Source organism: Bufo gargarizans, chromosome 1, assembly GCF_014858855.1.
Source record: "Bufo gargarizans isolate SCDJY-AF-19 chromosome 1, ASM1485885v1, whole genome shotgun sequence".
Taxonomy (NCBI): Eukaryota; Metazoa; Chordata; class Amphibia; order Anura; family Bufonidae; genus Bufo; species Bufo gargarizans.
The window spans coordinates 317,184,211-317,256,299 of NC_058080.1; the positions used below are offsets into that span (position 1 = coordinate 317,184,211).

The window sequence follows — 72,089 nt, forward strand, 5'->3', positions numbered from 1 at the left end:
ATTCCAGTGGCAACCTGTGACACTCTAGTGCACTCCATGCCCAAGAGAGTTAAGGCTAGAGTTAGGCTACTTTCACATTTGTGTTCAGGGCTCCACTTGTGAGTTCCGTTTAAAGGCTCTCTTCCGTAAGCGGCCCCGAGCGCGTTTGGCCTCCGCTCAGCAGGCGGACACCTGAACGCAGCTTGCAGCGTTCGGGTGTCCATCTGGCTGTGCGGAGGCAAACTGATCCGTCCAGACTTACAATGGAAGTGGATCCGTTTGAATTTGACACAATATGGTTCAATTTTCAAACGGATCCGTCCCCCATTTTCTTTCAACGTAAAGTCTGGACGGATCCGTCTGCAGCTACTTTCACACAGAATTGTTTTTACAATATAATGCAGACGGATCCGTTCTGAACGGATCCATCATTCTGCATTATATGAGCAGATCCGTCTCAGACGGATCCGCTCTGAACGCAAATGTGAAAGTAGCCTTAAATGAGTTTTGCCATCACATACAATGGGGGCATATTGCTAGGATAAGAAGCTGCCATCCTGGGGCAACTGCCACCAATGATTTAATCGTGTGAAGGAAGGGGGGGGGGGCCGCAATTAATATAAATAAGAGGGGGAGTAGAAGGGTGGGGCTGTGGCAACTGTGCCACCAATGAATATAGTTAATATGCCTGGCCTCTATTACTGCGCGCCGCGATCCGCCGCAATTAACCCCTCAGAACCTGGTCCCTAAGGATCAGGGCGCGCAGTAAAGGTATGGGATATGGCCGGCACATGCAGGCTACGTTTGTATTCAGGCATAGTAACTATATTCATTAGCGCAGTGGCCACTGTCCCTCCCCTCCTCCGTTCTCATTGGTGATCAGCGGCAGCCGCACAGAGTGGGGAGGGACTCCCTCCTTCTCCACTGTGCCGACTCAGTAGAACATGGTGCGTGCCATGTTCTACCGCGATATAAACTAAATATCTATAGTTGGCCAAATTTATATAGTTTATATTGCATATCGCCTATATCGCCCACCCCTAACTGAATTTATCCTGACACAATCCGTAATATTGTTTGTCTGAAAGAGGCCTTAGAAGTAGGGTTAGAGCGTACTTATGTTTTCAAGTTCTGTGTACAAGGTTTGGGTTCCGTTATGGAGCCATCATAACTTATGGTCCTTGGTAGTGAAATCCATAACAGAATTCTTAGATAAGGACTCATGCACACGAACGTATTTTCTTTCTGTGTCCATTCTGTTTGTTTTGCGGACCGTATGCGGAACCATTTACTTCAATGGCTCCGCAAAAACGGAAATGACTAAGTTTGCATTCCGTTTCCGTATGTCCACGTGGCTGTTTCTGCAAAAAAATAGGGTATTTCCTATTATTGTCTGCAAATCACGGTCCGTGGCTCCATTGAAGTCAATAGGTCCGCAAAAAATATGGAATGCATACGGAACGCATCCGTATTTTGCGGATCCATGCCCACTTTGCCCATGTGTTTACTGTTTGCAAACATTACAGTAATGATAACCTGTTTCCGTTTGCGATCCACAAAAAAACGGATTGCATACGGAAACTATACGGATATGTTTTGTGCCATAACGGAACATATGCGGCCACAAAACAGGAAAACCTCAGATACCGAACGGATCCGTTAAAAACGGACCGCAAAACTACAACGGTCGTGTGCATGAGCCCTAACCCAAACCTTGTACACCGAACATGAATCACAAGTTTGCTCATCCCTACTGGAGAGCACTGCAGTCCACATGAATTCTGTGCCTAATACAGTGCACTGTGTAAGAGGCAGAAGTACCCACTGCCATCTAATGGCGAAGGCACCCAGCACTGCAGGAAGACTGCACACAGACCATCCCCCAGAGGTTTCAGCACCGCACACGCGAGGAGGGGAGACAGCGATTATTAGAAACCGTAAAAACGGAATAAACTCAGAATAATAATTCCTCCTATCACTCGCGTACCCTTAGTAAAGATGGTCGGAGCAAGTGACTTCCGGTGCGTTGACGTTCACTTCCGGGCTGCTGACTGGCCGGGGGTCACGTGTTTAGCACGAACATAGAGCTGCAGTGTAGAGCGACGTCTCGCCGCGTCCTTCTCGCAGCAGGTAAGCTAAGCTGTCTGTGCGATCTCTACTGCCCCTGTACCGGAAGCTGAGGTGCGGAGCTGATCTCTCCCGGTCCTGACTGATTCGCGGGGCTTGTGTCAGGAGGTTCTGGTTTTATATAAGGCTGAGTCGCCCTATAAGTGAAACTCTGGGACCTTCTAGCAGTTAGGCTGGGGCTACACATGCTGGGTGACACAAACCATGTGTGACTTGTCTGCAGTTGGCTGGCCTTTATCTTACTGCTGTGAAGACATAACCAAGTCGCAGGTAACTTACACAATTAGAATATTGGGCAAAAGTTAATTTATTTCAGTAATGCAACTTAAAATTGGAGTTTTGTGAACAGGTTAAATAGTCTAGGCTCAAAGTGTCACACTCTAGTCGGCTAATTACTCCATACCCCCTGAGCAAAGGGGACCTGAGATCGAGACTTTGGGGTTTCATAAACTATAAGCCAAAATCATCCAAATTATAACAAATAAAGGCTTGAAATATCTCGCTTTTCATGTAACGAGTCTATCTTATATGTTAGTTTCACCTTTTTAACCCTTTAAGGACCTTACCATTTTTCACCTTAAGGACCAGACAGATTTTTGCAAATCTGACCAGTGTCACTTTATGTGGTGATAACTTTAAAACGCTTTGACTTATGCAGGCCTTTCTGAGACTGTTTTCTCGTCACATATTGTACTTCATGACACTGGTAAATTTGAGTCAAAATATTTCATTTTTATTTATAAAAAAAATACCAAATTTGGAAAAATTCACAACTTTACAAATTTCTATTACTTTGCTTTTAAAACAGATAGTGATACCTCCTAAAATTATTACTTTAAATCTCTCACATGTCTACTTCATGTTTGGATCATTTTGGAAATGGCATTTTATTTTTTGGGAACGTTAGGCTTACAAATTTAGAAGGAAATCTTGAAATTTTCCGAAAATTTCTAAAACGCACTTTTTCAGGACAAGTTCAGGTGTGAAGTCACTTTGTGAGGCTTGCATAATAGAAACCACCCAAAAAGGACCCCATTTTAGAAACTACACCCCTTACAGTATTCAAAACCGATTTTACAAACTTTGTTAACCCTTTAGGTGTTCCACAAGAATTTATGGGAAATGGAGATGAAATTTCAGAATTTCACTTTTTTGGCAGATTTTCCATTTTAATTTTTTTTTTCCCCCACAAACAAAGCAAGGGTTAACAGCCAAACAAAACTGAATATTTATGGCACTGATTCTGTAGTTTACCGAAACACCCCATATGCGGTCAAAAACTGCTGTACGGGCACACGGCAGGGCGCAGAAGGAATGGAACGCCATATGGTTTTTAGAAGGCAGATTTTGATGGACAGTTTTTTTGACACCTGATGCACCCTATTTTAGAAACTACACCCCTCAAGGTATTCAAAACTGATTTTACAAACTTTCTTAACCCTTTGTGTTCCACAAGAATTAATTGAAAATAATGATGAAATTCCAGAATTTAACTTTTCTGGGCAGATTTTACATTTTAATAATTTTTCCACTAACAAAGAAAGGATTAACAGCCAAACTAAACTCAATATTTATTGCCCTGATTCTATAGTTTACAAAAACGCCCCATATATGGTAAAAAACTGCTGTATGGCCACAAGGCAGGGCGCAGAATGAAAGGAACGCCATGCGGTTTTTGGAGGGCAGATTTCACTATGATTTCAACTTGCCATGTCACATTTGAAGACCCCCTGATGCACCCCTAGAGCAGAAACTCCCCAAGAAGTGACCCCATTTTGGAAACTACGGAATAAGGTGGCAGTTTTGTTGGTACTATTTTAGGGTACAGATGATTTTTGGTTGCTCTATATTACACTTTGTGAGGCAAGGTAAAAAAAAAATGGCTGTTTTGCCACAGTTTTTATTTTTTGTTATTTACAACGTTCATCTGACAGGTTAGAGCATGAGCTATTTTTATAGAGCAGGTTGTTACGGAATTGACAATACTAAATATGACTAATTTTAGTTTGACATAATAAAGCATTTTTGAAAAAAATGATTTTTTTAGTGTCTTCATATTCTGAAATCCAATTTTTTTTCTATTTTTTGGCGATTCTCTTAGGGTATAATTTTTGCAGGATGAGATGACTATTTGGTACGATTCTGGGGTGAATATGCCTTTTTGATCGTTTGCTAATACTTTTTGTGATGTAAGGTGATAAAATGGCTTTTTTTACACTATTTTTATTTTTTTTTTACAGTGTTCACCTGAGGGTTTAAATCATGTGATATTTTTATAGAGAAGGTTGACACAGCCTGAGGCTGGATCTCCTCGGCATCCGTAGAAGGCAGGTCCCGATGCCGTGCAGGGCATTGGGCAGCCTCTGCATGGCATCTGGCTGCCTTGTCACGCATCGGGTCCCCGCCACAGCAGCGCGGGGACTCGATGCGCTGCTTCACCTGGCGCAAACCACTTCTATGTCGCGGACCGCGGCATAGAAGAGGTTAATCCGCCATCGCTGTAAACAGCGATGCCGGCGAATACAGCAGGGGCCTGGCTACCAGGGACTGCCGGACCCCTGCAGTGATCGGGCTTGCACCGATCATCCCGCCATGCATTCTGGCAATGCATCCCCCGCCGTACATGTATGGCGTTTTGCGTTAAAGGGATTCTGTCACCTGGATTTTAATAACAGAGCTTTTGACATCACCACATCAGTCTCCTCGATTTGTTTTAAAATATACCAGTATTACTGCCATCTGTCTTGTCATTTTGTTAAAAAATTGCTTTTATTAATATGCTAATTGCCTCAGTAATGTGCCCGTGGGGCTGTCCCTCTGTCTGTTGGTGCCCAGCCGTGCCCATTCTCTAGAAGCCCAGCACCACCCCACTGCTAATTATTCACTCCTCTAATCGCCGTAATCTCACGCATGCGCCCTAGATCCACTGGCATGTGTGCTTCGTTCGCTGAGGCTGCAGCTAGCACCATCGGCGATGAGTGAATAATCAGCAGTGGGATGATGCTGGGCTCCTAGAGAATGGGCGCGGCTGGGCACCAACGGCCAGAGGGACTGCCCCGTGGACACATTACTGGGATAATTAGCATATTAAAGGGACACTGACAGGCCCAAAAAGCATATTTAGGGGTATATATGACAGTATAGGTCTTATAAAGGGTATTAGAATCATCTAAGTATCCCCCCTGTCCGCCTCATAAATACAGTAATCTGAAGTTTTAAAACCTGCTTTCCTGGTGTTCAATCTGCCCAAGGGGCGGTGCTTCATATCAACTTGCGCCCAGCCAGCCTCGCCACAACTGCCGTTTGAAGCACCGCCCAGCTCATCAATATTCACTGAGCTGGGCTGCTACTCTGAAGCGCTGTACTAGTGTCCCCGGCCCAGTTGTGGCGAGGCTGGCTGGGCGCAAGTTGGTATGAAGCACCGCCCCTTGGGCAGATTGAACACCAGGAAAGCAGGTTATAAAACTCCTTTTTACTGTATTTATGAGGCGGACAGGGGGGATACTTAGATGATTCTAATACCCTTTATAAGACCTATACTGTCATATATACCCCTAAATATGCTTTTTGGGCCTGTCAGTGTCCCTTTAAGAAAACTTTTTTTTCTCCCAAAATGACACGACAGATGGCAGTAAGGCCCCTTTCACACGGGCGAGTATTCCGCGCGGATGCGATGCGTGAGTTGAGCGCATTGCACCCGCACTGAATCCTGACCCATTAATTTCTATGGGGCTGTTCACATGAGCGGTGATTTTTCACGCATCACTTGTGCGTTGCCTGAAAATCGGAGCATGCTCTTTTTTGTGCGTTTTTCACGTAACGCAGGCCCCATAGAAATGAATGGGGTTGCATGAAAATCGCAAGCAAGTGCGGATGCGGTGCGATTTTCACACAGGGTTGCTAGGAGACGATCGGAATGGAGACCCGATCATTATTATTTTCCCTTATAACATGGTTATAAGGGAAAATAATAGCATTCTGAATACAGAATGCATAGTACAATAGCGCTGGAGGGGTTAAACAAAAAAAAAAATTATTTAACTCGCCTTATCCACTTGTTCGCGCAGCCGGCATCTCTTCTGTCTTTATCTGTGAGCAATAGGACCTTTGATGACGTCACTACGCTCATCAAATGATCCATCACCATGGTGATGGCTCATGTAATGACCGGAGTGACGTCACCACAGGTCCTGTTCCTGCATAAAGCAAAGACAGAAGAGATGCCGGCTGCGCAATCAAGTGGATTAAGGCAAGTTAAAGGGAAGCTGTCACCGGGATTTTGTGTATAGAGCTGAGGACATAGGTTGCTAGATGGCCGCTAGCACATCCGCAATACCCAGTCCCCATAGCTCTGTGTGCTTCTATTGCTTTAAAAAACCGATTTGATACATATGCAAATTAACCTGAGATGAGTCCTGTACGTGAGATTAGTCAGGGACAGGACTCATCTCAGGTTAATTTGCATATGTATCAAATAGTTTTTTTTCCCACAATAAAAGCACACAGAGCTATGGGGACTGGATATTGCGGATGTGCTAGCGGCCATCTAGCAACCCATGTCCTCAGCTCTATACACAAAATCCTGGTGACAGGTTCCCTTTAAATTATTATTTTTTTTTAACCCCTCCAGCGCTACTGTCCTATGCATTCTGTATTCAGAATGCTGCTATTTTCCTTTTTATAACCATGTTATAAGGGAAAATAATACAATCTACAGAACACCGATCCCAAGCCCGAACTTCTGTGAAGAAGTTAGGGTTTGGGTACCAAACATGCCGATTTTTCTCACGCGAGTCCAAAACGCATTACAATGTTTTGCACTCGCGTGGAAAAATTGCGCATGTTCCCGCAACGTCCGTGTGAAAGAGGCCTAATACTGGTATATTTTAAAACAAATCGAGGAGACTGATGTGGTGACGTCAAAAGCTCTTACTAAAATACAGCTGACGATATTCAGTTTCACCTGTATATTGAAGTGACTGTCCTTTGTGGCTTGTGAAACAAAAATCAATGTCTGTTTTTGGTGACTGTCACATTGGAGTCACACTATCATATGACACAATAGACATACATTACATAGATTATCGCCTTAGGCCTGGTTCACACTTGAGCGTATTTGATACGCGAGTTTTTGTTGTACGCGCGTTCTTATGATTGACCACAGAGGCGTCCAATGAAGTCTATGGGCGTGAACTCGCGACAATACGCCCCGAAGAAGCTCCTATACTTCTTTGGGCGTAGGGCGTTTTACAGCGCGTTCGTACGCCCTGTAAAAACGTGCAGGTGAGAACCAGGCCTTACAGTGTGTTGTCAGCCCTCCTGCTCACCGCCTTGTGTAATACACATGAGAATAGGACGTGTTCTGTAATTTGCAGCCACATGGATCTACACGTGTGCATGGCCCCATAGCAATGACTTGCTATCCGCAAAAATGCAGAAAAATTATGGCTGTGTGTGTGTGATGCCTGAGTCGTCTTTATCAAGGTCTGTTTGCTGTCAGTGAATAGAGTTGGGCTGCAATACCAAATAAAGCCACTATGCAATGTCAGGCGCTGTGCCTGGTACATTATGAAGAGGACACAACTCTCCTCTGAACAGCTGATCAGTGGGGTGTTGGGAGTCAGGCCCCCGCAATCGGGTATTGAGGACAAAGCATAGAGACCCTGGAAAGGACCTAAAGGACATAAAGCTGGTTGCCTCCTTTTAAAGGGGTTCTCCGTGCTTTCCTATATTGATGACCTATCCTTAGGATAGGTCATCAATATCAGATTGGCAGGGGTCTGACACCCCCGAGATCAGCGCAGTGTGCACGTGCCGTCTCCTGTCTGCCATAGACATGGCAGCAGCAGAACAGTAAGAGACATGGGAGATGGCGCATTCACACTGTGTGCACTGTCTACTCATTCAGCTTATCGGTGGAGGTGCTGGGTGTCAGACCCCGTCGATCTGATACTGATGACCTATTCAGAGGTTTGTGGTGTTTCAGTCTGGCGAGTTTGCTGGCTAATCAAGCACAGTGGTTATTTAAACAGGTAGTGGCACCTGCCCACGCTGTCAGAAGGTACCAAGTCCTGCTGGAAAATGAAATTGGCATTTCTATAATGTTTGTCAGCAGAGGGAAGCATGAAGTGGTCCCAATCTTCTGGTAGATAACTACTGACTTTGGACTTGATATAACAGTGGACCAACACCAGCAGATGGCATGGCTCCCCAAACCATCACTAACTGGAAACTTCACGGTAGGACTCAAGCAAACTCAAGGATTGTGTGTCTCTCCACTCTCCCTCCAGACTCTGGGACAGGCATCCTCAAACTGCGTCCCTCCAGCTATTGCAAAACTACAACTCCCAGCATGCCTGAACAGCCTACAGGTATCTGGCTACAGCAGGGCATTGTGGGAGTTGTAGTTTTACAACAGCCGAGGGGCCGCAGTTTGAGAATGCATTTAATTTGGAAGTCAAGGTCCCAGAGCAGGCATTCTCAAACTGCGGCCCTCCAGCTGTTGTAAAACTACAACTCCCACAACAGCTGATATCTGTAGGCTGTTCGGGCATGCTGGGAGTTGCAGTTTTGCAACAACTGGAGGGCCGCAGTTTTAGAATGCCTGCTCTGGGACCTTTATTTCCAAATGAAATGCAATATTTATTTTCATCTGAAAACAGGACTTTGGACCTCTGAGCAACAGTCCAGCCCTTTTTTCCCTTAGTTTAAGGGACTTGTGACCTTGATTCTGGATCATGAGTGGCTTGACAGAAGGAACACCACAGTTGAAGCCCATGTCTTGGATATATCTGTGTGCGGTGGCTGTTGAAGCACTGACTCCAGCCATAGTCCACTCCTTGTGAATCTCTCCCAACCTTTTTTTTTTTTTTTTTTTTTTTTTTTCTTCCAATGACCTTTTGTGGCTTATGATTGCTAACTTGACAGTTGTCCAGAAGACAGTCTTCTCCATGTTTGTGCAGCCTACTGAACCAGGCGGAGGGACCATTTAAAGGGTTTCTACCACTTCGGTTTCACATATTTAGCTGTCAGACACTAGCGATCCGCTAGTGTCTGCTCTGCCCAACCATCCTAATATAATTGCTTTTGGGGCAGCCGTTTTGCTAAAAAAAGAACTTTTATTAATATGCTAATGAGCCTCTAGGTGCTATGGGGGCGTCATTAGCACCTAGAGGCTCCGTCTACCTTCAGAAACTGCCGCCGCCCAGCGCGTCCCTCCAGCCCGCCCATCTCCTCCTGAATGCGATCCTCCTTGTGAGCGCCTGTATTCGGCGCATGCGCAGTGAATGTCTGACAGCTTCCCTGCTCAGACATCTCCACTGCGCCTGTTCCTCGGAGCACTATGGTGTCATCGCGCAGGCGCAGTGGAGATGTCTGAGCAAGGAAGCGGTCAGACATTCACTGCGCATGCGCAGAATACATACGCTCACAAGGAGGATCGCATTCAGGAGGAGATGGGCGGGCTGGAGGGACGCGCTGGGCGGCGGCAGTTTCTGAAGGTAGACGGAGCCTCTAGGTGCTAATGACGCCCCCATAGCACCTAGAGGCTCATTAGCATATTAATAAAAGTTCTTTTTTTTAGCAAAACGGCTGCCCCAAAAGCAATTATATTAGGATGGTTGGGCAGAGCAGACACTAGCGGATCGCTAGTGTCTGACAGCTAAATATGTGCAACGAAGTGATAGAAACCCTTTAAAGTCTTAGGAAACCTGTGTAGGTGTTTTATGTTGATTAGCTGATTAGAGTATGACACCATGAGTCTACAATATTGAACTTTAAAATTTTCTGAGATTCTGACTTTTTGCTTTTCATTAGCTATACATCATAATAATTTCAAGAAATAAACACTTGAAATAGATCACTCTGTGTAATGAATCAATAGGTTATGAGTTTCACTTTTTGAAATGAATGACTGAAATTAACTTTTCCATGATATTCTAATTTATTGAGATGCACTAATATGTGTATGTATGTGTGTGTGTGTATGTATATATATATATATATATATATATATATGTATATATGTGTGTGTGTGTGTGTATATATATATATATATATATATATATATATATATATATATATATATATATATATATATATATATATATATTCGTATTTTTTGCTTTATAAGACGCACCCCAGATTTTAGAGGAGGAAAATCTGAAAATATATTTTTCATCAGACCCCCATAAATATCAGGACATCGTATCAGACCCCAATCATACCTCAGATCAGCCCTTTATTTCTGACCCCCATCAGACCTCAAATTAGCCCTTTTATTTTTAACCCCCATCAGAATAAAATAAACTCCTCTTACCTCTCCTGCTCCGCGGCTCCTCTTCATCTCCAGCAGAAGTCGCGCTCCCCTGTCTTCCCAGCCCACGCTGCACTGTGACTTGACAGCGTGCAGTATCAAGTCATGGTGCACGCACTACGTCCTGACGCTGTACGGGGTCAGGACAGTGCAGCGCTGGCCCCATCATAAAAGACCATGGGGTGTGAGTACCGGAAGCACTTGCAGCGCTTCTTCTCTGCTCCCGGCACCTAATGCATACTAGTGAGCGCTTCCATAATGGAAGCGCTCACTAGTATTTGCTTTATAAGACGCACAGCCATCCTTCTTTTACTTCCTAGTAAAGGGAACTGGGGACCAGTTGTCAGGGAGCCGGACATGGTTTAAAAGTTAATGTGTAACTGTCATTTATTTACTTTTTCTTAAATGTGTAGGGCAAGTGATTCTGATTATTTCTGTAATATACACAATTTTGCGTTTCATGATAAAACTGCTTCTGAAGTTGTCTTTTCGCAGTAAATTTTGAACGGTAAAGATGCTCCTTGCCCACAGCTGCTGACCTCACTGCCTTAGGGTTTACTATGTAATGAAAATTTACTAAATCAACAAATAAAAGTATATTGTAAAAAAATAACCGGAATCACATGCCCCACACATTAAAGAGGACCTTTCATCGGTCCAAACATTGTAAACTAAGTGTCATGATCTGTACAGCGGCGCTAAGGGATCTCACTGCACTTACTATTATCCCTGGGCACCGCTCCGTTCTCCTGCTATGCTCTCCGGTATGTTCGGTCACTTGGTTATAGTAGGCGGACACTTACGATTGGCCAGCGCTACAGCCTGGGAGAAGGAGACGCCCAGGAGAACAAGGGCAGTCTCCTCCTACTATAACCAAGTGACCGAACATACCGGAGGGCATAGCAGGAGAACGGAGCGGCACCCTGGGATAATAGTAAGTGCAGTGAGATCCCTGGGTGCCACTGTACAGATCATGACACTTAGTTCACAATGTTTGGACCGATGAAAGGCCCTCTTTAAAGAAAGAACATGACTCGCCTATTTAGAGGGTTTCGGGTTCAACCCCGAGCTCTGGTCTCTGCTGGACCAGAAGTATGACATACCCTCTATATGGCCAATCGGTGATCTCAACTTGACCTGTCTAGGAATGGCAATTTGGCCAGAAGCGGCAGAGATGGGAGCTTGACACTTGACCCAGAGCACTTTGAACAAATTAATCAGTTTTGTTTTAACTCCCACAATGCTTGCCCCAGGTACCATTGGTTCTCAGTCTCTGAGAAGTCCTTTAAATGATAATACTGGACATGCACACTGTGAGGAATATGGATTATTATTTACTGGCAGCCCTGATTGTCAGTTGATTCACCTTTTGGCTTGTACACAGTCAGTCAGTGTACATGCAAAATATGTTCCCACCCCCCCCAGCCATCTGATTGTCAGCTAGCAAGGGAGAAAGCTCCAGGGGTCCAGGCTTCAAGGAGGCCCCAGGTGGATAATGTCACACCTTAACCAGACAGTTTAGAGGCAACTAAATCTGCAGGAAACCCCCCAGCAGGGGGTCTCAGCTAGGGTTGGGTGATATACCGGTGTTCACGATATACAGTATAACGTCTCCTGCTGGCTGCCCCCATACAGTATAACGTCTCGTTGTTTTTTTTTTTTCTTCCTTTAAACGTGTATTTATCGCGATACATTTTTTAAATATAGTTATCGTCTGAATATTTTTTTGATATCGTCCAACCCTAGTCTCAGCTCTTGCCCATGATCAATGATACCTCTCGGGCATGTTGGCACCTACATTTCATAAGAAATTATGAATCGCCCGGCCATCACAGGCATAAACCGGATACATATTTGTGTCCTGTTGGCCACGAGGAACGTGCCCATGTTCTTGGTTTGATAGTGGGATGCCAGGGAAGGGATTAATACTTACCTACCCACAGAAACCAACTAACGGTACCATGTTTAGACTCTAGTTGTAGCCGGAACCCAGGCGGATCCGTTGGTCCCAGAACCATCTCCCTGTGACCTTCTGGTCTGGAGCTATGAACCCTAAAGTGTTTTTTGTGGGTAATTTGCAGCCAGTCCAGCAGGGGGGGAGTGGACCCCTCCCAAAGGCCGGGAGGGGAGGGGCCGGCTACAGGTTAAAAGGCTTATGCCAGCAAGTGGGCGTGTCTTTCTCTGAAGAAGGGTCACATCGTGTAATGTGTTTAGGGGGACCCAGGACTAGCTGAGATCACTGCCCTTCATGTGACTACAGCAAAGAACACCTCGCAACCCAAAGGAACTTTCATCTTACCCGGTAACTGACTTTTACTCTGCTTAACCCAGTTGTACCCATATAACCTGTATCTGTAACCTCAGACCACTGTATATATTCTCTGTGTATATTGTTAGATCTAGTGTGCTCGTACGGCGATTAAATATATAATTTAATCTTGTATCTCGATCATGAATTCCCACGTCCGTGTTTTCGCCTAGTTATAAGCTACCGCGGGTTGGTTTCTCACCCTATATAATCCTGTTAGCAGACCAGGCTTATACCAAACGAGAAGCTGGTGGCAGATACCCGGGCTGAGACAGCGCTGTTCTTGCTGCGGCAGTGAAAAGGCTCTCTCAGCTTGTTGCCACCTCCCACGTGGACAGGAGGTGTGTGTGTAAACTGTACCAAGCTGACCTTACCGGCTCCGCTGGAGGGCGTAACGTCACGCTTTGGTAACCCGTGAACATACCGCATTGCGTGAGCTGTGACGTCAAGCGGGCACGAGGTGTGGTATTCGTCACACACACTGTACTGTAACCTAAGCAGAACAAGGTGCGTGTCTGCTGTGGAGGTAACTGTCTGTCATTCTTAAGGGTAATGTCATTATAAATGATGATACTAATTAATATTGGTTTTATGTTCCTTACAGGAGATCCTCAGTCAAAACTGTCCTAGGTCCATGTGGGATTGTGTCCAGCAGTGGGTAAAATTAGGACAGGATGCTTCCCCAGGGTAGAATTCTGCTTGCTCGAGTTTCAGGCTATTGGAAGCCTCTTTTTAGAGGACGATTTCTGTTAGTCACTAACACGGTTAGCTGTGGAGCATTGCTGGCCGTTGGTGATACTATCCAGCAGACTCGAGAGCTGAGAAGAAAGCCGGAGAAACAGCGAGACTGGATGCGGACAGGTAAATTTTCTGTCTTAATAATGAAGACAAATCGGATACATTTACTCTTCCTAAAGAACATAGTAAGGTGTTTAACTCCTGCATTGTTGTATTCGCTATGTAGGTGCTGACTTCTCAGGTAGGTTACCAGCAGTATAAGGTTGACATACTACTGTAAAGTATGGAAGACTGAGAGAATGTGGGGAAAAGCCCTGGGGTTTCCACTGTATGCTATATCGCACATTATCACACAGGTCCCTAATAAGCTGATCGTGAGGGCGTAAGCAGTGACAACCCCGGAATGAGCATACAGTATATGTCAGTCACTGATAGTTGTACATGGAGGAGGTTTTATCAGTGGTTGATATTCTCTGTGTAAGTGTGTATACATAGATAGCTGTCAGTCATTGATAGTTGTACACAGGGAGGTGTTAACAGTGATAGCGTTCTCTGTGTAAGTGTGTATACAGAGATAGCTGTCACTGATAGTTGTACACAGGGAGGTGTCATCAGTGATTGGTATTATTCTATATGTAAGAATGTATACACAGAACTGGTCTTATGTCTAGAAAGAGCAGAGTTTTAAATGAATAAATTATAAGTTTTACTGAATCTTTTACCACAAAACTATATGCCCATCTTCTCAGTTCCTCCTGCTCTATAACATGCTGCTTGCAGACTGCACTGCAAATTGTGATGACAGGTCCTCTAAGTCACTGTCATATTTAATTCAAACACAAATTTGATATATATTTTATTTATTTTTTGCAGGTCATATGTTTGCTATAGGTTGCTCAATGGGCCCTATGATGCATTTCTGGTATTCATGGCTGGATAGGGCTTTTCCAGGCCGAGCTATCAAAATGGTTTTGCGAAAGGTTCTAATTGACCAACTGGTGGCCTCCCCCTGTTTTGGATTGTGGTACTTTTTGGGTAAGAGCTATTACATAGAAAATGTCATAGACAAATTCTGTTGTTACAGGGTCCTTCAACATTCACAACACCCTGCAGTACTACATATCTGGCACTCATAGGTATTCTCAAATACGTTGTTGTTGCATCTCGATAAATTACAATATCATCGAAAAGTTAATTTATTTCAGTAATTCAGTTTAAAAACTGAAACTCATATAATCCATAGATTCATTACACACAGAGTGATATATTTCAAGAGTTTATTTTTCTAATGTTGATGATTATGGCTTACATCTAATGAAAACCCAAAGGTCAGTATTTCAGAAAAATGTGAATATTGTATAAGACCAATACCTTTTTTTTTTTTTTTTATATATAATACAGAAATGTTGGCCTACTGAAAAGTATGTCCAGTATATGCACCACAGCAATACTTGGTCGGGGCTCCTTTTGCATGAATTACTGCATCAATGCAGCGAGGCATGGAGGCGATCAGCCTGTGGCACTGCTGAGGTGTTATGGAAGCCCAGGTTGCTTTAATAATGACCTTCAGCTTGTCTGCATTGTTGGGTCTAGTATATCTCATCTTCCTCTTGACATTACCCCATAGATTCTTTGTGGGGTTTCGGTCTGGCGAGTTTTCTGGCCAATCAAGCACAATGATACCATGGTTATTTAAACAGGTGTTGGAACTTTTGCCAGTGTGGGCAGGTGCCAAGTCCTGCTGGAAAGTGAAATCAGCATCTCCATTAAGTTTGTCAGCAGAGGGAAACATGAAGTGGTCCAAAATCTTCTGGTAGATGGCTGTGCTGACTTTGAACTTGATATAACACAGTGGACCAACACCAGCAGAAGACACAGCTCACCAAACAATCACTGACTGTGGAAACTTCCCATTGGACCTCAAGCTATTTGGATTGTGTGTCCCTCCACTTTTCCTCCAGATTCTGGGACCTTGATTTCCAAATGAAAGGAGAATTTACTTTCATCTGAAAAACAGGACCACAGAGCAACATTTCAGTCCTTTTTCACCTTAGCCCAGGTGACACGCTTGTGACTTCTCTGGGTAATGAGTGGTTTGACACAATTGTGACAGTTGTAGCCCATGTCCTGGAAATGTCTGGGTGTGGCTGCTCTTGAAGCACTGACTCCAGCCACAGTCCCCTGCTTGTGAATCTCCCCCAAATTCTTGAAGGGCCTTTTTCTTGACCATCCTTTCAAGGCTGCGGTTATCCCTGTTGCTTGTGCCGCTTTCTCTACCACAGTTTTTACTATCACTCAACTATCCATTAATATGCTTAGATACTGCACTTTAACTGCCAGCTTCTTTAGCAATGACCTTTTGTGGCTTACCCTCCCTGTGGAGGATGTCAATGACTGTCTTCTGGACAACTATCAAGACACCAGTCTTCCCCATGATTGTGTAGCCTACTGAATCAGAATAAGGGACCATTTAAAGGCTTAGGCTAGAACTACACCAGCAGGTGAGGCAAACGCCTGCTTGTCAGTGGAAGAGACAGCTGCTATTATTTGCAGCGATCGCCTCCACTGTATGGGGAGAAGAGGTCACTAATGCCATCACTTGGCCTTTATAAAAAAAAAAAACATAATTTGCTGGCAACAGACCATGATTAGATGGCACGATCTGCCACCGGCAAACAATTTTTTTACCTGCTTAAAAATTGTGATCGCTCGTTCATTGGGTAATTGTCGGCACTATTACACAGGTAGATCATCGCTAATGGGCTTTCTTACTACGAATGCTTGTTAGGCTTCGTTCACATCACCATTCAGCCTTTCCATTCTCCTGCTCCGTTTAGGAGCAGGAGAACGGAAAGGACGGAGAAGGCACATAACTGAGCCAAACGGAGCCCATTTTTTATTTTATTTTTTTAAATAAATTGCCAAAACGGACCCATTAACAAATGTTGAGACACTTTAACCGTGATTATTTACAAATTAAATTATTTACAAAAGGAGGACCACTAATTGTCTCTTAGCCACATGTGTTACTAACTTGTCATCCTAAAACATAACGTTTATTTCCCATCATAAAATCATTCCTCTAATTTTCATGTGATATTTTTATTCTATTTTTTTATTTTAAACGATCAGCTGTGCCACCCTAGAGACTGCTATTTGCCCTATGGAATAGACTAGCGCTATTTGTTAGCCTATAATGGGGTTCGTTATGTTTCCGCTCAGAAGATGATTTTGAAGCAGACAAAAGTCCTTCTTCTGAGCAGAAACATAACTTACACCATTAGTCTATTGGGTCCTTAGGCTCCAATTGGCTCAGTTATGTGCCTTCTACTAAACTGAGAGAGAATGAAAGGCTGAACGGTGATGTGAACGAAGCCTTAGTGATGATGTGCCCGACTCTCGATAGCAGGGCTGCCATCAGAAATTTTGGGGCCCCTTATACATTTCAAGGCCCCCCCACCCCCCCCTCCATGGCCCGATCCTACTCAATCGCTTTAGAATCCATCCTGACTCTGCCTCCCAGCCCCCCTCCACCCTCAAGGACCCAACCCCAATTTCATTATCACTTTTTACTGTCTTTGTAGTTGTAAAAAAAAATAATAATCAGTGATTTCAGTAAGGTGACGAGTGACGTCATAGCGCAGCAGATGTACCTCCTGGTGGCCACTGCTATTTTAAAGTGGCAGTTGCCTCCGGATCCAGAGGTATGATATCAGTGTGTGTGAGTTTGACTGATCGACTGACTGCACTGAGTACAGTCAGTCAGTCAGGTCAGTAGTCAGTGACTGACTCTAGGAACAATATATAGGGGGGCACATAAGATACCACGGTCAAAAATGGGGAGGGCACTAATAATTTTCACCACTTAATCGTACTACTGAAAAAAACGCAATAGGTATATATAAAATAACAAAATACGAGAGTATGCAAGGATGCCAAATTATAGCACCACTACATTTACATTTATTATCAGAAAGCATCATACATAACTAAAAAAACAAACATTTTTTACTGTCCCTTTTAAGAAAAGCCAAAATATAATAAAAGACAAAAACAGACATTAAACTGCATTTATAATAAAGCAATTTACTTACTGTACAAAAGAAGCTATTATGTTGTCTGCTGTGCCGTCCTCTGCTTGCCTTTGCAGATTCTTTCCCCTCCTTTCTCTCTTCCTCAGTGTGCAGGTGCTGTTATGGGGGATCTGTGGATGACGCACACGGTTATGGGGGATCTGTGGATGACGCACACGGTTATGGGGGATCTGTGGATGACGCACACTGTTATGGGGTATCTTTAAACGACGCCATGTACAATTACAGTCTGCAATATGGCCGTAGTCCACACGCAAATCCCACAGCCAGTCCGCCCTGTACAGACACTGTATATCTCCCACCCCTTGGTGATATTCATTATGTCCCTCTAGAAACCCTATTTTAGTGATTTGTAGTAGGATAGGAATGGCACCAACTATGGACCAACAAAAACAGTACAGCATAATATGGTTCTGTATTAGGGCACAAGGCAAAGTCTTCTCATTCTTCTATTTGCCTTACTCCTGGAATATATCAGAAAGGCTGTCAATTTATATTATTTCTAGAAACTAGAAAGCACTACTCTTCATCCATTTTTGGTTATGTGCTTGCACTTCACTAACCCTGACAGAACCCGGAAAATTTCACTGGTGCTTGTTTAAGGCCTCTTTCACACTTGAGTTGTCCGGATCCGGCGTGTACTCCACTTGCCGGAATTGCACGCCGGACCCGGAAAAACGCAAGTGAACTGAAAGCATTTGAAGACGGATCCGTCTTCAAAATGCTTTCAGTGTTACTATGGCAGCCAGGACGCTATTAAAGTCCTGGTTGCCATAGTAGTAGTGGGGAGCGTGGGAGCGGTATACTTACAGTCCGCGCGGCTCCCGGGGTGCTCCAGAATGACGTTGGGGCGCCCTGACGTCACTCTGGAGCGCCCCGGGAGCCGCACGGACGGTAAGTATGCTGCTCCCCACTACACTTTACCATGGCTGCCAGGACTTTAGCGTCCCGGGCGCCATGGTAACCATTGAGAAAAAGCTAAACGTCGGATCCAGCAATGCGCCGAAACGACGTTTAGCTTAAGGCCAGATCCGGATCAATGCCTTTCAATGGGCACTAATTCCGGATCCGGCCTTGCGGCAAGTCTTCAGGATTTTTGGCAGGAGCAAAAAGCGCAGCATGCTGTGGTATTTTCTCCGGCCAAAAAAACGTTCCGACGACTGAACTCTATGCCGGAAGAAAAGAACGCAGGTGTGAAAGATCCCTAAGCTTGTCCTTTTCCCTCCCAACTTTTATTTATTTTTTTCTGCCTCAATGGTATCCATCATTTTACTGATATTATCAGTACTGTAGAATGATGGATACCATTAAGGCAGTAAAAAACAGTAAAAAAAAAAAAGTTGGGAGGGGAAAAATGCTTAGACCAGCACGTGTGGAATTTTCCTCTGTCAGGGTTGGTGATAAAATGGCATGCTGAGATATGTCAAAGGCTCCAAATAATTCCTTTAGCATATTGATTGGAAACCTAATGGACCTTAATGTAATTAGGGGGGGGCCGTCAGTGGCCGCTGTGCCTGTTGTCCAAGTCCAACATGTGATAGAGGCTCCGGCTCAAGGCTGGAGCATGAAGCCGGCACTGACTCCTGGGCTGGCTAAGGGCAGGCTTCCTTCCAGTTCCCGCCGCCGCGCCTGCAAACCAGAATTGACTGGCAGGCGGCGGTGCACGAATCTGAAGGCGGCATGCAGCAGCGTTTGATGTCGCGTGCGCAGCAAGAGTTCAGACTCAGTCACTGATTCGGATTGGCGCGGCAGCTCAGAGTCAGAGCCTTACGTTTTGGTTTTAAAGGGAAAGGCAGCGCCGGCGGACCCAGCGGTACGGGAATCAGCGGGGGGGGGGGGGGGGGGTTGTCAAGGATTAAGGAATAACCAAGGGGCGGGCAGGACTGGTGCAAGGATTTTTGCCACCCTAGGCAAAAGCTAATTTTGCCGGCCCCCCTTGACTCTGCCTATTGACCACGCCCTTTGGCCCGCCCCTTTTGTTGGCCACCTATTTATACAGACTGTACCCTTCATTGTGGTAAGGCCATGTTTTCTCCCTCCTGCTACATACCATGTCATCCACCACAGATTTCCCCCCTTCCCCCCATAAGTGTCATCCATTTCTGGTTCTGATCAATGGTCAGGTAGGTTGATACACTGCTCCAAATTAGATAGATATGTGCATGCACGGCGAGAGAAATAACAACACTGACACTAGATAAGGTTAAAGCATAACTCTAATTTATTAGGTGGGGGCTTCACATTATATACCCTCCATATTAGTGGGAGGAGTGGGTTCACATGATTGGTCTTTTGGCAAGAAGGATTGTAAACGGGAAAGAAGTTTAAGGCATATGTATGATTAGTGTCAGAGGAATTCCTGACTGTTTCAAGTCTTTGCTGCAAATAGTTTCAATCATAGAATGCATACTGGGGGTTGTCTCTCAGACAGACACCATTTTGTAAGTGACAAGCAAGTGTCCATTCTATTCCATAACAGTCCCTCCTTGGATTCTTGATTGTAGAACTTTCCCTGCCTAGTGAACACCTGGGAATATCATTCGCAATCCTCTTCACCCACAGTAGCGACAACCTACCCCTTTTGGGTAGACTCCCGGTTAATCGGACTTATGATGGTACCCTTGGATTAATCTTTCCCTATCTCTGTACGACATCGTAATCGGTGGGGGGACTTGTGTTGAATTCTTTGGTTTCCATTTCTTCTTCACCTTATAGCAGCAGGATGGGCTGTTCAGTAGTTGAGTTGACAATTTTTTCCCATATTTTTCGAACACAGGGTACAATGCAACATAACGCTACTGACAGTCTTGATGCTGGTATTAATATCACCATACCTATCTGGGTGAGGAAGGGTTTCCAATTTTTGAACCATCCAGAGTACTCCTCCCATGGGTCTGTTATTCCTCTGAGAGGTTAGTAAGCTTGTTTATTGCTTCAGTTACCTTCCCTTTGGGGCCAATGTTATCTGGGATGTAGGTGCAGCAAGTTTCCCCAATCATTTTACAAACTCCCCCAGTCTCAGCTTGGATCATATCTAGGGCCAGTTCTGAAAGGCCACAACAGATGTAGCCGCTAACTTTTCTGCAATTGCTTTTAGGGCATCACGGGTGTAGTTTACAAATCTTTGCTGACTATAATATATGTAGTTTATCCAGTTGACGTTCTTGTTGATTGTCCCTATTGGGAGTAGGGCTTCAAATCCAGCTGCCGCCTGATTGCTGGCCTTAAACTCATTGGGGACCCCTATTGCATCTATATACACATGTGGGTCAAAGCTCCCCTGTGGGGAGGCCTCCCTTTTTTGACCTCCCTAAAACGAGATTTTTGTGAACTCACCTTGTAAAATCTTTCTCGCTTTATTCATTGGGGGACACAGGACCATGGGTATAGCTTGCTGCTGCCACTAGGAGGCGACACTAGGCTGAAAGCTGTTTGCTCCTCCCCTGCAGGCTATACCCCCTCCAGCCTGGAGAGAGCATATCAGTTTGTGCTTCAGCAGTAGGAGAAAACATACCGAAACAAAACAAAACCAGGAAAGACCACAGTCCAACAAAACAACCGAACCGGACACCAGTCCCAACCGGCAACTTGGACCACTGGTCTCAGTAGAAACCAACAACAATGGGTGGGTGCTGTGTCCCCCAATGAATAAAGCGAGAAAGAGATTTTACAAGGTGAGTTCACAAAAATCTCGTTTTCTCGCTCATATCATTGGGGGACACAGGACCATGGGACGTCCTAAAGCAGTCCCCGGGGCGGGAAAAACCACTGACTCCACGTCTGACAGGTGAGACACTACACTGCGGCCTGTAAGATCCTACGGCCAAGAGCAGCATCCGCCGATGCGAACGAATGCACCTTGTAAAACTTGGTGAAGGTGTGCAACGAAGACCAAGTTGCTGCCTTACACAGTTGAGACGCCGAAGCGTGGTGAAAATGCGCCCAAGAAGCCCCGACCTCCCTGGTAGAGTGAGCCGTGACACCAGGTGGAGGAACCCTGCCCTTGGAGCGGTAGGCCTCGTTAATGGCCAATCTAATCCACGAGCAATCGCCACCTTGGATGCCGCCAAACCTTTACGAGGACCCACAGGAATCACGAACAGGGAGTCCGCTCGCCTAAAGGAGGCCACCACGGCCAGGTATATCCGTAAGGCCCGCACCACATCCAAACGGTGAAGCGCCATTTCCCTAGGATGGGAAGGTTTAGGGCAAAGCGATGGCAGGACAATGTCCCCATTGACATGGAACGCCGACACCACCTTCGGCAGAAACGACGGCACCGTCCGGAGCACCACCTTATCCTGATGGAACACCAAGAAGGGCTCCTTGCACGACAGCGCCGCCAGTTCTGACACCCGACGTATGGAAGTAATGGCGACTAGGAATGCGACCTTCCATGACAACATGCGGAGGGAGACTTCTCGCAGTGGTTCAAACGGCTCGGACTGAAGTGCCACCAGCACCAAATTCAGGTCCCAGGAATGCAACTGTGGCCGATATGGGACCGCGGTGTGTGCAACACCCTGCAGGAAGGTCTTGACCGGGCCCAGAACCGCCAGCGTACGCTGGAAGAATATGGAAAGGGCCAAAACCTGACCTTTCAACGAACTCAGGGCCAGACCCAGCTCCAAACCCGCCTGAAGAAAAGCCAACACCGTAGGGAGGGAAAACCTCCTAGAGGGGAGGCCCCTGTCCTCACAGAATTTTAAGAACGACCTCCACGTTCGATAGTAGATTTTTGCCTAGGAGGGCTTCCGAGCCCTAATCATAGTGCGAACAACCGCATCCGAGAAACCCCTTTTCTTCAGCAGGAAGGTTTCAATAGCCACGCCGTCAAACGCAGCGTATGTAAACCCTGGTGGAAGACTGGGCCCTGTGAGAGCAGGTCGGGCCTGAGTGGAAGAGGCCACGGCGCATCCCCAGGAGAAGAACGAGCTCAGAGTACCAAGCTCGGCGCGGCCAGTCTGGGGCAATCAGGAGCGTTTGAACACCCTCCATCCTGATTCTGCGAAGAATCCGCGGTAGGAGCGGCAGCGGCGGGAACACGTACAGAAAACTGAAGTTGTCCCACGGCGCCACGAGAGCGTCTACGTCGTAGGCCATCGGGTCCCTTGCGCGAGACAGGAAGCACGGGAGTTTGTGGTTCAACCGAGATGCCATTAGATCCACTTCCGGGCGACCCCACCGGAGACAAAGGTCCTCGAACACCTCCGGGTGGAGAGCCCATTCCCCCAAGTCCACCGTCGTTCGGCTGAGGAAATCCGCCGTCCAATTGTCCACGCCCGGGATGAAGATCGCCGAGATCACTGGGACATGGGCTTCCGCCCACTGCAGAATCCTCGCGGCCTCGTCCATCACCGCTCCGCTGTGCGTCCCCCCCTGGTGATTGATATAGGCAACCGCTGTGGCGTTGTCCGACTGTATCCTGACCGGACGGCCCCGCAAATCGTCGGTCCAATGGCAGAGGGAGAGGTAGATGGCCCGGAGCTCCAGGATATTGATGGGTAGTTTGGACTCCGACAGAGACCAGACTCCTTGGGCCGTCCGGGTACCGAAGACCCCTCCCCAACCGCGGAGGCTGGCGTCGGTCGTAATCACCGTCCATGACACCGGCAGGAATGACTTCCCCCGACGACAGGTGGTCCGGAACCATCCACCAGGCGAGAGCCTCGCGAATGGGCTGAGACAGCGAGATCCTGAGGTCCAGTGAATCCCGGGACTTGTCCCAGGAGGACAGGATGAGCCGCTGAAACTCCCTGGTGTGGAACTGGGTGAACGGTACCGCCTCGAATGAGGCCACCATCAGCCCCAGAACTCGCATGCAGTTGCGAATCGATACCTTGCGACGCCGGGTGAGCAGATCCACTGCATTCTGAATGCCCGATCTCTTGTCCAGAGGCAGACCCACCACAGCAGCCTCGGAATCCAGAGTCATACCCAGGAACCTGATCCGAGTGGTAGGAGACAGGCATGATTTCCGTAGATTGAGAATCCACTAGAAGCGAGTGAGCGTGCTCATCGTAATCCGAAGACTGTCCGCGCATTGCGATGCTGACGGGGCTTTGACTAAGATGTCGTCCAGGTATGGGAGAAGGGTAATTCCTCTGGACCGCAGAATCCCCAGAAGTGGTGCCAGAACCTTCGTGAACACCCCCGGGGCCGTCGCCAGACCGAATGGCAGAGCGACTAACTGGAAGTGATCCGACTGGATGGCAAATCGGAGGAAACGTTGGTGAGTGGTAGCAATAGGTATGTGGAGATGCGCATCTTGCACGTCCAATGACTCCATGTGCTCCCCCTGCACCAGTGAGGCCACAACGGAACGAAGAGATTCCATTCTGAACCTCTGAACCCGCAGATAACGGTTCAAAAGTTTGAGGTCCAGCACCGGTCTCACATCGCCCTCCTTCTTGGGGACCACAAACAGGTTGGAATAAAAACCTGTAAAACGCTCCTCCGGTGGCACCGGAGAAATCACCCCCCGCAGGAGTAGGGACTGGACGGCTTTCAAGAAAGCCGCGGCCCGGACGGGATCCTTGGAAGGCTGGGAAAGGAAGAAACGGTTGGGGGGAAGGGACCTGAATTCTATTTTGTAGCCCGAGGAAACTACCTCGAGCGCCCATGCGTCCGGAATGTGGGCGTGCCAAATGTCCTGGAACAGGAGAAGACGCCTCCCCCGCCCCACCTGAGAGGGTGGGGACAAACCTTCATGCGGAAGGCTGCTTACTTGGTGCTGTACGAGGTTGCTGGGCACACGGACGCCAGGCCTGCTGGGGCTTAAAAGACGGGCCTTTCCGCCGATCCTGCATGGGCGGTCCCGCCGTGGAGGAGGGAACTGAACGGGTGCCCGAGAAACGGCGAAAGGACTGGAAGCGTGAAGATGCAGACCTGGACTGAAAAGGCCGCTTCGCTTTGGGTTGGGGCAGATGGGTGCTTTTCCCACCCGTAGCTTCTGAGATTATTACATCCAGTTTTGGCCCAAAAAGCCGAGCCCCAGAAAACGGAAGCTTTAAGAGAGAGCGTTTAGAGGAAGAATCAGCCTTCCAGGCCTTGAGCCATAACTCCCGGCGGACCGAAGTGGCGAGAGCTGAGGCACGGGCAACCATCGACCCAGCATCCAGTGCCGCTTCGCAGAGATATTTCCCCGCATGGGAAATCTGGAGCGCAGACAACTCGAGTTCAGCGGGCGGGAGGTTGGACAAAATGTCCTGGCTCAACCGGAGGGACCACTCCGAAACCGCCTTGGCTACCCAAGCGGATGCGAAAATCGGACGCAGTGCCGAACCGCTCGCCGTAAAGATTGACTTGGAGAGCGACTCTACGCGACGGTCCACCGGATCCTGGAGGGAAGAACCATCGGCTACCGGAATGGTCGTAGATTTTGCCAAGCGAGCCACCGGCGGGTCCACCTTCGGCGGGGAGGACCATTGTTCCACGGTCTTGCGTGGAAAGGGGTAGAGTAGGTCTAGGCGTTTTGGGATAACAAAACGCAAACCCGGCTGGTCCCAAGCCTTGTTAACCACAACAGAAAAATCTTCGTGCAACGGGAACGCCTTGGGGGTCTGTTTCGCATGCAGAAACGACACCCCTTGTTGGCTAGTGGAGGGAAGGTCCTCCTGAACCCTGAAGGTGTCCCTTATCGCCGAAATCAGGCTATCCACCATGGAAGCAATCTGAGAAGAGTGCTCCAGGTCCATATCCGCATCCGAATCCCCAAGCTCACCCTCTGACAGTGCGTCGCGTAACAGGGAGGACGCCTGTGACTGGGATCCAGGAGCAGGGGGGGATGCTGAGGCGTCAGGAGGAACGGGTGCCTGCTCTGGGGCGCTTACTAGGAGGTCTGCCTCTGGTTTGCGTGCAATGCGGTTGCGCGGATTGCACCGGTGGCGATTTCTCCACTAAACGACCCAGCAATGAAAGGGTGGAATGGGAGATCTTAGAGAGGTCCTCCACTGCCCGTGACAGAGACCTTGCCCAGTCTGGTTCCCCCTGAACAGGACGATCTAAGGCTTCTGTGGGCTGCAGTGTTCTAGGGGGATTGCTCTGCGCAGGCTTCTGACAAGCCGAGCACAGTGATAGTGACTGGCCCCGAGGGAACTTGGCTGAACACACGGAACAGGCATAGTAAGTGGTCCTACAGGTTGTCTGAGGGGGGGGTCAGTGGCCGGGTCAGACATGGTCAGATCTCCTGCTGGACGGGGTATCTATCTCCTACCAGAACGGAGCGAGAGCCACGGTCCTGTGTCCACCACGCTGCGCCGGGAGGAAGAGGAAGTTTCAGCAGGGCGGGAGAATAAGCCACGCCTCCTTACAGCCCGGGAGCGGCAGACTAATTGAAGAGAGGAAATCAGCGCCGGCCAGCGTGCCTAATGTTCCCAACTAATATGAGAGAGAGAGAGACACACAGAGAGAGAGACACAGTTCCCAACACCGGCCGTGCGGCAGTAACGAGGATCCCGGCGCCCCGCCAATGGGGCATCTGCCCTGCGCAACATGAGTGCCGGCTGCAATCGCACTGAAACCAGTGCTGTGTGCGATGCAGCGGCGAGGAACGGAAGCGGATGGTGGTTAAGTCTGAGGCTGACAAGATTACTGGCGCTGTGGATGTCCGCTTATCGGACGGGCCTGGGCATGTTGTCCCACCGAGAGGGGGAGTCTGGGGGAAGGTGACTGCTGACTGAGAGGGGGAGTCACTTACCTATCTTCATCTGTGGTCTTCACCCTCAGATGCATCACCAGCAGGGCCACCCTACGACCGCTGGCACCAGGCGACAGGGGTCCGGGCAGAAGAGGGCTGAAGAGAGGGTGGTCCTGTAGCTGGGGGGAAGCAGGGGAGCGAAGCTGCCCTGGTCCGCTTTTCCTTCTTGGGGTGGCAAGGCGGTGAACAAGGTACACCGGCCAGCCTCCCGGGGATGCAGGGACGCAAGCGACCCTGGACCCCCATCCGGATTCTGGAAAAAAATGAAAAATAAAAAATAAAAATTATAATGCCACCCTGCAAAGCAGGGAGGTCTGCCTACTATGACACGAAGCTAAAAACTGATATGCTCTCTCCAGGCTGGAGGGGGTATAGCCTGCAGGGGAGGAGCAAACAGCTTTCAGCCTAGTGTCGCCTCCTAGTGGCAGCAGCAAGCTATACCCATGGTCCTGTGTCCCCCAATGATATGAGCGAGAAATATTTTTTATTTATTTTTTAAGTATACCCTCTAACTGTGGTGTCATCTTCTAGTATGCGAAGGGGCATTATGGCTTTCGCTAGGGCGCATTCACCGGACCAGTTGCCTTGTAACCTAGTTCTTATTTTTCAGTCTCCACATATCCAATAGATGTCCCCCAAAGATACCCTCTGATTCTGTGTTTTAGTGGACAGGTTGCTGTAGGATGAGCAGTACCCCTCTGTGAAGTTTCCCAAGAATCTCTGACTGCCAGGGTTGTAGTAACAGGTGTAGTTACCAGGGTATATAGTTATGCCTTCACCTGGTTTGGGGGTTTTTACTACCAGGGGGTATTTTCTCTTCCACTTTTCACAGACAGTCATTCACGCTAGTGTTGGTGTATAGGCTGAGGAAGCAGCTTTCAGTCTCAGGAGGCAGATGCAAGGGCACTGTGCCTAGGTGTGGGTATATGTAACAGTTTATCTTATTGTGTGTGTCAGCATTGTATTTCATCCATTCTAATCACAGGTTGGTGTCAGAAAATCCTGTCTCGGCAGCCATAGTATCTTCAAAGGTGGGGTCTGCTATGGCTGTCATCTGCCTAAGGGAGGTAGTGTAGGGTTTGGACAGACCCTTCTCTATCTTTGTGAGATTATGTAGGTCTTTCAGGTGGAACATGCCCATGTCCCCAGCAATTACCTTTATAGGCACCTGGATGGGGGTATGTCCCTGCGTCATTGGGGCTGGGGTTTTCTATTGTGAGGGTAAGTGGCATGTTGGAGCCTGTCTGTTCATTTGGGTGGCATCTTCCACTCTTAAACAGTGTCATGCGGGTAAGCAAGGATTTACCAATTTTGTCTGTTTTGTTTTTCTCGGGCACTCTCAGGTCTGTATCCCCATGGGTCACCCGTGTTCCACCCAACTGCCCCCCACGAGTTATGGTCCATTCACACGTCCGCAATTTTTTGTTTCGCATTTTGCGGAATGGAATTGCGGACCCATTCATTTCTATAGGACAGCACGATGTGCTGCCCGGGTCCGCAATTGCGGATCCGCAATTCCGATCCCGAAAAATATAGAACATGTCCTATTCTTGTCCGCAATTGCAGACAAGAATAGGCATTTTCTATTAAGTGCCAGCGATGTGCGGTCTGCAAAATGCGGAACACGCATCGCCGATGTCTGTGTTTTGTGGATCCACACACATGGACGTGTGAATGGACCCTTACACTGTTCCCCATACTGGTTATCGGTGACACAGATGTATGTGGATCTATGGCTGCCCGTTTGGTACATGCTACATTGCCATGCTGGCATTGGGCACAATACTAGACTGCAGTAATTGAATTTGAAAGTAGCCACGTGAGTGCTGGAGGTATTAATCCAGAAAGTGGTCAATATGTAGCTATCCTTCTTCTCTTTTTTTTTGGGTGATGGCCACTTGTCCTCCTGTCTTTGGAAGATTCTGTGTATATGTGACCGTGTATGTGTAGACAAAAAGTAGCAGTAACTGTTGCAAAAGGCATCATGCAGATTCAGCGGTGGTTCCCTCGATATCTGGAGCTGGCACTTGTATTCTTTTGCAGTGTGATGCGTGGATCCAGTTAGGTCTCCTCTGGAGTTTTACAGAAATTGGGGTGGTCAGCAGCGCCTGGTAAGGTTCCTCCTATCATGGTTCGAGGGTGCTTCTGATATGCTTCTAGACCACCGCCCACTCTCCAGGTTTCGGAGTGTGGCTTCCTTCTAGGAAGTTAGGATCTGGAATGGAAGAGAAAACTTGTGCATGTATGTTAGACAATGGTTTACTCAGAGCTATCACATATTTGGCAACAGATTAATAATGCATTTGAAACTGTTGCGGAAAATACTGTCCCATTCTTGGCCCTGTCCCAAATAGGATCTCGTATGGTGTCAGTTTGTGTGGAGGCCTTAGTGTGTGCCTAACTGAAGAGTGCTATAGGCAAGCACTGAACCCAATTGAGCCCTGTCTGCCTAGTCCTCTTCAACATTTTTTTTACTTCTTTCAACTTTGCTGCTGCTTTGGGGCCTGTAGGGGGTGTGATACACCAGGTGCGACCCTACCATTTCCCAGACTTCTTGGGTTAAGCTGGCAGTGAATGCTGGGCCCTGATCACTCTCGATGACCCCAGGTACTCCGAACCTACAGACAAGCTCCTGCATCCGTTTTTTAGCCGTAGTAGTTGCTGTCTGATTTCAGACTGGGTAGGCTTCTGGCCACCCAGAAAACAAGTCTATCACTACCAACACATATTGAAACCCTTGGCACATTGGCATCTGGATGTGGTCGATTTGTATCCTCTGAAAGGGAGACATTTCCGGGGGGCATGGACTCGGTTCTACCTAGATTACACTCTGCGCAGATGAGGCTTGCTTGAGTATGTCTCACCAGGAAGGGGGTGATCCCTGGGGCCACCCATATTTTATCAGTTAGCTCTTTCATAATGTAAAAGGGGGGGGGGAATATTAATCACGAATATTTATGCAAATATCGATAATTCATATTCATAAATAGGAGGAGCCGTCTGTTGATGACACCGCCTATTTATACCTTTTTATATAACAATACAATACTTTGCAATCACTTTGCCTTACGCTAATCACTAAGCTAGCTGCATGCGCCTTACATAACTATCGCTAATAACCACACATTACACAGATAGTTATAAGTAAAACAAGCTATTTATTAATACCTAGTACACTACACACGCAATACACTAACAATACAGCACTAAACTACACGGTTCCCAAATTCCCCCCACAAAGCTATCTAATACAGTACATTCACACGTGTATTAGCAGCCCACCCCACCTGACTAATTCTATCCCTAAGAGAACGACGAAGGGTTAACTGTGGCACTGTGGGGGTGAATGCAGGCCACAGATATTACAGGAGCAGGGATGCTCCTGTAGGGTTAGGTTATGGGACAGCACTGCAAGGGTTAATATGGATGCCTGCAGGGATGGTATAGGGACAATGGGAGTAGGGGTACGTTGGTGTTATAGATGGGGGTTGTGTAGGGGGTATGGGAGGAGGTATAGGGAATCGTTGGTGGGATAGGGGATATGGGCAATTAGGGGTTAATATCGTTGGTGGGCTAGGGGATATGGGCAAGTAGGGGTTAATAGGGAATCGTTGGTGGGATAGGGGATCGGGGGGCTTGGCTTCTCTAGGGAGTTGTGCCCGTCCCAGGAGAGATCCTCGCTTGCTCATTTTCCTGGGAATGGCTCTCCCTCATCCATGAGGCTGCATGCACTCCACTTCTGTCCCCTCTCCCAAGAGTCCCTCTCTTTATTCTCAAATCCCAAGAGTCCTCCCCCCCCCAGTCCCAAAATGCTGGAAGTAGGGGGATGGAGTTTAGCGTTTTAGCCATGGGGCAGAGGTGTGGGAACAGGTTCATGATGTCTCTGGTTAGAAAGCCCCCTGACAAACCGTGCCAGAGAGTCTGCAATCTTTGTCCTGAGGTGACCAGCAAACGGCCCATTCTACTGTTTAGGGCCTAAACAAAAGAGGACTAGATATTGATCAGCTGTTATCCTACAGGCTATCAGCACAAGTCTTATAAGAGTTGATGGGGAACTGAATCTAGGGAATATTCAATACACTTCCCTCTACACACACACACAGAGAGAGAGAGATATAGCTCTCTATCTCTCTCTATCCACAGATGCTTGGGGCACATCTATAAACATATACACATACATACAAAACCGGGGGCATGAATGGGCAGCAATAAGCCCACATACATACTGTCATAAATGTATATACATAGACATGCGTGCAAATACATGCACACATATCTATATATACACACACTTGCATATACCTGGGGCATCACATACAGGGGACATACATATGTCCCCACTTGTCAAAAGGTATCCGAAGAACCCTAGTGAGAAAACAATGGGAAAAACCTAACCCAGCTAGGCGTATCTTAGCTGACCTGACTAAATGGCTTGTTGTGTGCCCTAAGCCATGATCGTGGGTAGGCCTATAAGTGGGCAAAAACCAAGCTAAGTAGGGTAGAAAAGGAATTTGAATGGCATGTACAAACTAATCCCTAAGCCAACTGCAAGGCGTCCGGGATCTAGAGCGAAAATTCGGGGTATGTGAGGCAAGACCAGTAGGAAACCTACAACCCATCTTGTGGATGACAAGGCCAGAGACATGATGCTCAATATTGTGGATACTGCCCCAAAGCGGAATGGAGGACCGGGAATACGTTTTGAAATGGATCATAAAAACCAACTGAAACTTGTAAAGTTTGGTTCTAGTGAGCGTACTGGCAATGCCCTAGCGTCAGGAGATCGTGGGACCGAAACCTAACTGCCTAGACTATGCAGGAATGAGGGCCAAAAAGAACCATGTAGATAGGAAGAGAATCCTTGAATAGTTCCCCAGACAACAGCTATCCGCGCGTTGTTCTACTGTGCGCTCCTGAGAATTGTTTTTACGCTTGAGACGTGAAGACCGACCTACTATCTGAATCTTCTACCGTGAGGAAATGCTGGACCTTGTCCAAAATCCGATTCAACGTGGTTGTAGGGAGTCGGAGGTTAGTGCGACACCTGAAAACACACACCTGTGAGTGAGGGTGTGGCTCGTATATGAAGAGCCTCCGCCCCTCCCACAAATGCAGGCTGACTAATCAGCCTTACCAACATATACAGTACAGACCAAAAGTTTGGACACACCTTCTCATCCAAAGAGTTTTCTTTATTTTCATGACTATGAAAATTGTAGATTCACACTGAAGGCATCAAAACTATGACTTAACACATGTGGAATTATATACATAACAAAAAAGTGTGAAACAACTGAAAATGTCATTTTCTAGGTTCTTCAAAGTAGCCACTTTTTGCTTTGATTACTGCTTTGCATTCTCTTGTTGAGCTTCAAGAGGTAGTCACCTGAAATGGTTTTCACTTCACAGGTGTGCCCTGTCAGGTTTAATAAGTGGGATTTCTTGCCTTATAAATGGGTTGGGACCATCAGTTGCGTTGTGGAGAAGTCAGGTGGATACACAGCTGATAGTCCTACTGAATAGACTGTTAGAATTTGTATTATGGCAACAACAACAAAAAAGCAGCTGGGTAAAAAAAACGAGTGGCCATCATTACTTTAAGAAATGAAGGTCAGTCAGTCTGAAAAATTGGGAAAACTTTGAAAGTGTCCCCAAGTTCAGTCACAAAACCCATCAAGCGCTACAAAGAAACTGGCTCGCATGCGGACCGCCCCAGGAAAGGAAGACCAAGAGTCCCCTCTGCTGCGGAGTAGGGATCGACCGATATTGTGGTTTTTTTTTTTTTGTTTTGTTTTTTTGTTTTGTTTTTTAGGGCCGATAATTTGTGAACTTTCAGGCCAATAGCCGGTAATTTATACCGATATTCTGGGAATTTTCAATGAAGTTAAATCTCTCATTTATTCATATACAGGAGGCGGGAGCTGGCTGACCTCTGAGCGGTAGCTGCGATCCGCGGCACCTGAGGGGTTAACTACCGCAGATCGCAGCTACAGCTCAGAGGTCGGGAGCCAGCTATGTCATTCTGCAGCTCCCGCCTCCTGTTCAATTTGAATGAATGAGAGGGTTCTCTTCATTGGTGGTGCAGTGGCCACAGCCCCTCCCCTTCTCTTGTCCCCTGTCCTCCCATTGGCTGCAGCAGCACAGGGGGAGGGAAACACTGCTCCTTCTCCCCTGTGCTGCTGCTGAGGGAACACGGAGAGCGCTGTGAGCAGCGCGATCTGTGTTCCCAGTATGTTATCGGTATATCGGCAAAATAAATGCCGATACCGATAACAGTTAAAATCCTCAATATCGGCCGATAATATCGGTAAAACCGATAATCGGTCGATCCCTACTGCGGAGGATAAGTTCATCCGAGTCACCAGCCTCGGAAATCGCAGGTTAACAGCAGCTCAGATTAGATACCAGGTCAATGCCACACAGAGTTCTAGCAGCAGACACATCTCTAGAACAACTGTTAAGAGGAGACTGTGTGAATCAGGCCTTCATGGTAGAATATCTGCTAGGAAACCACTGCTAAGGACAGGCAACAAGCAGAAGAGACTTGTTTGGGCTAAAGAACACAAGGAATGGACATTAGACCAGTGGAAATCTGTGCTTTTGGTTTAGGGATCGACCGATTATCGGTTTTACCGATATTATCGGCCGATTATTGAGGATTTTGACTTATCGGTATCGGCATTTATTTTGCCGATATTCCGATAACTTATTGGGAACACAGATCGCGCTGCTGACAGCGCTCTCCATGTTCCCTCAGCAGCACAGGGGAGAAGGAAGCAGTGTCTCCCTCCCCCTGTGCTGCTGCTGCAGCCAATGGGAGGGCAGGGGACAAGAGAAGGGGAGGGGCTGTGGCCACTGCGTCACCAATGAAGAGAAATCTCTCATTCATTCAAATTGAACAGGAAGCGGGAGATGCAGGATCACATAGCCGGCTCCCGACCGCTATGAGCTGTAGCTGCGATCTGCGGTAGTTAACCCCTCAGGTGCCGCGGATCGCAGCTACCACTCATAGAGGTCGGGAGCCGGCTATGTGATTCTGCAGCCAGCTCCCGCCTCCTGTATATGAATAAATGAGAGATTTAACTTCATTGGTGGCGCAGTGCGCCCCCCAGTATTAATCATTGGCGCAGTGCACCCCCTTCCCCCTCCCAAGCCCCCCAGTATTAATCATTGGTGGCGCAGTGCGCCCCACACCCCCGCATTAAAAACATTGGTGGCGCAGTGCGCCCACCCTCCAGTATTAATCATTGGTGGCAGTGGCCACAGGATCCCCTCTCCCCTGCTCCTCCGATCGGAGCCCCAGCAGTGTAATCCTGAAGCCCTGGCTGCCATGATAAGCTCCATGCTGCTGTGTGCACAAAGCACAGAGCAGCAGGGACAGTGTGAGCTCCTATTCACCCTGATAGCTCCTATTCACCCTGATGTAGATCTATCAGGGTGAATAGGACAAGGGTTCTAGCCCCTAAGGGGGCTAAAAGTTAGAAAAAAAAAAAAAAAGTAAAAAAAAAAAAAAAACCGCCAAAATATTAAGTATAAATGAAAAAAAGATTTACAAAAAAAACTACACATTAACAATAAACATTAAATTTTTAGCAGATTTGTGTAGGAATTTTAAATTAATTTTTTTCAAAAATGAAAATTTCCAGAATATCGGTATAAATTATCGGCCTGAAAGTTCACAAATTATCGGTATCTGCCCTAAAAAATCAATATCGGTCGATTCCCTACTTTGGTTTGAGTCCAAATTTGAGAACTTTGGTTCCAACCACCGTGTCTTTGTGCGACGCAGAAAAGGTGAACGGATGGACTCTACATGCCTGGTTCCCACCGTGAAGCATGGAGGAGGAGGGGTGATGGTGTGGGGGTGCTTTGCTGGTGACACTGTTGGGGATTTATTCAAAATTGAAGGCATACTGAACCAGCATGGCTACCACAGCATCTTGCAGCGGCATGCTATTCCATCCGGTTTGCATTTAGTTGGACCATCGTTTATTTTTCAACAGGACAATGACCCCAAACACCTCCAGGCTGTGTAAGGGCTATTTGACCATGAAGGAGTGATGGGGTGCTGCGCCAGATGACCTGGCCTCCACAGTCACCGGACCTGAACCCAATCGAGATGGTTTGGGGTGAGCTGGACCGCAGAGTGAAGGCAAAAGGCCCAACAAGTGCTAAGCATCTCTGGTAACTCCTTCAAGACTGTTGGAAGACCATTTCAGGTGACTACCTCTTGAAGCTCATCAAGAGAATGCCAAGAGTGTGCAAAGCAGTAATCAAAGCAAAGGGTGGCTACTTTGAAGAACCTAGAATGACATATTTTCAGTCGTTTCACACCTTTGTTATTTATATAATTCCACATGTGTTAATTCATAGTTTTGATGCCTTCAGTGTGAATCTACAATTTTCATAGTAATGAAAATAAAGAAAACTCTTTGAATGAGAAGGTGTGTCCAAACTTTTGGTCTGTACTGTACACATATCAAAGAAGGGGTATATATACATACATACATACATACATACGCCCACCTGACTTCCCTCTACACATGATTGTTTTGGATTGGTGGGTGGGTCCATGAGCTATTGCGGCTATTAGGGGGGATAGAGTTCTGAGTAGGCATACTCTCTACCTGTGTCCAGAGTCCGGATTCTTCTTCGAGGGCTGACTCTTTCAACCAGGTTTCCTTTTCCCTGGGAGTGGCCTGTTTCTGCATTTGTTTCTGACTTCCTCTTGCTCCAGATCTTCTTGTACTGTCATGATCTGTTCTGTCTTTGCGGTTTGATCAGCCAAGGCATTTCCTCTGGCCTCAGGAGTGTCCGTTCGTCTATGGGCCTTTACCTTGATCACTGCCACTTGAGTGGGCAGGAGTACTGCTGCCATTAGTAATGCTACTGCTGAGGCATTTTTTGATTGGGGTTCCTGCGGCTGTGATGTAATCCCTTGCCTTCCATATTAGTCCAAATTCATGAACCACTCCAAAGGCATATGTGGAATCAGTGTAGATATTAGCAGGGGAATCTTTTGCCATGAGGCAGGCTTCAGTGAGGGCAATGAGTTCAACCTCCTGTGCTGATTGGTCTGGGCGCAATTGTCTTGCACACAGCACTTCATGCTCACTAGTGACTGCCATGCCTGTATGGAATTTCCCTTTGTCATCGGCGTACCTTGAGCTGTCCACAAAGAGAATCCAATGAGGGTTTGTCAGAAGAGTGTCTTGGACCGATGGTGGTGTCCCTACTTCAGCTTCCATCCTTGTGATGCAATCGTGATCCTGTTCCTGGTAAAGAGAGTCAATTGGAAGGAAGTGCAGCAGGGTTAAGGATGTGACATTTCTGAATGGTGACATTATCTGGCAGGAACAGACTACACTGCAGCCGAAGGTGGGGTTGTACAGTGAAGTGTTTGATGTGACATCCAGAAGAGAGCTGGCAGCATGGACAGCTCTGACAAAGAAAGGGGCAGCTCTGGCTACAGGGTCAAGGCGCTTAGAGTAGTAGCCCAGCGGTCTGTTGCGTCCACCATGAGTTTGGGTAAGAACTCCAGTAGCGTGACCTTGACGTTCCATGACATACAGCCTGAATGGAAGGCTATAGTTAGGAATCCCAAGGGCCAGAGCGGTTGCAATTGCAGTCTTCAACTTGTCAAAGTACTCATTAGCCTCCCTTGTTAAGTGGAATGCAGAGGTTGCATTCCGGGGAGTACAGTCATATAGGGGCTGCATCAGTATTGAGGCATTGGGGATCCAGGGTCAGCAGTAGCAAATGAGGCCTAATAAGGTCTGCAATTGGTGTGGAGTGTCTGGTATCCGTATGTTTGAAACCGCCTTTTTCCTGGAATCTGTCAAGTGTTTACTACCTTGGGAAATACAGTGTCCAAGAAAGACTACCTTGGGTAAACACAATTGGAGTTTGGTTTGAGTTACTCGGGGTCCGGGAACTGACTGACAATTGAAAACAGCTGATTTGGTGTGAATGACGCATATCTAGGTGGCCCCCTGGATATTGCTTTAGATAAAATAGTCAGATTTTTAGTTAGATACGCAAATGAGACTGACTGTTCTGCCACATTCTTTTATCTCATGTAACTTATACTGCATCCGCCGCTCCTCCTCGTTCAAGTCTGACTGGTGTTTTGGAGTGCTAATATCTGCAGGAGAGGGGAAAGTTGTATGCACAGGGTCGGGGGGGGGGGGGGGGGGGTGTTCTGCTGGGTTCTCATCCACACCATCATTTGAACAACCTGCTGCGGCAGACTGAATGTGCCATCAGGATTTATCATGGGGATAGAGTGCTTGAACTTGTGGGCTTACAGGCAGGACGGAGGGATCTGGGTTACTGGGGGTTAACAGTCCAGCCGTGGGCATCGGCTGGGAATATGACACTGTCTCATGCAGAGCTGTGGGTAGGAGGTGCCAGGGAACTACAGGAATGTGGCTATGTGGGCGTGAGGAACCACATACTAGGCACGTAACACTGGAGGGAGGATTCTGTTGCCCACATAGGCACAGGTCCACCCCCTTCTTTTTGATACCATAATTATAGGGTGGCTGCTGCCCAGGCATACAGTAATATCTTCCTGTCTTTTCATTATATTTCTGTTGTTTGCTGCAGTCAAGCCACACCTCCACTGCATGTACTATCTTGTCGTCATCATCAAGTTTGCCCCCTTTTTTTTAATTTATTTTTATTATTATTATTTATTTAACAATGCTCTCCATGTATTAACACAGAGTGCCACCTTTACACATCTCCATAATGTTTCTCCAACCTGGGTAAACACTTTACGAATAGTTTCCCTTTCTTGTCCGCCATGTACTGCTCCGGTGAGCAGCATCCCTTCGGGACACTTTCAACATTTCCCATAATGTAATATCTCCTGGAGCCGTCTAGTCCGTAATCTGTGCTTGCACCCTGTGCTCCTGAACTACCAGAGTTCTTTGAGTCAGACTCGTAGTACACCTTTGGACCGGTTCTGTCTACCTCCTCCCCTTCTATCCGGACAGATGCCTCTGGCTGTACCGCAATGTAGGCTTCCTTGTAACTCTGTAGTTTATACACAGATGCTCAAGGTCATAACGACGTCAGAACAACACATAAAACACAGTGTATCAAAATCTCATTAATTACTGTGGGGTTCTTACTTGCGTGCCTTCAAAGGCGCCCCAACTGCTGCCGCACGACTTCCTCAGACCAATGACAAGAGGCTACACCAGGGGACACAGTATAGGCAAGATTACTCCGTTTTCTTACCTCATATCCCGGGTAGCAATCCTGGTGTCTGTTGGTGCGCCCCTCCTACGTCTGATCTCTGGAGGTACGGGAACGGGGGGTCCAACCTTCGAGCCCCACACGTCGGGTGCCAAAATGTTCTGGTTTTGATCAATGGTCAGGTAGGTTGATACACTGCTCCAAATTAGATGGATAGATATGTGCATGCACGGCGAGAGAAGTGACACTGACACTAGATAAGGTCAAAGCATAACTCTAATTTATTAGGTGGGGGCTTCACATTATATACCCTACATATTAGTGGGAGGAATGGGCTCACATGATTGGTCTTTTAGCAAGAAGGAATGTAAACAGGAAATAAGTTTTAAGGCATATGTATGATCGACTCATAGGAATTCCTGACCGTTTCAAGTCTTTGCTGCAAATAGCTTGAATCATGGAATGCATACTGGGGGTTGTCTCTCAGACAGACACAATTTTGTAAGTGACAAGCAAGTGTCCATTCTATTCCATAACAATCCACCGCAGATTCCCCCCATAAGTGTCATCCACCGCAGATCCCTGCCCAGCGCCGCCTCCTAGCTAATTTATTCACTTCACTTGCCTCTGTGTAATTGCAGAGAAGCACCTTAATCTCGCACAGGCGCACTGGCAGAGGCATCGTCGAACGAGGTGCGCTGGAAGACTGCGCATGCGCACTTCGCTCGACGATGCCTCTGCCTGTGCGAGATTACAAAGAGGCAAATGAAGTGAATTAATTAGCTAGGAGGCAGCGTCACGGGCCAGCGCCTCCAGCAAGAGTGCGCTCTACGCGGTTACATACCTTGCTTATGGGTGGCGTCGGCCCTTGAAGGGGGGAGGGGGGGGTCCTCTGGATCGGCAGGGGTCCGGGCCCCTTACTGGGGTACCTTACTGATCTCTAGGTCTACTACAGGCTTAAGGAAACCTTTTCAGGTGTTTTAAGGTGATTAGCTGATCAGTGTGACACCATGAGTTTACAGTATTGAACCTATTAACAATATTCAAATTTTCTGATATACAGACTTTTGGGGCTGCACTTTGGCAGACAAATCTGAAAATAGGACAGGTCCCAGTCTGTTTGCCTCCACACTTGATATGCGCATAATTCACACATTCACTGTTGTCTGTGTACAGGTATGGGCTTCATGGAAGGACAGAGATTGGATGACAGCTGGGCTGAGTTTAAAGACAAATTCTGGGAATTCTATAAGGCGAGTGTGCACATAGGAATTCGTGGCATGTATTCATCTGATTTTGGTATATTAGTGACTAACAATATTTATTTTTAATTTTTTTAGGCCGACTGGACCGTGTGGCCCGCTGCACAAATGATCAACTTTTATTTCCTGTCGCCTAAGTATCGTGTAATTTACATTAATGTGATTACAGTAGGCTGGGACACCTACCTCTCATACCTCAAACACAGGGTGAGACATTTTTTTACTGTGTAAGATTTAATCAGAATCAGAATCAAAAACAAATATAAAAATGATTTTAACCCGTAGAGGACCCTCGCTGTACATGTACGGCGCTGGTGGACGTGACTTAAGGACCAGCGCTGAACATGTACGACAGGCTGATCGGGCGGGTACCGGCACGGACCCGGCAGTCACTGACAGCCGGGCCCCTGCTGCATACTAACTCTCAGCTTTGAGCACGGCATGCAGAGGGTTCGCGGACGGTACGGTTGCCCTCTGCTTTCCCATCAGGTCCCCTCCTTCTATGGAAGCCTGTGAGATCGAGCCCTTAGGCTGGGTCTCACAGGCAGGCTGTCAGCATACAAGCTGACATACAATGTATTACAATACAGGTTGTATTGTAATACATTGCAGAGGGGATCAAACCCCTGAAGTTTAAATCCCAGAATGGGACAAAAAATAAATAGTGTTTTTCATAATAAAAAAAATAAAGTTTCACGTTAACCACTTCAACCCCCCCTAGCTGAAAGGTATTCAATGAGGGGCATGGCGAGTTCATAGAATTTTTTTTTTTGGGCACAAGTTAGCAGAAATTTTTTATTTTTTTATTTTCTCACAAAGTCTCCCTTTCCGCTAACTTGGGACAAAAATTTCAATCTTTCATGGACTCAATATGCCCCTCACGGAATACCTTGGGGTGTCTTCTTTCCGAAATGGGGTCACATGTGGGGTATTTATACTGCCCTGGCATTTTAGGGGCCCTAAAGCGTGAGAAGAAGTCCGGAATATAAAATGTCTAAAAATTTTTACGCATTTGGATTCCGTGAGGGGTATGGTGAGTTCATGTGAGATTTTATTTTTTGACACAAGTTAGTGGAATATGAGACTTTGTAAGAAAAATAAAATATCTATTTCCGCTAACTTGAGCCAAAAAAAGTCTAAATGGAGCCTTACAGGGGGGTGATCAATGACAGGGGGGTCTATGTGGGTGATCACCCCCCTGTCATTGATCACCCCCCTGTAAGGCTCCATTCAGACGTCCGTATGTGTTTTGCGGATCCGATCCGTGGATCCGTAAAACACATACGGGCGTCTGAATGGAGCCTTACAGGGGGGTGATCAGGGATTCTATATGTGGCGATCAGGGGTTCATAAGGGGTTAATAAGTGACAGGGGGGGGGGGCTGTAGTGTAGTGGTACTTTACTGAGCTACCTGTGTCCTCTGGTGGTCGATCCAAGCAAAAGGGACCACCAGAGGACCAGGTATATTAGACGCTGTTATCAAAACAGCGTCTAATATACCTGTTAGGGGTTAAAAAAAAAAATCGCATCTCCTGCCTGCCAGCGAACGATCGCCACTGGCAGGCTGTAGATCCTGTCTCTTACCTTCCGATCCTGTGTGCGTGCGTTCACAGGAAATCACGGCTCTCGCGAGATGACGCGTATATGCGTCACTCTACGCAGAGCTGTCGCCTCCGGACTGCGGATCTGCGTTAGGCGGTCCGGAGGCGGTTAAAAAATAAAATAAAAAATTTCCCAAAATAAATCAGAAAATTGTAAAAAAAAAAAAAAAATTGAAAAGACGTTTTGCCACATCCGTAACGACCGGCTCTATTAAAAATATCACATGATCCACCCCCTCACCTGAACACTGTAGGAAAAAAAAAAAACTGTGCTAAAACAAAAAAAAAAAATGTCACCTTACATCACACAAAGTGCAACACGAAGCAATCAAAAAAGCGTATGCCCCCCAAAATTGTTTGATTAGTACGGTCACCTCATCTTACAAAACATGAGCCCCTACATAAAACAATCGGGCAAAAAATGAAAATGAAATAAAGCGTACTTAATGTCTACTTTTTTTTTTTTTGATGTATCGCCACGTCCGCAACAAACTGCTGTATAAAAAATGTGAAAAAAAATAAAAAAATTTTGTCACCTTACATCACACAAAATGTAATACCAAGCGATCAAAAAGTCATATGCCCCCTAAAATAGTACCAATCAAACCATCTCATACCAAAAAAAATTGCACCAACATAAGACAGTCGCCAAAAAAATTATGAAAAAATAAAAAATGTAGTATTGTTGCGTCCGTAACAACCTGCTCTATAAAAATAGCACATGATTTAACCTGTTAGATGAACTTTGAAAGGGCCAAAACAGCAATTTTTTATTTATTTTTTTGTGTTCCCTTGCCTCAAAGTGTAATGTAGATTAACCAAAAATCATATGTACCATAGAATAGTACCAACAAAACTGCCACCTTATTCCGTAGTTTCCAAAATGGGGTCACTTTTTGGGAGTTTCTACTAGGGGTGCATCAGTGGTCTTCAAATATGACATGGCAACCTAAAATTATCCCAGTGAAATCTGCCCTCCAAAATCCATATGTGCTCCTTTCATTCTGTGCCCTGCCGACTGCCTGTACAGACCACATATGGGGTGTTTCTGTAAACTACAGAATCGGGGTAATAAATATTGAGTTTTGTTTGGCTGTTAAGCCTTGCTTTGTTACTGGAAGAAATGTATTAAAATCGAAAATCTGCCCAAAAAGTGAAAATCAGAAATTTCATCTCCATTTTCCTTCAATTCTTATGGAACACCTAAAGGGTTAACAAAGTTTGTAAAATCAGGTTTGAATACCTTGAGGGTGTAGTTTCTAAAATGGGGTCATTTTTGGGTGGTTTCTATTATGTAAGCCCCACAAAGTGACTTCAGACCTGAACTGGTCCTTAAAAATTGGGTTTTGGAAATTTTCTTCAAAAGTTTAAGATTTGCTTCGAAGCCTTCTAACGTCCCCCAAAAAAAGAAAATGTAATTTACAAAATGATCCAAACATGAAGTAGACATATGGGTAATCTAAAGTAATAACTATTTTAGGAGGTATTACTATCTGTTTTAAATGCAGAGAAAAGGAAATTTTTCTAAATTTTTTTTGTTTAAATTTTATATTTTTTTATCATTTAAAAATAAAAAATTTGGACTCAAATTTACCACTGTCATGAAGTGCAATATGTGACAAGAAAACAATCTCAAAATGGCTTGGATAAGTGAAAGTGTTTTAAAGTTATCACCACATAAAGTGACACTGGTCAGATTTGCAAAAAATGGCCTGGTCCTTAAGGTGAAAAATGGCAGGGTCCTGAAACGGTTAACTTTCAACTTATATTAAAACAATTAGGATTACATTGACCCATAGAATTGTAGCAATTACCAAAATCGGCATTTTGTATTAGTTGTCTCTTAAACCGCTGCTCAAATGAGTTGCTAGGCCTCCGTAATCGAAACCCTGCCTGACTGTCTCTTGGGAAAGGCTGGTTGTCAGCAAGGTATATCGCTAGCAGTGAAATAAGTGAATCAGAATAAATAACTGGATTGAGTCCCCAGACTTTAATGCCAGTTCCACTGAGGCATATTATGGATGCAGTTATGAATCCTTATCACAAGCATGCGTTCCTATTCGATGGTACGTCTGTGGACCTAGACTCGCAGCATCATAGAAAAATTAAGATGCTGTGAGTTTGGGTTAGTCCACCAAATGTCTGGACGGGACTTATGTCCATAATGCACATGCATGTTCATGTGAATCCGGCCAAAGTAAGGCTACTTTCACATTAGAGTATTTTGCGGATCTGTCATGGATCTACAAAAACGCTCCAGTTACCATAATGCATCCGTCATGAACGGATCCGGTTGTATTATGTCTTCTATAGCCATGACTGATCCGTCATGAACACTATTGAAAATAAATGGCGGACAGATCCGTTTTCTATTGTGTCAGAGAAAACAGATCCGTCCTGACACACAATGTAAGTCAATGGGGACAGATCCGTTTTTCTCTGACACAATAGAAAACTGATCCGTATCCCATTGACTTTTAATGGTGTTCATGACTGATCCGTCATGGCTATAGAAGACATCTTGCTCCGCACCACATGGCAGACAGAAATACGCTGCAGGCAGTGTTTTGGTGTCCGCCTGCAGAGCGGAATGGTGACTGAACGGAGACAAACTGATGCATTCTGAGTGGATCCTTTTGCATTCAGAATGCATTAGTGCAAAACGGATCCGTTTTTGGACTGCTTGTGAGAACCCATGGTGGATCTCCGAAACGGAAAGCCAAAACGCTAGTGTGAAAGTAGCCTGAAGCCTTATGCACACGTCCGTGGAACACGGACTGTGTGATACTGGCCTGGATTTCTTCTTAGTGCAGGAGTGCATGGCGTCATTGGTTGCTATGGCGCCGTGCGCTTCCTGCTGCTGCCACAGTACAGTAATACACTGGTATGATCTATAACAGTGTATTACTGTACTGCGGCAGCAGGAAGCGCAGTGTCATAGCAACCAATGACGCCGTGTGCATGAGGCTTGAGTAGTACACACAGCTTGTGTTTAGATTGAAATTTTACTCTGCCAGTCACACCTGTCCATGGGTTGTCTGGTATTGCAGTTCAGCTTCAGTAGAGTAAATAGGGCTGAGCTGCAGTTCCACACACAACCTGTTGGCAGGTATGGTGCTGCTTTTGGAAAAAAAAAGCAGCCATGTTTTTCTGATCCCAGACAACCCCTTTGAAAGGACACTAGTAACAAAGACATCTAATCCATTAATGTCACCCCCTGGTCCCAGCATACTTATTTTGTACCAACTTCAGCACCATAACAAGCATCAGATTCAGTGGTGTAGGCACGCTACACTCGGGAACCATGGAAACTCATTCTCCAGAGTGATGAATCATGCTATGTCTTTTGAAATTTTGGCAGATACATTTATTTTTGGCAATTCACCAAGCGTTGGTCTGAGTTTGTCTGCTGGTGACTTGGGACCCTCCGAAGGAAGCTACATAAGATGCAGAAGTCTTTCCCAGATTCATGACCAGGCAGAAATGCCTGAACATAGGACTGGTGTCCAACAATTCCTCTATTTACTTTCTACTTGGAAGCCACTAAAGAGTGGTGCGTGTAGCCTCTGGGGCAAAGCCACACAATATGTTGACACTTTATAAATGACTAGGAATAGTCCATTGTCTGATAAAATACAACTGTCTTTATAAAACTCTGCTTCCGGGGTATGCCATCACTGTCTCCTGGGTATTACCACTCTGCCCCCTGTACACCCAATGTGTAAAAAATACATTGGGCTCTAGAAAGCTCTTGTTGTTCATTTTTCATGAAACCTTAAATTACAAAATGTGGAAGCTTTAGCAGGATGATAATTCTTCCAGGTCAGGATATGGGGACAGTCTTTCACATGTAGCTTCATGGTTAAAATAGATAGATGGATGCGAAAGAATCCGGAATGCACTCCAAAGTAGACGTGAAATAAATGGTTTATTCACCCATAAAAATGGCAAAACTTGCGACGTTTCGGCTCACAAGAGCCTTCCTCTTGTGAGCCGAAACGTCGCAAGTTTTGCCATTTTTATGGGTGAATAAACCATTTATTTCACGTCTACTTTGGAGTGCATTCCGGATTCTTTCGCTTTTACAATACTCAGGGTATTGCCGGTACCCTACGCCGGATAGTGCACCCACACCCGGGTTGATGCTCCCGCTGGATCTTTTCATATATATAATTTTTTCAGTATATCTGTTATACTGACTGTATCCACACACTGACCTCCAGATAGTGATAGACCCTCCACAAAGGGGGAGGTACAACTACTCAATCTTGTGCTTATCTTAATAATCTTACACTTGCACTATGTAACCCGCTCTACATCCATGCTGGAAGAGTCCACTATTCAATACGCCTCTTCCTGGAGTAGAGGAGAAGAGGGATATTGAGTAGTGGACTCTTCCAGCAACGAATCAGAGCTTGATGGATTTCATAAACTGCCCTAGTAAAATGAAAGCTTGTTGCCATGGGCAGCAAACAGTTTTTCTTTTAAGGCTACCTTCACGTCTGTGGTAGCCTGTTCCAGCGGGCAAGTGGAGGATTGTCCGGACACGAACGGCAGCATGCAGTGGTTTGTGTTCGGCGGGTTCTCCACTTGTCAGCCGGATGGGAATGGAGTGTCTGCCAGACCCCATTATACTTTAACAGGTCAGGCAGACATTCCGTTCGCATCCAGCAGTGCTGTATCCAGTTCATTAAATTAAATACGCAGATGTGAAGCAAGCCTAAGACAGTTTTGATACTCCACCAAATACAGTTTCCATGTAAAACAGCACATTTATTTCAATGGTCCATGCAGGGTGATGAGAGTCAGGCTGAGAAGCAGTGCCTCATCAGTTACCGCTAGCACTGTGTATATCTGCTCAAACCTGCTGCTGATTTGCTGAAGTGGTTGCACTATGTTAATGCTGCAGCCAATCAGAAGCAGTGAGGCATTGGCAAACACAGCTTGCCTTTTTTACATGTTGTGATGAATACCACCCCTCGTGCCCGCTGACGTCAACCACGTCGAGCTCACGAGACCTGGTATGATCACAGGGTTTACCAAAAACGTGAAGTTACGCCCTCCAGAGGAGCACGTAAGATCAGGCTGGTATAGTTTACACACACACCTCCTGTCCACGCGGACACAGAGAGGCAACAAGCTGAGAGCCTTTTCACTGCCGCAGTGAAAACAGCCCACACTCAGCCCGGGTAACTGCCACCAGTTTCTCGTTTGATATAAGCCCGGTCCGCTAACGGGATTATATAGGGTCAGAAACCAACCCGCGGTAGCTTATAACTAGGCCAAAACACGGATGTGGGGATTCGTGATCAAGATACAAGATAGCACAAGATTAAATTATATATTTAATCGCTATAAGAGCACACTAGATATAACACACTATACACAGACAATATATATACAGTGGTCTGAGGTTACAGATTACAGGGTATATGGTTACAATAGGATTAAGCAGTGTGAAAGTAAGTTACCAAGTATGATGAAAGTTCCTTGGCGATGTCCTGAGCTGGAGGCCACACGAGGGGCTGTGATCTCCTGCTATTTCCTGGGTCCCTCTAAACACATGTGTAGGATGTGACCCCCCTTCAGAGAAAAGACGCCGCCTACTTGCTGGCACCAGGCTTTTAACCTGTAGCTGGCCCATCCCCTCCCTGCCTCAGGGAGGGGTCAACTCCCCCTCTTCTGGGCTGACGGTGAATGACCCACAAAACCCTTTAGGGGTCATAGCTCCAGACCAGAGGGTCACAGGGAGATGGTTCTGGGACTAATAGACCTGCCTGGGTTCCGGCTACAAGTAGAGCCCAAACCTGGTACCGGTAGGTGGCTTCTATGGGGAGATATGGGTATCTCCCTACCCCGACTGGGTACGAGTAAACAAAGACCATGGGACCGTACCTCGTGGCCACCGTGACACAAATATGTATCTGGTTTGCGCCTGCGATGGCCAGGTGATTCATAATTCCTTATGAGAGGTAGGTGCCTAGGAAATCTCATTGATCCAGGCAAAAGCAGATACCCACAGCAGGGGTTTTTCCTGCAGATTCAGGTGGCTCCCAACTGCTGCACAGAGGTGTGAACTTCTCCTTGAAGCTTGGACCCCCTGAGTGGTGTCTTCCTGGCCGACTGACACTCAGTTGGCTGGGGGGGGTGGAAACTTATTTTGCATGTACTCTGAGTCATGCCAAGAGGTGCATCAAATTGCAATCAGGGCTGGGGGGCTTTGAAGCAGGGAAATCCCTACCTCTGCTGTCTGTCAGCAAATGGGGGGTGTGAGGACATGGCTGACAGTAAATATTAATCCATATTCCTCACACATGTCGGTATGAATAGTTTTATTAACTTTGTTTTTACTTTGGCTGCAGGGTAAAGAGCCTCCATCAGACATGGATGTCGATGTTAGAAATATATGTGCCTCGGACCAGCTCTCCAGTACTTCCTCACATTTGCCAAAGACCATAGATGAAAAAGTATGAAAGTGAATCTCTATTTTTTACTTACATGGTAGCTAATCACTGTCCCTTTCTTAAAGAAGACCTGTCACTACAAAACACAGTGTAATCTGCCGGAAGCATGTTATAGAGCAGGAGGAGCTGAGCAGATGTATAGTTTTGTGGGAAAAGCTTCAGTAATGCATTTAAATCTCTATTTTTTATTTCATTGTTCACAGGGGAGGTGCCATCAGTGATTGATAGTATTCTCTGTGTAAGTATGTAGAGTATACTTACACAGAGAATACACATATGTATACAGAGATAACGGTCAGTCACTGAGAACACCTCCCCCATGAACAATGAAGTCAGAAATATTGGAGATTTAAAGGGCATCTGTCAGCAGATTTGTAACCATGAAACTGGCTGACCTGTTCCCTTTAGCTGCCAATCGCACATGTATCTTTGTTGGTCCCGTGTTCCTATGTGCCCGCATTGCTGAGAAAAATGACGCTTTAATATATGCATATGAGCCTGTAGGAGAAATGGGGGCGTTGCCATTACATCTAGAGACTCTGCAACTGCTGCACCCTCTGCACTTTGATTTTAGGAGAAGTCAGGGCTAGGCGTGATGGTGTTTATACTGCTTGGCCTTGTCAATCAATGTGCAGAGGGAGCAGCAGCTACAGAGAGAAGAGCCTCTAGGTGTAATGACAATGCCCTCGTTACTCCTAGAGGGTCATTTGCATAGATTAAAACATTTTTCTCAGCAATGTAGGTACATGTGTACATCTGCTGACAGATGCCCTTTAGATGTATAAATTACAAGTTGTACTAAATCTTTTCCCACAAAAATATCTGCTCAGCTCCTCCTGCTTTATAACCTGCAGATTGCACTGCATTTTGACCAGTCACCTTTAAATGCGGCACTGTATTGCCTTAAAACCTTGCTTTAAATGTATTATTTATTCAACTGAGATTATGTAAGAAAGTGGGATTATTATGCAAGATGAACATATTTGCCTATGAAGAGTAGTGACTTATAGCAGGAGGACCCTGCAATGCTGTTTAGTACCTTTGTTTGAAATTATATTTAATTTCTATGTATTATATAATTAAATGTAATTATGTACAGTGAAAAGGAAATTATTGCCTAATATATATTGCCTCTGTTACCTCGATCATGGAAACAAATCTATTAAATGCGTTATAATAAACACAACCAGTGCTCATCCTGACCCTGCCAATGCTCCCATGGTCTTCTGTCGATCTCTGCTTACCTGCCATGTGATGTCTGCAGCCAGTCACCACAGCATTCACATGGCCTGTCTCCTGGCATAATCTCTCCACCCTGTGACAGGGTCTGATTTGGGACCATGAAACCTTCAGTGGTGAAGTGAGGTATTGACGGTTATATGGTGTATGAAGTGTTTTGTTATTTTATCACACAGAAGTTTTAGCAGCTGGACACCCGTAAATATGCATTCTGGCTCCTCATATTAGGGTTTTTAATAAACTTTCCCTTTTGCAGAAGATTTTTGTACCACTGATTGTCCACAAACTGCCATTTTGTTTGTGTGCCGTTATCAATGTGCATGCAAGGTATGGTTTTTGCATGTAAGATATAGTAAATGCCAACAAACTAGTGTTTTTGTAGTCTGTTTCAAAGGCTCCATGGGAAAAATTTTTAGACCTAACTAGAGGATATTATCTGCCTTTTTATTTATAGTTTAATTTCACTTTTTTGAGGATATCTGTGATTGTAACCGATCTTTGAAAATAAAAATCATGGAAGAAAATCTGTGTCACGGTGTCTGTCTGTACATGTTCCAGTCTGTTGTGCCTTTTCATAAGTGTAAACATTTTATATATTGAGTATTCTAGTTATAATGGGTATTAATGGCCTATGAGAAACCATGGTGAATCACATTTACTATTCTATATGGATTTTGTGTTTTTATGTAGGCCGAAGTGAGTTCAAAGGAAGGTTACTGAGTATAAAGGTTCTTCCTTGCAGATATGTGCCAGTCTGAAAGGGAGTGTTTCTGATCTCATTTCATGTTTAAGGCTAAGATGAGTTTCTGGACACATCCATGTATATCAATTTTAAATTATGCATATTAATGAAGTAAAAATATAATATCTGTATTCATTTAAGAGCCTTAGTTAGTCCTTAGCATGGCATGAGACAATCAGCAGGATATGTGTGTGTGTGTGTGTGTGTATGTATGTATATATATATATATATATATATATATATATATATATATATATATATATATATATATATTATAATGTGTGTGCCCCCTTTTGCCTTCAGAACTGCCTTAATTCTACGTGGCATTGATTCAACAAGGTGCTGATGGCATTCTTTAGAAATGTTGGCCCATATTGATAGGATTTGAGGGATGCACATCCAGGGCACGAAGCTCCCGTTCCACCACATCCCAAAGATGCTCTATTGGGTTGTGATCTGGTGACTGTGGGGGCCATTTTAGTACAGTGAACTCATTGTCATGTTCAAGAAACTAATTTTAAGTGATTCGAGCTTTGTGACATGGTGCATTATCCTGCTGGAAGTAGCTATCAGAGGATGTACATGGTGGTCATGAAGGGAATGGGCATGGTCCGAAACAATGCTCAGGTAGCCCATGGCATTTAAACGATGGCCAATTGGCACTAAGGGGCCTAAAGTGTGCCCAGAAAACATCCACCACACCAGCACCACCGGCCTGCACAGTGGTAACAAGGCATGATGGATACATGTTCTCATTCTGTTTACGCCAAATTTGGACTCTACCATTTGAATGTCTCAACAGAAATCGAGACTCATCAGACCAGGCAACATTTTTCCAGTCTTCAACAGTCCAATTTTGGTGAGCTTGTGCAAATTGTAGCCTCTTTTTCCTATTTGTAGTGGAGGTGAGTGGTACCTGGTGGGGTCTTCTGCTGTTTTAGCCCACCTTTCTTTCCCATTCTGACATTCAGTTTGGAGTTCAGGAGATTGTCTTGACCAGGACCACAATCCTACATGCATTGAAGCAACTGCCATGTGATTGGCATTCTCTTGATGAGCTTCAAGAGGTAGTCACCTGAAATGGTCTTGAAGGAGTTCCCAGAGATGCTTAGCACTTGTTGGCCCTTTTGCCTTCACTCTGCCGTCCAGCTCACCCCAAACCATCGCGATTGGGTTCAGGTCCGGTGACTGTGGAGGCCAGGTCATCTGGCGCAGCACCCCATCACTCTCCTTCATGGTCAAATAGCCCTTACACAGCCTGGAGGTGTGTTTGGGGTCATTGTCCTGTTGAGAAATAAATGATTGTCCAACTAAACGCAAAGCGGATGGAATAGCCTGCCGCTGCAAGGTGCTGTGGTAGCCATGCTGGTTCAGTATGCCTTCAATTTTGAATAAATCCCCAACAGTGTCACCAGCAAAGCACCCCCACACCATCACACCTCCTCCTCCATGCTTCACGGTGGGAACCAGGCATGTAGAGTCCATCCGTTCACCTTTTCTGCGTCGCACAAAGACACGGTGGTTGGAACCAAAGATCTCAAATTTGGACTCATCAGACCAAAGCACAGATTTCCACTGGTCTAATGTCCATTCCTTGTGTTCTTTAGCCCAAACAAGTCTCTGCTTGTTGCCTGTCCTTAGCATTGGTTTCCTAGCAGATATTCTACCATGAAGGCCTGATTCAGACAGTTTCCTCTTAACAGTTGTTCTAGAGATGTGTCTGCTGCTAGAACTCTGTGTGGCATTGACCTGGTATCTAATCTGAGCTGCTGTTAACATGCGATTGAATATGCAAGTGCTTGTGTAATCTGGCGTCAAGCGCTCCACACTGGAAAGCACACGTCTACGTAAGCCTTCCTGTCAGTAAGCTAGATCAGGCATCATGCATTCCACAGGCTTATGGAACGCAAGCTTCTCCATAGGGACAGGACGTACATTCACAGGGGAGTCGGTATCCAAGTGTGCACCGCGGTCCCTATCACCAGGTACACAGCACAATGTATGTTATCCTGGGGTGCAGGCAACACCGCCACTCGGGATCAGGCTCTATACAGTGGAGGAAATAATTATTTGACCCCTCACTGATTTTGTAAGTTTGTCCAATGACAAAGAAATGAAAAGTCTCAGAACAGTATCATTTCAATGGTAGGTTTATTGTAACAGTGGCAGATAGCACATCAAAAGGAAAATCGAAAAAATAACTTTAAATAAAAGATAGCAACTGATTTGCATTTCATTGAGTGAAATAAGTATTTGAACCCCTACCAACCATTAAGAGTTCTGGCTCCCACAGAGTGGTTAGACACTTCTACTCAATTAGTCACCCTCATTAAGGACACCTGTCTTAACTAGTCACCTGTATAAAAGACACCTGTCCACAGAATCAATCAATCAAGCAGACTCCAAACTCTCCAACATGGGAAAGACCAAAGAGCTGTCCAAGGATGTCAGAGACAAAATTGTAGACCTGCACAAGGCTGGAATGGGCTACAAAACCATTAGCAAGAAGCTGGGAGAGAAGGTGACAACTGTTGGTGCGATTGTTCGAAAATGGAAGGAGCACAAAATGACCAATCGACCTCGCTCTGGGGCTCCACGCAAGATCTCACCTCGTGGGGTGTCAATGGTTCTGAGAAAGGTGAAAAAGCATCCTAGAACTACACGGGAGGAGTTAGTTAATGACCTCAAATTAGCAGGGACCACAGTCACCAAGAAAACCATTGGAAACACATTACACCGCAATGGATTAAAATCCTGCAGGGCTCGCAAGGTCCCCCTGCTCAGGAAGGCACATGTGCAGGCCCGTCTGAAGTTTGCCAATGAACACCTGAATGATTCAGAGAGTGACTGGGAGAAGGTGCTGTGGTCTGATGAGACCAAAATAGAGCTCTTTGGCATTAACTCAACTCGCTGTGTTTGGAGGAAGAAAAATGCTGCCTATGACCCCCAAAACACCGTCCCCACCGTCAAGCATGGGGGTGGAAACATTTTGCTTTGGGGGTGTTTTTCTGCTAAGGGCACAGGACAACTTATTCGCATAAACGGGAAAATGGACGGAGCCATGTATCGTGAAATCCTGAGCGACAACCTCCTTCCCTCTGCCAGGAAACTGAAAATGGGTCGTGGATGGGTGTTCCAGCACGACAATGACCCAAAACATACAGCAAAGGCAACAAAGGAGTGGCTCAAGAAGAAGCACATTAAGGTCATGGAGTGGCCTAGTCAGTCTCCGGACCTTAATCCAATCGAAAACCTATGGAGGGAGCTCAAGCTCAGAGTTGCACAGAGACAGCCTCGAAACCTTAGGGATTTAGAGATGATCTGCAAAGAGGAGTGGACCAACATTCCTCCTAAAATGTGCGCAAACTTGGTCATCAATTACAAGAAACGTTTGACCTCTGTGCTTGCAAACAAGGGTTTTTCCACCAAGTATTAAGTCTTTTTTTGTTAGAGGGTTCAAATACTTATTTCACTCAATGAAATGCAAATCAGTTGCTATCTTTTATTTAAAGTTATTTTTTCGATTTTCCTTTTGATGTGCTATCTGCTACTGTTACAATAAACCTACCATTGAAATGATACTGTTCTGAGACTTTTCATTTCTTTGTCATTGGACAAACTTACAAAATCAGTGAGGGGTCAAATAATTATTTCCTCCACTGTATATATGGAAGATTTATAGCATGGGCAAAGAGTATCAGAAGCAGCTATATTGCTGCACATTATAGTATCTACAGTTACAATTATCACTGTAATGTACATCTGGCGTGATCATAGTCAACACACTTGTATTAACATTTCCCCTAGTCATACGAGGAGTCAGACTAGTATCATATGCTGGTAACACACGATCCAAGTTTGAACGCCATCCCTGGCTGTCAACCTGTTTTACAGGAGGCATCATCCTCTAGATTACGGGGCTGTTGGTCACAGTGTGTACAGTACAGATAAATTGTATTGTCCGCCTATCAGAGCCGATCACCAATGTCGCAGAGCACATCCTAGCATCGCAGTGGCCACACAGGTCATAGGACCATCATCATGCTACGCACCCAGAGTCAACCCCAACGCAGCCAGAGAGAGACTCCCCATGTGGATGATGACTGGCCAAACAGATCTATATAATAGCTTACTGATAATGTAAAAATCTATAAGCACATAGTCATATGTATTAAAAATAAACATAGTGATCAGCAAGAGCAAAAAAGACAAATTGCTCTTGCGGATAATGGATTGTTATAATTTATTATTTCAACTCCATCTCATCGTGCCACACTCCACCACTCGCCCTTCACAGCCAGGACACCCCCTCTTCACATAACTGCAAAAGAATAGAAATAAAAATAAGGGTAGATGTTGAAAACACCCAGTAATTAAACAGGGGGCACTAATATATGTACCCAGTAAACAAGACATCAAGCAAAATCTAAAACAGCCCACTCAGGATAATATCCATGGTCTATAGTCTACATGAAGTCCCTGGGGTTTTAATGTGTTTAATTTAGAAATCCACTGGATCTCACTTTTTTTTTTTAAAGTAACTGTCTATTGCCACCTCTTCTGGGAGTGGGAACATGGTCTATTAGCATACACTTCAGATCCCTTACTTGATGGCCAAGGTCTGTGAAATGTTTAGGGACAGGGAGATCCATACATTTTTTCTTATAGTGTATCTATGTTAGTTAATTCTCGATTTAAAATCCAGTGACCAACAGCACCAACTAAAAAAAGGGGAAGTGGGTGCTAGCTCAAACAGGAAAAGCTTACCCAAAATGTATAATGAAAAAATAGAGCAGCACTCCACGATTGCGGTAAAAAAGTGATATTTTTATTCACCCATTGGTGACGAGACGTTTAGGCTCCAACATAAGGCCTTTTTTCAAGCTTGAGAAAGGCTTCATGTTGGAGCCGAAATGTCGCGTCACCAATGGGTGAATAAAAATAATTTTTTTTACCGCAATCTTGGAGTGCTGCGGGTATCGAAATTTCGATACCCAATCAATACTTTTGTCGATACCGGGATTTCCATTTTTTTTTAAAACTGGACTGCGCTGTCTAGCATCACAGAACATGAGCGCGCTGCTGTCAGCACGTTCATGTTTCCTCAGCAGCACAGGGGAGAAGGAAACAGTCCCCTCTCCCCCCCCCCCCCCTGTGCTGTGCTGTGCTGTCAATAAAGAGAGCGGGGTGGAGGAGGGGAGGGCGCACTGCGCACTCAATGATAGGAGGACCTTTAATGGGTCCGGAGTTTAAGTAGCAGGCTACATAGAGCAGCGCCCAGGGATCTCCCTGCATCTACTACTATTCCTGGGCGCCGCTCCGTTCGCCCACTGTGCCCCAGTTACAGTCTCCTGCTCCGTATGCTAATTACTACTATCGGAGCGATGGGGAGGAGACATCGGCTTCTCTAGTGGGCGTTCCTTCTCCCTGGCTGTAGCGCTGCAGGAGACTGTAACTGGGGCACAGCGGGCGAACGGAGCGGCGCCCAGGAATAATAGTAGGTGCAGGGAGATCCCGCTCTATATGTCCTGCTAACTTAACTAAGTCCGAACCCACGAAAGGTAGTCTTTTTAACTTTTAATACAGGAGGCAGGTGCCGGCAGCAGAATCACATAGCCGGCACCCTGCCTATGACAGGGAGCTGCGATCAGCGGCAGTTAACCCATCAGGTGCGCACCTGAGGGATTAACTGCCGCTGATCTGCTGCCAGTACCCGCCTCCTGTATTAAAGGTTAATTATCATTGGTGGCACAGTGCGCCCTCCCCCAGCCCCCCCGACCCAGTATTAGAATCACTGGTGGAGCAGTGCGCCCCCCCCCCCCCCCCCCCGTGTTAGAATCATTGGTGGTGCAGCGTCTCCTCCCCCCTTAACCCCCCCAGTATTAAAATCATTGGTGGCAGTGGCCACAGGGTCCCCTCTCCCCTCCTCATTGGTGGTACAGTGGCAGTGTCTGATCGGAGCCCCAGCAGTGTTAATCCTGGGGCTCCGATCAGTTACCATGGCAGCCACGTAACACCCCTGATGCTGGGTGCACAAAGCAAAGAACAGCAGGGAGAGCGTGAGATCCTATTCACCCTGATAGAGATCTATCAGGGTGAATAGGACAAGGAATGAAAAAAATACCAGGTTTTAGCCCAGGCATCCTCAAACTGCGGCCCTCCAGCTCTTGCAAAACTACAACTCCCAGCATGCCCAAACAGCCTACAGGTATTGGCCTACAGAAGGGCATTTAGGAGTTGTAGTTTTACAACAGCTGGAGGGCCGCAGTTTGAGGATGCCTGTTCTAGCCCCTAAGGGGGGGAAATAGTTATAAAAAGGGAAAAAAAACCACCAAAATATTAAGTATAAATTACATCTAAAATATATAAACAATAAATAAACATATCGCCACGTACGAAAAGTCTATACTAATAAAATAGAAAAAAATCTATGCAGTGACCGCCGGCACGGGGGGGGATGCGCGATTCGCCATTTTTTTAAAATGCGGAATGCACGTGGCTTTTTTTGGTTTAATTTTTTTGCATGGTATCGAGTGTCAATACTTATTGATGGTATCGAAATCGAATAAAACATTTTTGGTATCGCAACAAGAATATTCCTTTTTAAAACAGTGTTAATGAGGATTCGTTCAGAAGAAGCTGTGTTTTTCTAACTAGTGCTTAATCACTGTTAGACAGCTAGAAGATGCACAATGCTTATGGTAGTATAGGCCTCAATTGTATTTCTATCTATGACTATGAATTTATAGGTTGGGAAACTCTTGCTGGTTCCTCCAAGTCTGGATTATAATTTCTACAGGTGTGGAACTAAATCCCTTATCGCTGATTTAATGTACTGAGGTCAAATGTATAGAATGCAGGATGATGTCAGGCATGTGTAAGTTAACCATTTCTAGTATGATGCTAATGGCTTATAGAACAGTGCCACCTAGCTGTAAGTAGGTATCATTACACCAGTAACAGAAATGTATTCTGGGTAATGATGGAAGTAATAAGGAACTACCACCAAAGAAAAGAGAGAGAAACAAAGAGGGACTTGAGAAAGATCCTGATTATCAGAAAATTCTGGAGAGTTGACTTACCTTAAGACTTTGGAAAATATTTGCCTCTGGGTAATGTATGTTTTTGTTATTTGTAGTATTTTTATATAAATTAGTTGGTTTGATTCTTAGCCATTCCCTGCTTATTGCGAATGGATAAGATTAGTTGCTACATGAATAATATCACTATTCAGCAACGAAGCATATTGCTGAATAAAAGTTCACATTGATCTTCAGAGAAAACTCACTGTTGGGAATCTTTATATTCCTTAGTCTAATATCAAGCCGATAATTTATACGTTTTATTGCAATACTACTAAACACCCAAGATTTGTTCATAGTTTGGCAGAGCAAGGGTTCATATCCATCATTTTCTTTATTAAATTTCTGTATATAATCAGTTGATATATAAAGCTTTCATATTTAATCAGAATTGGCGTATTTCTCATTGGTTTATTAGAGAACGTTGGTAAATTTGTGGTCTCATCACCATCTAGTGGCGTATTTTGGGTACTACATTTCATTGTATTGTCTTTGCATTATTATTGGTCGTATATTCATTGTATATAAATTACTGTATAATAAATCATTTATATTTTTGCATAGACACTGGTACCATATTTTTACTAAATTTCACAAAATAATTAGGTTCTCGATCGAACTCTGTTTGAAATGTTTATATGTCCATTTCTTGGATCAATATCATTTGCATAATTTTTCATTTGATCCATTAGTTTTTGTTTTGTTTTTTTGTTTGTATAAAGCAATTGCTTTATATACCCGACAAGTGGAGGCACCGCTGAGATCAAGTTAATTCTTTCATTATTTGTGCAAATAGTAACACGTTCTATATATTCCTTTTGGATAACCAGATTGTTTGTATATCTGTGTACTGATCACTGGTAAGGAAAATGAGCACAGCCAATAGTGAAGCAGGTTCTGATGAGGCTGCAGGAAAAAGTCCTTCTAGCACAGAGCAGTTGATCAATGACATTGAATATTTAAATTCACATTTAAATTTGAATCATGATGTGGCTGCATGGATAAGTGAGTTGCAGGCAGAAGCCAAGAGAGAATGTGTGAATGTATGGACTAGAGTTGTTGCGATACCAAATTTTTGATTCAATTTTGATACCATAAAAAAGTATTGCTATACTCGATACCACACGAAAAAAATACAACTCCAAAAAAAGCCTTTTTTTTTAAATGGCGAATCGTGCAGTTTTTATTTTTATTTTTTTCTGTTTTGGCATTCACTGCATATTATTATTTTTTTTTTTTATATTTTAATAGTTTGGACTTTTCGGAAGTGGCGATATGTGATATGTTCATTTATGGTTTATATATTTTATATGTGAAAGGGGGTGATTTATACTTGGTGTGTTTACTCTTTTTTTTCAGTTTATTTAATAACTACTTTCCCCCTTAGGGGCTAGAACCTGGGATCTTTTAATCCCTTGCCCTATTCACCCTAATAGATCTCAGGGTGAATAGGACCTCACACTCTCCCTGCTGCCCTGTGCATAGTGCACACAGCAGCAGGGAGCTGACTATGGCAGCCAGGGCTTCAGTAGTGTCCTGTCTGCCATGATCAGAAGCTGCCACTGCCACCAATGAGTGGAGAGGGGACCCTGTGGCCACTGCCACCAATGATTTTAATACTGAGGGGGTTGAGGGGGGCGCACTGCGCCACCAATGATGATTTACCTTCAATACAGGAGGCGGGTGCCAGCAGCAGATCAGTGGCAGTTAACCGCACCTGAGGGGTTAACTGCCGCTGATCGCAGCTCCCTGTCAGAGGCAGGGTGCCGGCTATGTGATTCTGCTGCAGGCACCTGCCTCCTGTATTAAAAGTTAAAGACGACCTTTCATGAGCAGGCTACATAGAGCGGCACCCAGGGATCTCCCTGCACTTACTATTATTCCTGGGCATTGCTCCTATTACAGTCTCCTGCTCCGTATGCTAATTGCTATCGGAGCAATGGGCAGGAGACATCAGCTTCTCTTCTGGGTGTTCCTTCTCCCTGACAGTGACGTTCTACGCTGCGATTGGACAGCGCTACAGCAGGGAGAAGGAACGCCCAGGAGAGAAGCTGATGTCTCCTGCCCATTGCTCCGATAGTAGTAATTAGCATACGGAACAGGAGATGGTAGAGGGGGTACAGCGAGCAAACGGAGCAGCGCCCAGGAATAATAGTCCAGGGAGATCCCTGGGCGCCGCTCTATGTAGCCTGGTAACTTAACAAAGTCTAGACCCATTTTAAGTCCTGCTATCATTGTTGGCGCAGTGCGCCCGCCCCTCTCTCCTCATTGGTGGCAGCGGCACAGGGGGAGGGAGAGACTGCTTCCTTCTCCCCTGTGCTTCTGAGGGAACATGAGCGCCCTGACAGCAGCGCGCTCATGTTCTGTGATGATAGACATCGCAGCCCATTATCGGAAAAAATGGAAATCCCGGTATAGTATCGATACCAGGACAAAAGTATTGATTGGATATCGAAATTTCGATACCCGCAACAACCCTAGTATGGACGCCACTTGGCACAGTCAGGAGACATCTAACTTATTTTAATGTGCTTAAAAATACCAACAGTAATAACCAACACCTCTTAAAAATGTTGCTACCAGTTCTGTATGCATTATTAGAGGTCAGTACTCTCTTAAGGAGTAGACATATGCATATAACAGAAATGCAGACCTACATATCCCATATGGAAGCAAAGAGAGAATATGCAGAAGCATTGATTGAGAGCTTAAAGCGTGAGCTCGATCTCGGCTGTACTGCCTATGATCAATTAAAAGAAGAGCCAGAGGAGCTGAACATCCGTTATAGCTATCTGCGGCAGACAGACATATCCAGCTATACTGTAGTCAATATTGAAAGTGATCTGTCTGATAATGAAAGGTCTTTGAGTCCTCCAGTTCTCATACCCCAAAATATTGATGTGTCATTATCACATGCTCTTAAAGCGGATTCCATCTGAGTCCCTAAGCCACCCAAGGGTGATGACATGGTTACATAGGAGGTATTAACTCAATTAAGTCAGGCATTCCAAGCCGTGAACGCCTTACTAAGTGCTAGCAGCACAAAAGGCCATAGAAGTATCCCTCCACACCTTCCCCTAGAGAGGGATGTTAAAGTTAAGTAACCTGTGTCAAGTGGGTCTGATGGAAGTGAGCAGAGTGTGAGTCATTGTGACAGTGATGTGGGAAAGCATGTGGTTTATTCCCTACCGCGCAGACATGAGATTGTCCACAAGGGGGACAAGGGTTCCAGGAGACAGACATATGCTGAGGTGGTCTCTAGAAATAAAAAAATGTCCAATGTTCAGAAAGGGATCAGAATATCATGCTACAGGTGAGAGGAGGTCCAAAACGTCCACAGAGCAAAATGTAGCTGAATCTAATGTAATCTCTAGTTTGGAATATGAAACGCAGCCACGCAAGTACCCTCAATTTACAGGACCTATCCAACAAACCCAGCGACAACAAGTAGGACCCAAGCAAACAAAACCGATAACTCCGTTGCCGTGAGGTCTAACTACCGTCCCCAGTATTACAATAGAGGTCCCCAGGGATATAGGCGCTGGAATAACAGGCCCAGACAACAGAGGGAAAGTACGCCTGAACCCTCTACTTCACCTAGAACTCGGTCACCCAGCTCTAACAAGGGCACACCACAAGACCAAAATGCGCAAATCAAATCATCAGTTTAAACAGTTGGCAGATCAAGTGGCTAAGTTGAGTGACATTGTTAGTAGGCTGTCCCAGGTGTCCATTGAAAAACTACCTGTGCCTTTTTTAGGAGCGACAGCAAGTCCCAGCTCAGCCCCTTAAAGAAGGTGGGGCAGGGTCAGAGCACAGGCCGATGCAAGGCTACCGAAATGGCCGTAGAGGAAACTAATATGATACCTAATCCTATTTTGCCTTGCAGCATTCCTGACCCTAAAACCGAGGCCGAGGAAGAGATGTTTAACATGTTGTCTATTTTACAGTCTAACCATGATGATTCCTGCACTAATGTGTCTTCTCCAATGAGTGATCCAATCATCTTGGCATCAATCTGTGAGCTGCAGTCTGTAAGCTGTGGTATAGTCCAGCTTTCCCTAAAGGTGGGGGCTACTACTACTTCTCCGTGCAGCAGGAATGTCAAGGATTCACTGGAGGTCACGACGCTGCAGAGAGGTCAAGCTCTCAAGTATCGGATGAGTGAGCATCCTAATTTCTTGTATGATTTATTTCTGGTTGAAGGCCGATATTTTGTTGATTCTTATCTCCAAGATTAACATATCTGGCCAATCAGGGGTTTACTTGTTACAGGATCACAAGCCACTATATTTACTTCACACTACATATAGTTACTTCCAACAGGTCATGGATGTCACAGTAAAGAGAGTAAAAGGTACAACATGCTTAAAATTTTCAAGAAGAATTTGCAAGAAGATAATTCGACATCCCACATTGATTGTGGACCTTCCCTATGATTGGCTGATCATAGGAATCGACCTCCTGAAAAGATTGAGTTCCATAATAGACTTCATCAATGAAGCAGTCTGGACTGCCTATTAGTACTTTTGCAATGCACAACTCAAATGTAGTTGTCATGTGATTGAGGAAAGGATTAACTCTGTCGAAGTTCATTTTAGGAACAATCAAACGCCGGATGTCACAATCTTGAAAAAGGGTAAGCCCAAGGAAGCCATCAACTGTGCCGCTCATACCATAACCATCCAGAAAGACAGAATTGAAAAGGTAACCTTGGATGGGGATGCATTAACTATTTCTCTTAAAGGGGGAAGTTGCGAACCTGACCAAGCATACTCAATCAATGGTACGGATTGAAAAGGTCAATGATAACTTATTGATTCTCATACAGGTAAGCAATATGGCCCGGGTGAAATACGCCAAGTTGGATCTGAAATACAAAGCCAGTTACATGAGCCTAAGCCTCTTATAACAGGTCGCTAATCCTAAAGTGATTAAAAGTTTCTCTCCACAGGACCAATGGATTCATGATCTGGATGGAGATTTACAGAGTCATAATGTGATTGCAAGATGTTTATTGTCTATTTCCATAGGAGATAAGACTACGGAACATTTATTCATTGTATTGAATGAACCACGGTACCAGATGTACATAGGTAATGACCTTCTACACTAATTTGCTCCCAGCATGCCCAGACTGCCAACAGCTATCAGCCTACAGCAGGGCATGGTGGGAATTGTAGTTTTACAACAGCTGGAGAGCCACAGGTTGGCCATGCCTGCCCTATGCCGTAAGTATCATGGTTGCTGAAGAGGTTAAAATCCTTGAAGTATGCAAACCATTTCTTCTTCCCATTCAAGTGAAGAAGGTACAACGACTGAAGAATGCAGATGCTTTGATCTGTTTGTCTAACCGGATGCAGCAACTCGGCCTGAAGGTAAAGCCCACTCCTATGATAAATATCCATCAGGATCCATTGCATATGGCAATTCATAATATGGCTCCCTATAGTATATCCCTACAAAGACACCATAATTGGTCTGGCTATGTTTATCCTTTCAGTCCTGAAGAAGGTACATGCCACATAGAAGAATCATCACTGGTTTTTAACAATGAGATCGATGAGAAGGAGTACGAGTTATGCGAACAAGGAAAGGAGAAGGTACGCTATACTCAAAACGATTTAACTAGTGAGCTTGAAGAAGCTTACGAATTAAGTCAGCCTGAAATTTTCCAGGATTTCAGGAACGGGTGGAAGAGCACATCTCTATAGCTGACGCATGTTCTGATGAGTCGAAGCATCAACAGCTAAAGGGGCTCTTCGCAGAATTCCAGGACATGTTTGCTAAGGACTCTCACGACTGTGGGGAAACTGACCTGCATGTTGCAAGAATCCAGACGGATCCCAATGCACCTCCTGTATTTGTCAAACAGTACCGACTTCCGCTGGCAGCGTATGAGTCGCTATCGGAAATCGTCAAGAACTTGGAGAAGCAGAGATTCATCCGTCCAGTGCACAGCTCATTCAACCATCCTATACTTTGGATTCTCAAACCCAATGGTCAATTTAGTCTCTGTTCAGACCTAAGGCAGTTAAACGTGTATACATGTCTGGATGGCCCATGCCGTATATTAACCAAAATTTGGCGCGAATACAAGGATTCAAAGTTTCACTGCTCTGGATTGTGCGCAAGGCTACTGGGCGATTAAAGTGGACGAGAAGGATCAATACAAACTGGCCTTTTACATTTGGAAAGCAACAATATGTATGGACCCAATTTCCTTTCGGATACATAAATGCAGGCCATGAGTTTGCTGTGTTCATGCATAAGGCGATGCCTGATGCCACTGAACGAGGTACCTTATCCTATGTGGATGACATCCTGATAAAAAGCACGACTTTTGAAGAACACATTGTGGAACTGAGGCATGTATTAACCCAATTGAGAAAAGCTGGTGTTAAACTTTCTTTGCAGAAGGTTCAATGTGTGTCGTACCAAAGTTAATTTCCTAGGTCACGAAATCACTGCCGATGTAATTAACCCACAGAAGAAGAAAGAGGAGGCGGTGATTAATTCGAAGTCACCTACAAATCTCAAAGAGTTGAGATCATTTCTGGGTATGATGAACTATTCACGTAAGTTCATAGATAATTATGCTGAAATTAGAAAACCTCTTTTGCAGTTGCTGAAGAAAGGAGTGAAATGGGAATGGCGTGAACATCATGGGCAAGCTACATACATTTTGTTGTGTGGGTGCAGGGCACAATTTTTTTTATCCTGCCCTGAACCCTGTGAACGAAAAAAAAAATAGCTTTTATAAGTTAGTTAGGTGGGCAGCGGCGACAGCCATTTTATGCAAGCTCAGTGCACCAGCACTGCATCTGAGCTTTTGTGACATTGAAATCCAAGCTTGAAAAACAGCACTAATAATCTGGTTGTAAAAAAATCACCCTTTTTTGGCAATATACAGGGAGTGCAGAATTATTAGGCAAATGAGTATTTTGACCACATCATCCTCTTCATGCATGTTGTCTTACTCCAAGCTGTATAGGCTCGAAAGCCTACTACCAATTAAGCATATTAGGTGATGTGCATCTCTGTAATGAGAAGGGGTGTGGTCTAATGACATCAACACCCTATATCAGGTGTGCATAATTATTAGGCAACTTCCTTTCCTTTGGCAAAATGGGTCAAAAGAAGGACTTGACAGGCTCAGAAAAGTCAAAAATAGTGAGATATTTTGCAGAGGGATGCAGCACTCTTAAAATTGCAAAGCTTCTGAAGCATGATCATCGAACAATCAAGCGTTTCATTCAAAATAGTCAACAGGGTCGCAAGAGGCGTGTGGAAAAACCAAGGCGCAAAATAACTGCCCATGAACTGAGAAAAGTCAAGCGTGCAGCTGCCAAGATGCCCTTTGCCACCAGTTTGGCCATATTTCAGAGCTGCAACATCACTGGAGTGCCCAAAAGCACAAGGTGTGCAATACTCAGAGACATGGCCAAGGTAAGAAAGGCTGAAAGACGACCACCACTGAACAAGACACACAAGCTGAAACGTCAAGACTTTTTCAAAGGTTTTTCAAAGGTTTTATGGACTGATGAAATGAGAGTGAGTCTTGATGGGCCAGATGGATGGGCCCGTGGCTGGATTGGTAAAGGGCAGAGAGCTCCAGTCCGACTCAGACGCCAGCAAGGTGGAGGTGGAGTACTGGTTTGGGCTGGTATCTTCAAAGATGAGCTTGTGGGGCCTTTTCGGGTTGAGGATGGAGTCAAGCTCAACTCCCAGTCCTACTGCCAGTTTCTGGAAGACACCTTCTTCAAGCAGTGGTACAGGAAGAAGTCTGCATCCTTCAAGAAAAACATGATTTTCATGCAGGACAATGCTCCATCACACACGTCCAAGTACTCCACAGCGTGGCTGGCAAGAAAGGGTATAAAAGAAGAAAATCTAATGACATGGCCTCCTTGTTCACCTGATCTGAACCCCATTGAGAACCTGTGGTCCATCATCAAATGTGAGATTTACAAGGAGGGAAAACAGTACACCTCTCTGAACAGTGTCTGGGAGGCTGTGGTTGCTGCTGCACGCAATGTTGATGGTGAACAGATCAAAACACTGACAGAATCCATGGATGGCAGTCTTTTGAGTGTCCTTGCAAAGAAAGGTGGCTATATCGGTCACTGATTTGTTTTTGTTTTGTTTTTGAATGTCAGAAATGTATATTTGTGAATGTTGAGATGTTATATTGGTTTCACTGGTAAAAATAAATAATTGAAATGGGTATATATTTGTTTTTTGTTAAGTTGCCTAATAATTATGCACAGTAATAGTCACCTGCACACACAGATATCCCCCTAAAACAGCTAAAACTAAAAACAAACGAAAAACTACTTCCAACAGCTTTGATATTAATGAGTTTTTTGGGTTCATTGAGAACATGGTTGTTGTTCAATAATAAAATGAATCCTCAAAAATACAACTTGCCTAATAATTCTGCACTCCCTGTACAACATCTGGTGCATTTGCAGGATTAGTCAGTGTGCAATTTAAGCTAGAAATACAGCCATCATTTCCTGAGTTTTTAAAAACACACTTTTTTTAACCAGGGTTATATACTGCTGTCATTCAGTTATAAAACAAACACAAACAAAAAATAATAATTTGGCAGCCTTTGCTGCAGATGTCATTGTGGAATACACTCTTTCTATACGTGTGTTATATTCAGAGATACACCCTTTAGATACAGGGGTTCTATTCAGGTATTTTAATTTCAGCCATTTTGGGCAAACAAATTTAATTGAGGCCTAGTCTGGTTCAGGGCGTGTGAGATACACCCTGTACATATTGTCGTTCTATTCTACTATTATTAAACACCCATTTAGGGCAAGATTCTAAATTCTAGAAATATGAGAAGAGCGTCAAATAAGGGACGTGGCCCAGGTTGTGGTGCTGCTGGTGGAGCTCCTGTTGCAGGGAGAGGATGTGGTCGATCTGTGCCAGCTACACGCACAAGTGAAACCCCTTCCTTAGGTGCGTGTAGGCGACAGAACCTGCAGCAGTATCGGGCCTAATGCGGATCAACGAATGGTGAGGCTGGAACAAGTACAGGCGATAGTAGATTGGGTTGCTGACAGTGGCTCCAGTTTCTTCACATTGTCTCCTACCCAGTCTCCTGCTTAAAAGATCAGACTTGGCACCTGCAGCCGATGTCCATCAGACTTGGCACCTGCAGCCGATGTCCATCAGACTTGGCACCTGCAGCCGATGTCCATCAGTCTTTCACCTCACCCCCTTGCAAATCAGCCAAGCAGTCTGAGCCCCAAGTCATGCAGCAGTCTATTCTGCTTTTTGATGACTCTTTTAGCAGGGTTTCCCAGGGCCATCCATCTATCCCTGCCCCAGAAGTGGAAGAGATTGAGCGCACCGATGCCAAACCACTTATAATTCGAGTACATGGGAGGACCATCGCAGCACGTCTCGGATAATGACGAAAAACCAGTGCCAACTGCTGGGGCTTTCGAAAGTGTGCAGACTGACAAAGAGGGCAGGGGTGAAGACTGGGTGGAAGATGATGTGGAGGACAATGAGGTCCTCGACCCCATATGGAATCAAGGTCATGTGAGTGACCTATGTAGTTCAGAGGAAGAGGAGGTGGTCGCACAGAGCCACCAGCACAGCAGAAGAGGGAGCAGGGTGTAAAAGCGGAGCGGCCGTCCTCTAGACAGTACGCCTGCTACTGCCAACCACAGCAAGGAACCGAGCACACCAAAGCCAGCTCCAAGGAGTTCCCTGGCGTGGCGGTTCTTCAGACAATGTGCTGACGACAAGACACAAGTGATTTGCATGCTGTGCAATCAGAGCCTGAAGTGAGGCATAAACGTTCTCAACCTGAGCACAACCTGCATGACCAGGCAAGTGCGCACATTAAGCTCACGTTCATTAAAATAAACCAGGCCTGGATCCCTCAGGACTTGTCCATACCTTGTGCAGAAGAGACATGTATACCGGCCTTAACCAGCCATTGTTATACTGCAGCGCAGTTGCTCATTCTTGTATTTTAGATATTTCACACTCTTTTGGAGTGTACCCTAATGAAAAATTAAAACAAAAAAAAACTGTGTTGGCTACCTCGTCCTCCTCCACCGCCGCTTCCACCTACACCGCTACGTCCACCGCCTCCTCAAACTCCTACTCCATATGGAACTCTACCTCATAAATCAAATTTTATTTTTATTTTTTATGTATTTTATTTTGTCATTTCACTACTTTCGCAGTTACATTTTCTGGTAAAATTCAGAAATGTTTGCGTGTGATGTACCACTGCTATACCTATTAGACCGGTAAAAAAAATAAAAAAAATTCAGTTACATTTTCGGGTGAAATTCACCAATTTTTAGGTGTGATGTACCACTGCTATACCTAGTAGACAGGTTAAAATAAAAAAAATTGTCAGGTACATTTTCTGGTGAAATTCACATATTTTTGGGTGTGATCTACCACTGCTATACCTTTTTAGACCAGTAAAAAAAAAAAATGTAATTTGTGTGTTGGGTTATCGCGACAATCTCTTCTATACTGTATATTTGGTTCACTTTGTGCAACCATTGAGGTATTTTGCGGCAAGTTGTCGGGGGATTAGGAGTTTAGTGGCTGCTAGTAGTAATGAAAGAAGGAATTTACTTTGCATATTTTGTTTCTCTTCATTCCAACCTAAGAATATCAAGGCAGGTGAAGGTATAGTTAGATCTCGTGCCTGGTGAGATGAAGCCTCTTACATTGTATGAGACGAATGTCATGGTTTGTATGTCAGTGATCATCTGTGGATGTATTGACCAATAGGTTGTGCTGTGGACGTGGCCTCGGGCGAGGGAACTCATATGGTACAAAGGGCAAATTTTGGGCAATCAAATATTGAGGTGAAGTACAGTATATATTACCATTTGAATGGCTGATAGTGGATTCATGTATATGTAAATTTAAACATCCTATAATGTTTGTAACATAGTAGAGGGGGTACTGTCAGTCACACTTTTAGAAATGAGTAACATTAACTAGTGAGAACCTGCAAAAGTAAGTGAGGTATAATACTCAACATAGTAGTAGCAGTCATTCAGAAGATGCGTCTGCAGCTCATACTGGGTTCAGATGTCTTTGTGGAGTCCAAGTTTTTTGGAACCTCGTCTTGGTTCTTAGATTATTTGCCTTTTTGACTGTTTCCCATTGCAAGAGCACGGGTAGGGTTGGTATGTCGATAGTCGAATGGGCCGTTTCTAGTATTGGTGGTGGATCTAGTGGGATAATCTAGTTCTGTCGCCACTGCTGCTACTTCTTTTGATGTACAAGCTGTATAGCATTTTCCATTAGCCGAGATGGAGATGCCAAACAGGAAGAGCCAGGAAATACTAATTGCTTCTGGCGTAGTGCATCTGTGAGTGGCTTTAGTAACCTTCGTTTTGCCAATGTAGATGGCACTAGGTATTGGAATATGGTTATTTGGCTGTTATTGTAGGAAAGAGAGTCTGATAATCTTGGATTCTGAAGGAATTTTCTCTTTTATGCAAAAGTTTAGTAATTTGCAGACAATATTCCTGGGAGGTTCAATAGTTTTTGTTTTTTGTCTCAAAGCTCTGTGTGCTCTCAAAATGATTATCGACTGTTTTTCAGAGTCTTCAAGTAGCCCTGAGAATATGTCTGTTAAGGTAGTTGTAATGGCTGTGGCTTCGATGGATTCAGGTATCCCTCTCACTCTCAAATGTTTGCGTCTGTTGCGATTTTCGAAATCTTCCATAGTGGCATATAACTTATTGATGTGCGCCTCTTGTATTTGAAGGTTTGAGGCAACTGCCGCTGAGTGGCTTATGACAGATGTCTGAGTTTGTTCAAGCATATCAATCCTATGACCTAGATGTTGGAGATCTTGCTTGATCGCAGATATGTCTTTAGCAATGGGGGCTAGTGAGGAGGTTAGGCGGGTAAGAAATGCCCTGGAAATTGGTTTGTTATTTTCAGAGAATTCACAGTCATCATCACTTGCTTGTTCTGAGGTTCATTCATGGGCTTCTTTTGGCGATATTGTTTTGGGTGTTGCCACAGTGCTTTGTTTAGTCAGGAATTTATCCATTTCAGGGTTGGTAAGTGCTGTAGTTATCTCTTGCTCTGTTCTGTTTTATGGCCAATTTTCACCATATTGATCTCCTGTATGATAGGAACATGACTGAGGTTTCCTTAGGTGGGAGGATTACATTATATTTTAGCCCCTATGGTTTAAGTAATTAAAAAAAGGTTCGGCTTCTTCTTTGTATGTAGTATGGGTCAGAGTAGGAGAATTTGGTGGGAGGCAATATAGCAGGTTATTTGGCGATGTGCATATTTTGTGCAGAGTCCAGCTGGGAAAATTGGAGCAATGCTTCTTGGTGGGGGACTTGGTGTAAAGGTCTATAGTAGGCCTGCTTTATACTCTGGTGCAGGTGGGGTTATATTACGTTCCCCAGCGCTCTGTCCACCAAGTTATGTTATTGTAGGGGGGTGAATATGGTGGCTGGGCTGAGACTGCAGTGTCTTGTGTGCATGGATTCCTCCTTCCCAAACTGAGCTGACCTGTTTGTGTTGGCTGCTGTGGGAGCTTGTGTCGCCATCTGGGCCTTCTTTTCTCGCTTCCTCCTGCGATCCTCCTCCGGACCCTCCACTTCAGCTCCTTCTCCTAGCGGTACCTCCGAATCTGGGCAGGTTCGTTTTTAGGTGGCCATGATCCCGGAGCAGGTGCGTCTGGGTTCTGACGGACACGTGGAGATTGGTGCTTTGGCCAGATGGTAGGCCACAACTTACATACAGTCAGGTCCATAAATATTGGGACATCGAGACAATTCGAACATTTTTGGCTCTATACAGCACCACAATGGATTTGAAATGAAACAAACAAGATGTGCTTTAACTGCAGACTGTCACTGCTTTAATTTGAGGGTATTTACATCCAAATCAGGTGAACGGTGTAGGAATTACAAGAGTTTGCATATGTGCCTTCCACTTGTTAAGGAACCAAAAGTATTGGGACAGAATAATAATCATAAATCAAACTTTCACTGTTTAATACTTGGTTGCAAATCCTTTGCAGTCAATTACAGCCTGAAGTCTGGAACGCATAGACATCATCAGACACTGGGTTTCATCCCTGGTGATGCTCTGCCAGGCCTCTACTGCAACTGTCTTCAGTTCCTGATTGTTCTTGGGGCATTTTCCTTAGTTTTGTGAAATGCATGCTCAATCGGATTCAGGTCAGGTGATTGGCCATTGCATTACATTCCACTTTAACTTAAAAAAAACTCTTTGGTTGCTTTTGCAGTATGCTTTGGGTCATTGCACTGTGAAGCGCCTTCCAATGAGTTCTGAAGCATTTGGCTGAATATGAGCAGATAATATTGCCCAGATACTTCAAAATTCACATCATCAATAAATACAAGAGAACCAGTTCCATTGGCAGCCATACATGCCCACACCATGACACTACCACCACCATGTTTCACTGATGAGGTGGTATGCTTAGGATCATGAGCAGTTCCTTTCCTTCTACATACTCCTCTCTTCCCATCACTCTGGTACAAGTTGATCTTGGTCTCATCTGTCCATAGGATGTTGTTCCAGAACTGTGAAGGCTTTTTTAGATGTCATTTGGCAAACTCTAATCTGGCCTTCCTGTTTTTGAGGCTCACCAATTGTTTACATCTTGTGGTGAACCCTCTGTATTCACTCTGGTGAAGTCTTCTCCTGGTTGTTGACTTTGACAAACATACACCTACCTCCTGGAGAGTGTTCTTGATCTGGCAAACTGTTGTGAAGGGTGTTTTCTTCACAAAGGAAAGAATTCTTCGGTCATCCACCACAGTTGTTTTCTGTGGTCTTCCAGGTCTTTAGGTGTTGCTGAGATCACCGGTGCGTTCCTTCTTTTTAAGAATATGGAGCAACACAGGAAAATGCAGCGCTCTTCCACAGGAAGCCAGGAGCCCGGACCTCGCCCTGAACCTTGGGCGCACAGCGAATCCCAAAAGAAAGAAAAATGGTCCAGCTTCACTGAAAAATACTTGAGGCTTTATTCAATCCCGTGCAGATAAAAACCAACATACAGCAATGCAGAAAATCGACCGGTTTCGGATCACTATAGATGCGGATCCTTAGTCATGATGTGCATCAGTAGGTGAGGTTGAGACTAAATAGTGAACCACCAAACACAGGTGATCACAATCAGGTACAGGGCACACCTCCTGATGACATCCTTCACAGATAAAATGCATAGTAATTACAACATGCCAAAAGACATAGAAAAATAAGATAAAATAAGAAGAGTAAACATATTAGTAATGTAGAATAGCATCATGACGCCTGTTCAGTCCTGATGGTATCCGTGAGCCTAATTTGAAAATCCAAAAGCACTCACGATTGAGCAACTTTTTCTTGTGATCACCGCCCCTACTTGGTCTGTTAACCCTTTCCACTCCTTGTACTGACATGCTATCTGTATTACCATCGTCAACCGCAGCAAAATGCAGACTAGCGGCAGAAACATTTTTTATTTTAGCATGAGTTACATCAGAGATGTGACGGCAAATTCGAATTTTTAAACAGTTGGATGTGCACCCGACGTACTGTAAATTGCACAGGGAACATGTTATGCAATATACCACATATGTGGTGTTGCAATTGATGTATTTCTGAATAGTATGAGTTAGGGGTGCACCAAAATTCATTTCGGCCGATATTGGTACATATCGGCAGAAAATAGCGGGGAGGGACTGGGAGGAGGAGCTGGGGGCCGGTGCGTTCACTGTGCTCCGGCCCCCAGCTCCAGTAGTTATAAAATGTGTACAATTAATAAGGATTCTATTCATGAGTGACGCTGCCGCTCGTCTGCCCAGCCGGCCAGCATTAAGATAACAGCCCTGTGTGTAGGATGTGGCTATATTGAATGTTCTACTGCAGAGGGGGCCTCATGAATAGAATCCTTATTAATTGTACACATTTAATAACTAGTCTGTACTGGAGCGGCAATGGGGGGGGGTCTGTGGATGGCACTGATATGGGGTGGGTGGGGGTCTGTTGATGGCACTGTTATGGGGTGGGTGGGGGTCTGTGGATGGCACTGTTATGAGGTGGGGGGGTCTGTGGATGGCACTGTTATGGGGTGGGGGGGTCTGTGGATGGCACTGTTATGGGGTGGGGGGGTCTGTGGATGGCACTGTTATGGGGTGGGTGGGGGTCTGTGGATGGTACTGTTATAAATATCATTTAAAAAAAATATTTTAAAAGTATTTGGGCAAAAAGGCAGTTTCGGTTTTCGGTCAAGGGCATCCTGAATTTTCGGTTTCAGTTTCGGACCAGAATTTTCATTTCGGTGCACCCCTAGTATGAGTGGTGTGGTTACTTGTAGACACAATATGCGAGCCCATCCTCATATATGAGCAACATGTACATCTTTTATGCCCACATTTAAAATTACCTATGTTTCTCAGTAGGCTGGGAGCCAGGTTTATCCTGGTATAGAGAGGGGCTCACCATATTTGCCAAAGTAACAGCACGTCGGGCAACACATCTAACACCGATTTTTACAACGTCACCCCACGCTTGGTCATATTTGAGAAGATGAAGATGTCTTTTGACAATATTACATATTTGTGAATATTCACAGCTATAACTCGTGGAAAAAGTAACTTGCTTCTCTTTATGACCAAGCCTGGGCATTTTGTTGGGAAAAATTAAATTATCCCGAGACATGGTAGAAACCATATTCTATGATCGGTTAAAAAGTCTGCTGGGATAATTCCTGGCTAGGAGACGAGTGGTGACAGTATTCATTTCTTCAATGCAAGTTTCACTAGAGGAACAATTGCGCAAAGCGCGAATGTATTCGCCCCTAGGGATATTATGGACAGTGTGTGCAGGATGACAGGATCCCGCATGTAGGATGGTATTTCCTGCGGTTTCCTTTCTGTGCGTACGACTGTGTACATGGCCATCCCCCACGTCCCCCACTGTAATGACCGGCAACACACACAGGGAGGAAAACAGGGAAAGCCCTGCACAAGGGAGAGGGAAAGGTGGTGACCCCTAACTCACCTTGCAGCTGGTACCTGCCTGCCCTGTCGTCCCTAGACGGGTTCCTCACCCGTGCGGCGATCACGTGCCTAAACCCTGGCTTTCCCTGAAATGAGCCCTAGATAATGAACGGGCCGGTGGGATCGCTAGTCCTCACCACTGCACTAAGAGGGAAACACCAGGGAGAGGACAGACAAACACAGACAA

At 45.4% G+C, this 72,089-nt stretch overlaps 1 protein-coding gene across 3 annotated transcripts; it reads left to right on the plus strand.

Moving 5' to 3' along the window:
• The first annotated feature begins 2,028 nt into the window (after nt 1–2,028).
• MPV17L2 (MPV17 mitochondrial inner membrane protein like 2) lies at nt 2,029–47,247 on the plus strand. 3 transcript variants are annotated; one of them, XM_044305677.1, is made up of 6 exons: nt 2,029–2,109; nt 13,333–13,589; nt 14,340–14,501; nt 38,640–38,716; nt 38,804–38,932; nt 46,689–47,247. In XM_044305677.1, the coding sequence occupies exons 2-6, from the start codon at nt 13,403–13,405 to the stop codon at nt 46,797–46,799; spliced, it is 666 nt and encodes a 221-aa protein (XP_044161612.1). In that variant the 5' UTR covers nt 2,029–2,109; nt 13,333–13,402; the 3' UTR covers nt 46,800–47,247. The 3 variants fall into 3 exon arrangements, with proteins under 3 accessions (XP_044161612.1, XP_044161621.1, XP_044161630.1); XM_044305686.1 differs by lacking the exon at nt 2,029–2,109 and adding an exon at nt 2,144–2,376; XM_044305695.1 differs by lacking the exon at nt 2,029–2,109 and adding an exon at nt 8,238–8,345.
• The last annotated feature ends 24,842 nt before the right edge of the window (nt 47,248–72,089 follow it).

Coding starts and splice junctions, on each gene's coding strand:
- MPV17L2 (XM_044305677.1), top strand. CDS start 13,403: ATGCTTCCCCAGGGTAGAATTCTGCTTGCTCGAGTTTCAGGCTATTGG. Junction 14,502..38,639: donor TGGATTGTGGTACTTTTTGG/GTAAGAGCTATT, acceptor GTCTGTGTACAG/GTATGGGCTTCATGGAAGGA. Junction 38,933..46,688: donor TCTCATACCTCAAACACAGG/GTGAGACATTTT, acceptor CTTTGGCTGCAG/GGTAAAGAGCCTCCATCAGA.